Source organism: Blennius ocellaris (assembly GCF_963422515.1).
Source record: "Blennius ocellaris genome assembly, chromosome: 4".
Taxonomy (NCBI): Eukaryota; Metazoa; Chordata; class Actinopteri; order Blenniiformes; family Blenniidae; genus Blennius; species Blennius ocellaris.
The window spans coordinates 24862563-24933652 of NC_137653.1; the positions used below are offsets into that span (position 1 = coordinate 24862563).

The 71090-nt window shown below is 42.0% G+C and overlaps 4 protein-coding genes and 1 long non-coding RNA gene across 8 annotated transcripts; 1 reads left to right on the forward strand and 4 right to left on the reverse strand.

Annotated features, from left to right (window-relative positions):
• Nucleotides 1-17189: 17189 nt before the first annotated feature.
• Nucleotides 17190-19223, reverse strand: LOC308128905. Its single transcript, XR_013936586.1, has 6 exons — nucleotides 18896-19223; nucleotides 18484-18550; nucleotides 18255-18343; nucleotides 17998-18153; nucleotides 17434-17526; nucleotides 17190-17325 (listed from the first exon to the last, which is right to left on the reverse strand). It is a non-coding gene; the product is annotated as an uncharacterized lncRNA (long non-coding RNA).
• Nucleotides 19224-22984: 3761 nt separating this feature from the next.
• svbp (small vasohibin binding protein) lies at nucleotides 22985-24763 on the forward strand. 2 transcript variants are annotated; one of them, XM_080494624.1, is made up of 4 exons: nucleotides 22985-23103; nucleotides 23567-23703; nucleotides 24215-24333; nucleotides 24372-24763. In XM_080494624.1, exons 2-3 carry the CDS (start codon nucleotides 23590-23592, stop codon nucleotides 24299-24301), a joined length of 201 nt encoding a protein of 66 aa, XP_080350750.1. In that variant the 5' UTR covers nucleotides 22985-23103; nucleotides 23567-23589; the 3' UTR covers nucleotides 24302-24333; nucleotides 24372-24763. The 2 variants fall into 2 exon arrangements, with proteins under 2 accessions (XP_080350750.1, XP_080350749.1); XM_080494623.1 differs by having other exon boundaries at nucleotides 24215-24763.
• Nucleotides 24764-25181: 418 nt separating this feature from the next.
• fbxo2 (F-box protein 2) lies at nucleotides 25182-28708 on the reverse strand. 3 transcript variants are annotated; one of them, XM_080495548.1, is made up of 7 exons: nucleotides 28618-28675; nucleotides 28110-28204; nucleotides 27924-27989; nucleotides 27680-27806; nucleotides 26031-26123; nucleotides 25818-25956; nucleotides 25182-25728 (listed from the first exon to the last, which is right to left on the reverse strand). In XM_080495548.1, exons 3-7 carry the CDS (start codon nucleotides 27958-27960, stop codon nucleotides 25594-25596), a joined length of 531 nt encoding a protein of 176 aa, XP_080351674.1. In that variant the 5' UTR covers nucleotides 27961-27989; nucleotides 28110-28204; nucleotides 28618-28675; the 3' UTR covers nucleotides 25182-25593. The 3 variants fall into 3 exon arrangements, with proteins under 3 accessions (XP_080351674.1, XP_080351673.1, XP_080351672.1); XM_080495547.1 differs by having other exon boundaries at nucleotides 28110-28301; nucleotides 28618-28671; XM_080495546.1 differs by lacking the exon at nucleotides 28110-28204 and having other exon boundaries at nucleotides 28618-28708.
• A 4158-nt stretch (nucleotides 28709-32866) lies between these two features.
• cdc42 (cell division cycle 42) lies at nucleotides 32867-42960 on the reverse strand. Its single transcript, XM_080494753.1, has 6 exons — nucleotides 42900-42960; nucleotides 36231-36371; nucleotides 36054-36126; nucleotides 35843-35952; nucleotides 35550-35747; nucleotides 32867-34304 (listed from the first exon to the last, which is right to left on the reverse strand). The coding sequence occupies exons 2-6, from the start codon at nucleotides 36333-36335 to the stop codon at nucleotides 34215-34217; spliced, it is 576 nt and encodes a 191-aa protein (XP_080350879.1). The 5' UTR covers nucleotides 36336-36371; nucleotides 42900-42960; the 3' UTR covers nucleotides 32867-34214.
• Nucleotides 42961-46863: 3903 nt separating this feature from the next.
• Nucleotides 46864-51124, reverse strand: snrpe (small nuclear ribonucleoprotein polypeptide E). Its single transcript, XM_080495539.1, has 5 exons — nucleotides 50974-51124; nucleotides 49995-50021; nucleotides 49616-49678; nucleotides 47889-47967; nucleotides 46864-47041 (listed from the first exon to the last, which is right to left on the reverse strand). Exons 1-5 carry the CDS (start codon nucleotides 51025-51027, stop codon nucleotides 46986-46988), a joined length of 279 nt encoding a protein of 92 aa, XP_080351665.1. The 5' UTR covers nucleotides 51028-51124; the 3' UTR covers nucleotides 46864-46985.
• Nucleotides 51125-71090: the final 19966 nt, after the last annotated feature.

The following is a 71090-nucleotide window of genomic DNA, read 5'->3' on the forward strand; positions in this document are numbered from 1 at the left end:
ATAATTTAAACAGCAATTAATAGGTAGATTCGAATCACTGGCCGTATGGCAGAAGAAGATTTAAACGGTATATTGAGATGACGTACGAATGAAGCGGGACGAATCATCAATCACGGAGCCAACGTCACTGACGCTTCCTCATCCAGCTGTGGACGGAAGATGTTTTACAAACTTTAAATCCTCTTATCTGGGCCATCTGCCATGCTGCTCGGCTGTCGTCATGCTCCACTGCACCTGACACACACACATACACCTCACCTGTGTGTATGCACGGTCCAGCACTTTCCTTATCTGATGCTGCCGCTCTGCCAGCAGCAGGGACGACCCTGCAGACAAGCTCGCGGAGCGAAATCTCATCAATTTTAATACCTGTTCACTATTATCACTATTATTGTTTCCAAGAGCAGGACGGCCGTGTGGCTCTCCCGCCGAGGCGTCTTGTCGTCTGTGTTACCGAGCATTTCCTCCATACGTTTAGGGGATGTTGTTCTTTCCATAAGTTGTTGTTTCCAGTCCAGCTAATGCTTATTTATTGTCTCCTGCCTGTTTTGGCCTTAATTTGCACAGCTTCCTGTTCACTCCTCGCGGGCTTTGGCTGTTCCATCACCGGTCCCCCCCCCCCACTCGCTTTTTCTCACAATAAAACATCATTACTGCAAACCTTCGCTAAAAGCATTACTACTTTACACCAACGTCTTACTAGATAGAACAAACAAAACGTGAAAACTGTTTGTTTGTCCAGATCTGCAGCCCTCAAGGCAAAAACAGCCATTTTTTTTTCCAACTTACTACAAAATGTAAAATGTTTTAACCACAAAACATGTTTCACTTTTACAATTAAAAGCTAAAAAGACTTCTGAACTTTGGTGCATTTATCAAAACCGTAGCTTACATTGCATTTGTAAAAGATGAAAGTTAATAAGACCGACTTTTTCTTGTTGCATTACACAGTTTGAACTCTTCTATAAAACACAACATATTCTCTAACATGTCAGTTGAGGGGCGTTGTTATTCTCATGCCAACGCTTTACGGGGGAAATTGGAGCCTCCCAACTGGTAACTCTCCCAGTTCCCAGCTGCATGAACGCATGATTTCCAACATCTTCTGAGATGTGAGCGCTCTTATCTGTGCGGGAGCTGGAGCATGGCACTGAGAGCTGGGGGCACAGATTCATGCCAAGGTATGAGTGTGTGTTTGTGAGGTTGCAGACTGGTGTTGCTCCAAGCTTGTCCGAGTGGCAGGTTGACACTCAAGGCCCCACTTACACGTTTGTCAAGTGGAAACTTTGGTGGCATTCTGGGTGTCGATTTACACGACGTCGGTGCACAGAGCCACTAGAAAATACAACCTTTTGAAAATGGCAACCCAAGGTGGAACTTTTGGAAAACATTCCGTCACCGTAGAAACAAGAGACAAATACGATTTGATCGAAAATGCTTCATCATCTCTGTGTAGATGGTCGGAAACACTGCTACTTTGAATGCACATCACAGCTATAGTTAATAGTTGTTCTGCACATGCTCAGTAGGTGGACAATGAGAACGTTTCCTCCAGAATTTCATGACTCCCAGTCCAGATTCTCCTGGGACTTGGTAGTTTTATAGTTGATTGTAATAGCAATTAAACTTTTCTTTGTACTCCCATTGTGTTTTTCTTTACTGTTCCTTCTTATTCAGAAATGTTGACTGGCATGGTACAAATTCTGACCTGCAATCAACTTAACTGCCCCCTCATTCCACCTCATTAAGAAAATGACATTCGCATAGACTAGCAAAGATAGAGAATATTTGAACCTACATATCAAACAAACATAAAGTCCTTGAATGTGGGAAAATAAGTACTGAATTATATATATATATATATATATATATATATATATATATATATATATATATATATATATATATATATATATATATATATATACCCAGAGTTGTTATTATGCAGACATAGTGTGCTTGCACGAAGAGAAAGAAAATAAAAACTTTTAAAAAACAAATAAATAAAAGTCCAAAATATGAAAAAAAAAAAAAAAAAATGTGCAGGAGTTGCTGCTAGGTTATATTTGGCAGAACTTTGAGTCCATCATGTCAACACCGTGTCACATATGGAGAACTTATCCCAAGAACATCTAAGTGAGCTCTTCTAACTGTACAAACTGCATGACATCTCTCCCATTGCAAATGTTTACAGTGTATTGTTGTCTGCAGGCATGTGTGTGTGATTTAATTACAAAAACAACAAACGGCACCCACTGGTGGCCCTACACACTAACTACGTTGTTTTCACGTTGTTGTCACCTGTTGGGAAGAACCAGACAGTCGGCACAAACCTGCACAGCAAGTCATGGTCGTAATGTCAGATTTGGATCTGTAATGAACTCGTCAGCAAACAATTTCACGTATTCCTTCTTGCGCTTAAGTGACGTACAAAGACGAGCAGAGTCGTCAGATCTGTGAGAGCGTGTCCAAAGACTTGATATCCGGTGGCCGTACCGACCATCCAATCATGTCTCTGCGCCCAGACTGAAGTCGGGCCAAAGTAACTCGGCCGTGACTAACATGAACCACAGTCCACCACCGCGGAGCTCCCGTCCAGGAAATAAATCCAGCTGGAGAGGAGCATGGACACACACACACCTTTCTCTTGTGTTTGGACCCGGCTGAAGCTCCAGCAGATCCACAAGGAGCCGTCAGCCACTCGAAGGCTTCTCCGACCTGAAATGCAGGAAAAAGGCAATATTTAAATTTCAGTTTTGCACCCACAATCACTTGTGCATGCGTGTGTTACTTGAACCTTAATTTTCTTCATATACAAAACAAGCGCAAACTATTGACATTACCAAAGGTTATTACATAAAGCAAGGGTTTAAAACACAGCCCTCTAAAATCCAATACTCATAATGCAATTTGCTATTTTTCATTATAGTTTCTCCCCCCATGTATAAACTATTTATTTATAATTTCAAAAGATGAAAACCATTCCTGAAGAAATGGTCTTTTTTTTTTTTTTAACAAGCAATGTTCACTATCAGTCAAAAACTAAAGTGTATTCCAGTCAAACAGTGAAGGGGCTGGACTGGTAAATTAATCTCAGCACAGAGTTTATGTCATCAAATATGAACTATCAGTAAATGTTAAAAAAAAAAAATGCAAAATGTGGTAGAGGGAAAATATTTAATAAGTTTTAATAAACTTGAAGAATCTCATCTATTTTCCTTTACTTTCTTTTTTGTTTTCTTTTTAAATCTATCCTTTCATTCTGTGATATATGAAATAAAAGTGAGCATGAATGCCATCATATGTCTGGCCAGAAGCTCATAGCCTATGTTTATTTGCTCACTGAAAAGTTTCTATAAGTTGTTGCATAATGAGAAAACAAAAGATCTGCTCTTCTGGTTGTAGCTTTATATTATTATAGATTCCACAAGAAAATAACATATTTTCGCACAATAAATATTCCTTGAACACAGGAGCGATGGAATTTACACAACAGGTCCTCTTTTAGTCTCACAATATGCTTCAATCTCTCCATCAGATGAAGGAGCTGGACAATGCAGCCATCACAGTGGACGGGGGAGTCGCATTCATTTCACCAAGTCAGATTGATGCTTCTTTGGACTTGGGGAAGAAATACGTGCCACATGTTTTGGATATGGACGTTTGCTTGTTATATATGCAGGTCTGACGACGGACTCAAATAAACACTGTGGGCTTTTTGCTGTATACAGACCTGCTTGGATTTTTACTGACGCGTCTTAGTTAGACTTCTGCAGAGAGATTTGTTCATAATTTTGGATTTTATTGCCCTGACTTTAGAGCCACGGGTACACGTTGGCAGTTAACTTACTAATAGATATGACTTTAAGACACAGATGTCTTTGAAACATGAAATCTTCAGTTTATTCGTCACATTGTCATTTCGGGTTATTTCCGATAGCTCAGCTATACCAGGATAAAAGTGAAAGGTATTTGTGCTGCCTGGGCCTGCGTGGAGCTGCAGTGTTGGTGTGACCCGCGTCGCGCTCCCTGTGGGCTGAGCAGAGGCTCTCCAGCTGCTTTCACGCTCCCATCCTTAAGTAAACCCTGCTGGCAAAACGGCTCATGGGAAGCAGCTAATATCACGCACTCACTTAACGGTGCCCGTATTGAGGGAGGCCGAGTGAGCGAGGGGTGGGGGGGGGGTGGGGGATCTGCAACACCTGCAGCACCTGCCCCTCGAACTGCCCCGCTCACAAACGAGACCAGCTGGACGAATCCAGACAAGACGCCTCAGAGAAGGTTTGGGGACCGCAAACGCATTCCACCTTGTAGAATTCAACTCTGTGTCTAACGTCTGTTGCGTTGAGCTTTGTACACTGACAGCCGCCATATAAACGCAGTCATTCTGAACTCGCTTTCTGCTTCTATGTTTCTGTTTTCTACTAATGCATCATTTCAGAAGTTTCAGTTTAAATTCTGCTCTGTAGCCTTTTTCCTTTCGAAGACATTTTTATTTTTTACTCCTGCCAGTTAAAGGCAGCAGTAATGGAGGTTGTTCTGTGGTACTATAGCAGCTTTCTGGTGTCATACAGTGACATCTAGTGGTTTAACGTGGTATATTTTGATATACAAGTAACATTGTTCAATGATCAAACAAGTATTATCCGTACTGGCAACCTCGTCACAAAGGGAATTAGAATACTTGATTGATGAACAGGGGTAATTTAATCCAGAAGATCCATGCAGGAATGGATAAAAGGTTGAAAAGTAATATGGAGTGTTTAAATGTGAGGCCAAAAGTGTGATAAACCTGGCTCTGCAAAATATTCTTTACTCTCAATTTTCCTGGAGCTGGTTCGGATCATTTCTCGGAATCGTTTTTTAAGATAAATACCAGTAACATTAGAGGAATTTCATTATCAGACGGTTCATAAAGCACAGAACACATACACACACACACACGCACACACCTCATGGGGCAACCAGACATCACACCAGGGCAGACCACAGATAGATTTGCCCCTCTGCTGTTTACCACATGCACATTCCAAACCCGCTTGTCTCACTCATATTTCTCCGCCAGCACATACACACACACACACACATACACACACACACACACACAGAAGAGGGCCTGTAGGCGTCCTCCTCAATTAACAGTGTTTAACTTTAACAGTGCCCCGGCGTCGGCTAAGCCACGGCTGCCCCCCGAGACCGAGCCCCCCGATCTCCCCATCTCACTCAGTCAACACACACATGCGTTCAGTACGCTGACGGCCCCTCTAAATGGGCTGGACACACACACACACACACACACACACAGACACACACACACACACAGGCAAACACTATGCACAAATTTGCTGACATGTGTAATAGGTAGTAAGTCGGGCCTTCAGTGCAGACAGAAGCTCCTCTGGAAGCTTTTCCTTCTTATATAACCTGTTCTGATGTACATCTAAACCTGGACTGGTTGAATTTGTGTGTGCGTGCATACCTGCCTCCCTGCCTGTGTGCGTGTATGTGTGCCGGTGCACAGTACAGTTAAAGTCCTGTATAATAAGCTGGCAGTACTCGAGACCGGTCTTACATTCTCAGGGTCTTGGTCTGGACTCGGTTTTGTCCCCTTGAAGTCTTGGTCTCGTCTTGGGACGCTCTGGTCTTGGTCTTGACTGTTTAAAGTTTAAAGTTTAGAGTTGGACAACTTTTATGTGCAAATAAGTTCCTGGCTAATATACATAATATGAATGTAAGTCACTATATTAATTGAATATTTCTGGATTCATGACTGTTTACACACACGTTATGTAAAATACAAAAGACATTCCAGCTTTAAAATAATGTATTTCTTATTGTGTTATTAGTCTCGTTTTGTCAACAAACCAACAAATATGTGTCATCGCTATATGAAACATGTCCATGTTCTTTTAAGGTAGCGGCTTCTTTTCATTGGTGAAGGTTTCCACCTGTACCTGGAACCGACTCTCCTCACTCCAAACTTCCCTACATGCTTGTTTCGTCGACACAGTGCTTCTATCTGCACCCCTAAACTGAGAACCAGTAGACTCTGAACTCTCAAATAGTTCTGATTTTCCTCTGACTAGTTTTTAATGGAATATTAGATCTTATTTGTTATCTGCAGGCCTTTTATAGCGTTTAGCTCGGCCTCGAGGCCTCAGGATGTCACAGTCACACAAACTGGTGTTGGTGAGGGAACAAACATGACTGTCTATACTTTTATCAAAATCAAAGTTTACACAGCAAACAAACATGAATGATGTACAGATATGCAAACGTGTCAACATTTTGGAAATGAAAACTGAGATAGATCATAGGTCCATAGAATTAATACCACCTGTGTGGATTCTGCATCCTGTATATATAATTCCTCAACATTCAATGCTTCAACAGTAGAAGGCATCAGGATGAGTCAGAGAATAACGAACCAATCAGAGGCCACCTTCTAAAAGATACCAGGTGGTATCAATTGACCAATCACGCTGCTCGTTACTGAGCATAATACAAATACTGGAAGTCAGTTGTGAGTTGTGTATACAATTTGATAATTTGCTATATTTTGGCCGGAAAAATATGGATTTTGACTAAATTAGACAGTGACAAGTAGTGATGGACATTATACATTGATTTTAGACGGCTTTGAACAACCTGTCCGCTATTTCTTTCGTCCGTCTTTTCTGCAAATTGACCATCCAAATGACGGCTGGACGGCTTGCTGCCTAAAACCAAGATCTCTCATGTATCGAAGCAAGTATTATTGTTCAAATGCATGTAATTATGTTTGACGCTTTACAAAGGCAAATTAAACATGGCTCAGGGGACCCAGTTGGCCGATGGGTCGTAGTTCGGACACCTTCGACCTCAGTTGGAGGTTATCGTTGTTTCAGGTCTGAAGGATAAATGGACTGTCAATGAGTGTGTCTCACAAGTGATGCTGTACAAGCTATGTGTGTGTGTATGCGGGTGTTACACACTATACTCATTCATACAGACACCTGGCTGTGTGTGTGTGTGTGTGTGTGTGTGTGTGTGTGTGTGTGTGTGTGTGTGTGTGTGTGTGTGTGTGTGTGTGTGTGTGTGTGTGTGTGTGTGTGTGTGTGTGTGTGTGTGTGTGTGTGTCTGCGCGCGCATGTTTTGACAGCTGTGTGCAGAAAGGCAGCGCACGCCGCAGTGTCCTCAGACGTCCTGCAGAAACCCTTTGACCTGCTGCGTCAGACACCTCAGACTCCATGTACGTGTTGCGTTGTTTGCCTTTACATGGCAATGCAGCAATGTAGCTTCAGGTTGGGCCATGAGCTTGCTCTATTGGTTGTTGGTTGAAGAATAATACGCTATAGACATTAACAATGGGAGGACATGGACATTCATTTGGACAGACGACCCAAGTTAGATTGTTACTTCCATGCATTAACTGAAAATTGCAGTGCATTAAATGTGGCTTACATTTACATTATTTTAAAAAAAAAATCACATTATGTTGTTTATATGAACTGTCCAATAATCAAACTATATTTTAGTTTTTTTCAGTAAGAAACACTGATGAATTCATCAACACACTTTTTTCCTAAATGAGTAGTGTATGAGTAGTTGCATTTTAGTACTCACTGATATAGAAACAGAGTACTTTGGCCAATACACGCATTTAGTTTTTTCCAGATTCACATTGTGATTTACTGACATTCAAAGTTAGTTCTTTAATGGCACTGCCACACTGGGGCGTATTTTGCTACGGGCAAAGCGGGCAGCTGTCCTGAGTGCAAACTCAACACGGTCTTACGACTGCGCCCCCTGTCTGCACAGACAGCTGTCAGCTCCTGCAGTTTAAACCAAACCAACATCGCGGCTCAGACACAAACTTTCTCTTTTATTACTGAAACAGTTCAGAGTAATATATTTCTGAAGACAAAAAGGCTGTGCAGTTGAAAAGTCAAAATGGTGCTTCGTGGCCGACATCTTTGAGTGATGCGTTCAGGTACACCACGTAACCACACCCTCCGACATGCTAACGAGCTGCAGAGCTCATACAGTAGTGACATTTCATGCTGAACATGGTTACGATATGACTGATACAGTCATTAGTGAGCTGGCACATGGCACTGCAGTTTGACATGGGTGGATCTGAGTTTGAGACTTCTGCCTTAAACTGACTCAAGGGTTTTTGAGTCCATCATCCAAGTGAATTGGGTGTCTGTTTCTGACTCATTTGAATCATTTGAGTCATTTGTTTCCTCCAAAATTCAGGTGTTCTTCTAATTCTTCTTACAAATTTAAAAATAGTTTTACTAGTAAAAACATGACGTTCAAAGGGGAGAACTAATTACGCATAGGGGACGGCATTAAACACAACACAATAAACGCAACAGTCATATTTTAACATTACTTATTATGTATTAATTCATGTATTTATTTCTATCAGTTTTGCAAAACAACTAATGTTTGTTTTTTTCTCCACCATGGAGGGGAAGGACCCTGAATCGGACCGATTCAGAAGGGAACAACTCTACGTACTGACCAATTCAGAGGGGAACGACTCTACGTACTGACCAATTCAGAGGGGAATGACCCTGCATACTGACCAATTCAGAGGGGAACGACCCTGCATACTGACCGATTCAGAGGGGAGCGACTCTAAATACTGACCGATTCAGAAGGGAACGACTCTAAATACTGACCGATTCAGAGGGGAACGACTCTACGTACTGACCGACTCAGAGGAGGGGAACGACTCTTTTGAGTTTCAAGCTGAATTGGGCAGCGTGTTGAACGCCTCATATGAGCTTGAGGAGCAAGTAGCAGCTATTAGCAGTAGCTGCTTTTAGTAGCTATTAGCAGTAGTGGCGCGGCTATGAGCACAGCTACTAGCACAAATAGCGGCGTTTAGCAGCTATTAGCACGAGTGACGCCGCTACTAGCAGTAGCAGCGCGGCTGCTTTTCCCATAGGGCGTCTAAAGTGGGTAATGTGATATATTTATACATGAATCATTGTACAAACACCTGGTTTTTTAATACCTCAATGCATCAAAAACCTTGATGGAAGACTGTGCATCTAACATTGCATTTCATTTGTATCTTGGTATACATTTGTCAGTATCTGCCTTGCCATAAAGTAAGCTTAAGCCGGGTTGTCCTTCAGTTAACATTTTCTTTAGGTTACTTTGGAAATTATTGTCTTCCTTTTGCTTCAGTTTACACCAGGTTCACATTCAATTTTGGCTCAATGTTCCTGTTCACTTAATCAAAAACATTCATTTGAACCTAATATATGTTAAGGTCTATATTTAAAAAAAAATGTGTTTGTGTTTTTAACCTGATGTTTCATTGGGTGCCATTACTGACTTTTCTCCTCATATTTCATGCACATGGGCTTTCCCCAAACTTTAATTAATTTCTTTTCTTATAACCAGAAAATCTTTACAAAAATACTGTATGTTTCACCTTTGGAACCCTGGAGACCCAAATAACTCTAGTTTGCAGCTGCATGAGGACCAAAAGTACATTTTTTGAGATTATAGGAGTTCATTAGTGTGTCAGTATAGAATTTAAAAAAATAAAATAAAAAAAAGTATGAACCCGTTAAACCTATGCCACCTGTGTATTTATCATAAAGCCACTGAGTTTGGTTTCAGGGTTCACTGAATAAGCTGAACGCTCTTTTTCACACAGTTGATATTAATACATGATTCATTTTAATGCCAAATTGTGCATATGCTTGACTTGCAATAATGTCTTTTTTTTTTTCTTTTTTTTTAGCCAAGGGCATTTTTTTGGGGTCTTTTTCTCACATTGCATAAGGGTTCCCCACTTTTCCAAAGAGTGGCTGTTGGTTGAAATCCAGTAACATTTTGACCACAGAGGCTCAGCATCTGAATCGAGTGTGTGTTCACAGTCCTGCTGTGTGTGTGAGAAATGGGGGGTTAACCTGTGCACAATAGCCTTGTAACTACTGGAGGCACAGCCAGATCTGTGTGTGTGTGTGCGTGTGCGTGTGTGTGCGTGTGTGTGTGTGTGTGTGTGTGTGTACATATATAAGTGCTGCTATGCATGCGCCAGATGTCCAAGAATGCGTGTATTGTTTATGGTGTTCTCCGTGTGTGTGGGGAAACCTAAACCTAGTGGGCCTGTGCGCTCGCTGCTCTCCGCAGCCCGTCCTCAGGCTGTCCCAGACAGAAAATTGGGAGCGTCAGGGTCTAAATTACACTCGGTGAGAGAAGAGAACGCTGCGTTTGTTTTTGCGCCGTGTCTACAGTGGCGAGTGTGTGTGTTGTGGAGTGAATTGGCTTGTGCGGCGTATGTTTTTCCTCCAGTTAGGCCCTCTGTGGGCGAGAGCCACCTCGCTGTGACGGGCTCTGTGAGTCGTATTATCGATTCTATCTCAGCTCAACCAATGTCAGTGTGCAGTGGAACATAAACACCGCAAACACTGGCACTGTGTGCAAAATCCCCCATTCTTCGCATCCAACAATCCGTGCAGTCTGGCATCGCAGAATCACAACGACGTTCTTCTGTGTTTAACTTCTATATCCCTTCAAAATGTCAACGCTTTACATAAGTGATCATCATCCTGAGGCTTTCTTTATCTAGAGGCAGAAAAAAGAAAAAGAAAACCTGAGCAAGGCTCCGTTTACGCAACATTATAAGTGAAAATGCAACGTTTTTAGCGGTACCAGGCTCCAGCAGTAATAGTCTCTAGCAGCAACAGGCACCAGCAGTAATGAGCTCCAGTAGTAATGGACTCCAGCAGTAACAAGCTCCAGCAGTAACAGGCTCCATTAGTAACAGGCTTCATTAGTAACAGTCTCTAGCAGCAACAGGCTCCAGCAGTAATGAGCTCCAGTAGTAACAGGCTCCATTAGTAACAGGCTTCATTAGTAACAGGCTCCAGTAGTAACAGGCTCCAGCAGCAACAGGCTCCAGCAGAAACGAGCTCCAGTAGTAACAGGCTCCAGCAGCAACAGGCTCCAGCAGTAATGAGCTCCAGTAGTAACAGGCTCCATTAGTAACAGGCTCCAATAGTAACAGGCTTCATTAGTAACAGGCTCCAGCAGCAACAGGCTCCAGCAGAAACGAGCTCCAGTAGTAACAGGCTCCAGCAGCAACAGGCTCCAGCAGTAATGAGCTCCAATAGTAACAGGCTCCATTAGTAACAGACTCCAGCAGTACCAGGCCCCAGCAATAACAGGCTCCAGCAGTAACAGACTCCAGCAGTACCAGGCTCAACACAGCAGCGGACGCACAGAGAAGTAAAGAAACAGAAATGTTTCCTGACATTTCACACTGCTTAGCGGTAGTTGAAGACTTTTGAAGAAGAGTATGGGGATTTGGGGATTTGGGGGTATATTGATGATCAGGCCAACAACTACTGCACAGATTGTGATAGTCTGAAGACGAGACGCAACAACGATCGTCAAGGCGACGTAATTGTGTCCATATCAGTTACTGTAGACTGTAGATCTGATGTGGTGTGATAATGCATGTTCCACTCACCACATCCTGACTGTACAGAGTCCACAAGTCTTTCTGTGTGAAGTGTTCATGTTCTCCATTGTCTCTGTTGTCTATCTGTTATTTTATCACATCAGCATGGAATATGGTGTCATACGTGCTTTTAACGGCTCACAGATTAAAATTTGACGGCGATATCAATAATATATTTTCACTTGTGAATAGAGGACAAGAGCGGCAATGTTTTAAAAGTTAAATCAAGTCTCCAGCTGAAAGGGCTCCCCCAGTTACTCCCTCCTGATCCCGCCACCTACCCTCAGTGCGATAACGCTAGATAGTATAGATAGCATTAACAAGGTTGTTGTCTGTTGCAGATTTTTCGGATACCTCCTGATTAACACCCCAAAAAGTCAGCAGGACCCGGTCACAGTCGGTGTCCATGATGAAAAGCCCTTCTGGTCCACTGGAGGTTTCCATTTCCCCTGAGCTCGCCTTGGGACACCTGCGTTACTGTCTGACAGGTGTACCACCACAGTCAAACTACCTGCGTGTGATCATGTGTGATAATATATGATCGCATGTTATTATTTGTGACATGTGTGAACATGGTGGCGGTGCGGTGTATCGAATGCTGGCCTGGCCGAGGCTCTGCTAAGTGTTACATGGTCCCTGCCAAAACAAACACAAAGTGCATGTGTGCTTACGAGATGCACGTGAGTGCGCTGCCGACGCTACTGCTGCTAAGTGCCAGTGTGTGTGTGTGCGTGTGTGTGTGTGTGTGTGTGTGTGTGTGTGTGTGTGTGTGTGTGTGTGTGTGTGTGTGTGTGTGTGTGTGTGTGTGTGTGTGTGTGTGTGTGTGTGTGTGTGTCAGCCAAAACAAACAAGTCTAATGAGAAGCAGCTCCTGCGACAGAGAGAGAGAGAGAGAGAGAGAGAGAGAGAGAGAGAGAGAGAGAGAGAGAGAGAGAGAGAGATCCTGCAGGGCCAAACACACTGACCCTGCTGTGTCTCTCCACATGGACTTAAAGGGTCCTCTGTTCTCCCCTGTCCTCCTATAGCATGACCATCACTTCCATCAGCCTCACCCCCCCCCCCCCCCCCCCCCCACTTTCGCTGCCTTGTCCTACACTGCGGTGTGAGGGTGAAACTGGATTGGGGCAGAGACTGAGTGATGGCAATTAGAAGGTAATACAGGCCACTTCTGCGTGTCCATAATGATGCTGTGGCTCAGCTATGGGAGGGGAACAACCCGGGGTCTGGAACCCCCCCCCCCCCGAGACCCCCTCATTGAGGTGCTAGAGTTCACCTGGGGGCCCGAACCCCCCCCCCATCTGTAGGTCACACTACATTCACTTTCACACAAAACTTACTTCTTCGACACCACCTACAGTTCCATCTATTCATCTTTCATATTTCATTTTCTTTATCATCAACATGGGTCCCAAACATATGGCCCATGAGCAACAAGTAATTATAAAAATCGCAAAGAAAACATTAAGGGTTTTTTTTTTTGTATGTTTGATTGGGGGTTTTTTTTAATACAAATTTCTGAAGTGGAGCAGACCAAACACAACACTGAGACCCAAGCTGAGATACCAGTGATGTTGCCATGGAAGCTCGCTACCAGGTTGCTATCAAACTAGCCTCAAAGCCAGGCTGTCAGGGGGGATTTGCAAAAACACTCATAATGCAAAAGCTATAAGAAACGTTTACTGTGTTCTGCATCAAGAGACGCCATTAAAATTGTGTTCATTTTGAGATTGTAGTCATTTTCTGTAGTAGTTGTTTGGTCTTGTGAAAACATAAACATCACATGAACTCTGCACCACAACAAAACGCCATTGATGTAAAGCGTCGATCAGTGCCTTAGAAATGTGATATAATAATAATAATTAGAAAATTCTACAGGAAATTTTCTGTGCCTGCCTCGTGCTGCCGAACTCCTACCTACAGCGTCGCCAGTTGATTCTACCGTTAGCATCTAGTCAAAAATAATAAGAATACATTCAGGCTTTAACCCAGGTTTAAGCAAAAGTGCCACAGCAACTATGGAAACCCAGAAGGATTGGTAGAAAAACTGAGGAAAAAAACCAAACTTGAATTTGCACAATGAAAATGAATTTTAGCTACAATCAATATTGTATCAATATTTGATCGATATTTACATAATCACTGCATTTGCCCGTCATATTTTCAGTCCTGCCACTGACATGTAAAGACTTCTTGCCATATAAATTCACTCTGTCCACTTTACCTGGAAAGAGGGTTGGCCTTGTGTTCCTCCACTTTGTCATCATAAGATGTTTTCCCTCATTTCACACTTACATTCGCCGAAGACAAAACTCCAGCCAGTTCTACTCTACTCTACTCTACTCTACTCTACTCTACTCTACTCTACTCTACTCTAGGGCAGTGGCATCCTAGAGGTTAGAAGGAGGAGTTTGTGATCGGAGGTTTGATGAAAAGTTTTGACTGGGCCTGCCCTTGACAACTTTACTGAGATAAATGTTCTACTTCATCACAAGAACTTCATTTTGAGGTATTTCCAAGGACTTGACTTTGAATATTTGGTAGAATTTAAGAGTGGCAACTTTACCGAGAGGTGAAGTCTCAAGACTTGACTTGGTTCTTGACCTTGACGCCATCATATTTGGCTTCTGATATACACTTGTACACTCTGATGTTTTTGAGAACTGACCTTTGAGGCAGTGGTTTATTGGACTTTGAATGGAAAACTGAGTATTTAACCTGGACATTTCTTGCAGACTTTTTCTAATTTGGCTTCACTCTCAAGGACTTTTGTTCTTCGTGATGGCTTGTTCGGAGGTCGGACTTTACCCGGACCGATTTCCTGGCAGACTGTAGTATTTGTGGCGGTTGACAGTTGACTTGCACTTGACTTCAACAACGTGCTGCACTATTTCTGAATATGTTTAAGATCATCTTTCCTGCCATCTTTTCAACGCATGCATCTAAAGAAGCAGGCGATGAGCAAGACAATCACCTTTCTATCTCTTTAGTTGGATTACCACTGTGTATTTGAGCGCAAGTGTTCAGGAAAGTGTATAAACCTCACAAATTGCATGTACGTGCAACATCTTTTTCTTTTCGCTGACCCCTGTTGGTCGGGTCACATCCTGTCCATATCGGGGTTTTTTTCTTTCTTCCTGGTTGCTGCTCACTGTTTGCCTTGGCGGCTGCAGGTCTATTGGGGATCGGGTGTGAAGAGAGCGGCAGTCTGTTAGCATGTCCGTGTCAGAGCGTGTGTGCGTGTCCGCGGATGTCCTTGTGCATGTGTGTACAGTAATCATGTGTTTGTGTGCGTGTCCCCGTTATTTTAGGCACAGTCACCATGGGCATTTATTTATAGGCCTGAATGCCTTGGTGTGTACGTGTATGTACATGTCCACGGGGATTTGTACACACCATGCGGAGGTGTGTGCGTGTGCTGTGTATGTGTGTGTATTTTGGCATGTGACTGGTGAGTCAGGTTAGGAGGTTGTGGTGAGTTTGTGTGTTCAGGGACGCTGGCGTGAAAGAGCAGTCAGAGCTACGTTTCCCCCCAGAGAGAGGGTTTAATTTAGAAGAACAAGGGTCCTAACACACACTAGTGGTGCTGCCGTCTCCTTGGCTCGTCTCTCCACACCTCATTCCTCCCGTCTCCGACGCTCTCTGCCACTCCATAAACCTTTAACCAGCTCTCCATCTTCTCTTCCCTTACGTCTTCACCTTCTCATCTCTTATTCGCCTTTGTTCTTGCTTCTACCAGCCTCTACTGAAGATTGATACAGTCCTGCAACACGGCGATGGCATTGATTGGTGACACCGATCACGTACTTCTTTGGCATCCATCCTTCATTTATCAATCCATCCCTCACCCATCCTTCATTTATCAATCCATCCCTCACCCATCCTTCATTTATCAATCCATCCCTCATCCAACCATTATTCATCCATCCATTAATCAATTATCCATCCAACCATCCATCTATCAACTATCTATCATCTATCCAACATCCATCCATCATTCATCAGTTCATACATACATACATACATGCACAGTAGCATGCGGTGGTGTTTCAGTCAGGGCCAGCAGTAAACCCCCCCCACCCCCCCACTCCCACTTTGCGCCCGCATATTATGTCCTACAGTAAAAACACAATCCGAATCCAATCCGACTATGTATCAGAACTTAATCCACACCAACATGGCAGCTGATCAACAACCACAACACATCAAGACACCACTGTGCAGCTTCACCATCACATCATCTTCCAGTGTTTCCAACAGGTTTGCACGGAGGGTAGGGGGGGTTTCGATTTTCACTCACTCCTGTCATGTATGTGTGCTTGTCTGTCTGTGTGCACGACTGTATGGGAAACACCACTTTACAATCAAAAAACAGCACCAAATGCCAACAGCAGCGCCATTCTAATCCAGAGAAAGTTTTTTAAAAAATGTTAAAAACTTGAAGATTAAATCCATCCTGCTGTAAAATGCTGCACAAAGCCTTTGTCGGTCTGAGTTTAGCTCCTCCATTTCTGGTGTCAATCTTCTTCTCACAACTGAAAAAGGTCCTGAAGCAGGTCTGCTATCGTATCATGGATCTTACTGTTAAATTAGCCGCCATCATCACTCCAGAGTAGGAGATAATAACAGTACGTCATCGCTACACTCTAAAAAATAATACATTGGCTAAACTTAATAAAATTAAGGTAACAATTTGCATAGATTTTTTTAAGTACTCTCAACTCAACTCATTATTGAGTTAATCCCACAAGAGGTAGTCTAGTACAACCAACATGACATTTCTTGTCCTCAACAAGGTTAAATAAGTTAAACCAACTGAATTCTGATTAAAATATTTTGGCGTTTTTAAGTCGTCAATTAAGTCTATTTAGGTTCATCCAACTCATTTATTTTGCCTTGATTCAGCTTATAAAAGTCTGTATGTTATCCCTTTTTTTTAGTTCTAGTAACCTAATGTACATAAGTTAAAATAAATTACACGTTGAAAGTCCTCTTCATTGAGCAAAATGTTTATTAGAAAACTAGTATTAACAAATGTTTTGAAACAATGAATGATTTTCCTCATTTTGAACAAAAAAACATGCCCACTTCTAGCAATAATTAAACAAAAATCAAAAAATAACCACACCCAAATGAGTGTGAAGCTTCACATCTGAAGGCTTTTACCAGGTTATTGCCCTTGAACAATGTAAAACAAGATTAACATGTTGTAATTATTACTGTGGATTTTGGATTACTCATCCCCTGAACTGAATGCAGTACTCCATTTCACAACAACAGAGTAGAAAATAAAATGTATATATTTTTTTGTTGTCAGTATCGGTAAGGCACATCAAATTTCTTCATCTATTCTTGAATGTCAAAGCTTTTCTTCCAAGTAACTTGCTACATATCTGATTCATATCAAAACCAAAAAAATTGAAATGTAATACTGTAATAAACACAACTATAAAACACTCAAACTGCATCACATTTTCTGATCTGCTTCTGGTTAGCCTACCCCTGTTATTAAGGTAAGGGCAGCGATTGACGACATCTCAATAGGTTAAAACAGTAGAACATCACAAAAAGCAGTCTATTTTTGAGAGACAGTACTTTCGGACTGGCTTTCAGACTATCCAGCTCAAGGAGTATCTTTTGAAATACTTCCAAAGTGTTTTTCAGTTCTTTTGGGTAGCTGAGGTTGAGAGCGTAGATTAGCCTCATTAGCATGGCACATGCTCTGGGTACGTCCAGGTCTTCAAGGACTGTTGTTCCCTCAAGCACAATCTTTGCATTGGCTGGATCAGATGTTGTGGCACCTCTGGTAACGACAATCTTCATCACTTCATCCGTTTCATCTCCTCCACCATCCTGGCGTAAGTAGTTAAGAAAAAAAAGTTAGTATTTATACGCAATACAATTTAAAAATAGCAGTAAAACAAAGAATATACAATGAAATTAAGTTTTCCATTTACCTACCAACTGATCTTTAAAGAGATCTTCCTCCTTTTCTCTGAGATACACCACTAAGCCACGGATAGCCATCTCTCTCCTTCTTTCCTCAGAATCATCCTGTGAATAAGAAAAATAAAAAAGTGTTTTATAATGTTTTTTAATTTAACCTCAATGAAGATGAGCTTTTTGTAATAACATCACTAGGAAAGAGAGTGAAGGATGATGTTTCCAATGCCTGGCCTATACCAATTACCGATCTCAATTGTGTATGTTAAATTTATCATTTTAAAGATTGCAATAATGAAACAACAGAAAAATCATTTTACAATTAAGTTGTGCTCTGCTTAAGCATTTATAGTTATGTACTAACTGAAGATTTTTTCCCTGTCCAATTGGGAGCAAATAACTAAGCCATAAAAAAACACCTGATCTGATATTTGTCCTTGTAAGTATTTGGACTCAGAACAGTTGACTTTAACGCATAAAGGAGACAATCAGCAATGTAAGCAGTTATTTGAAATTCTATTTCTGACCACCTTTGCGGTGATACTGGAACCACGTATACTGTAAGACAAGGTTTATTCATACCTCAAGCAGCAGGTTCTTTATGCACTGAATACTCATCTTTGCAGCTCCTCCTCTTGCTGACAGCAAGGACATTATCTTCGGGATGTACTGGTCCAGTTTTGCCATGAATGTTGTCTCCAGATTGAGAGTTGTGATTCTTCTGAACTCTTGGTTTATCTGTGAGTGTAAAGACAAACAACAGGGACAATTTTTTAAAATGCAGGACATTTCCATCAACATAGTACATACTGCAAACCATTTAATGATCAAATATTTACCTGAGCTGCATCAAAAAGAGCAGGCCATCGGACTTTGAAGTCATTAACAACAACTAGCAGCCAACCTCTCAAACTTTATACAACGGGGCCTAAAAAAAACAACCCAAAAAGCCTTCTCATTAATGTTGTAACATACCAAAGGAAATAAAAATAGTGCACACTCAATGGCAATATTAGCAGGCCAATATTTTCATATGTTTAATGTTAAGTAAAGTGATAATAGACTTACTTTTTTAGGCCTCTTCCTCTCAGCAACGTTGTCGTATCAGCTCTCCAGCCCACGTTTTTACGTTGGTCTTGGACAAAAAACGATCAATAAACTGGGGTTAAAAACACTGAACAAAATAAAATTAACCTATGTACAAAGCTTAAACATTAACCCACATCATCCTTGTGTTTAAATTGGGAGAAAATGACACATATAATCTCTTAGCTGTGCAGGGAAATGTAATGTAAGACCTAATTTAAGCAGCAGCGACAGAAAGACTCAGCTAAAGTGTATCACATTACATACAATAGCTTAATGAACAGTTAACTGAAAACCTGCTTTTAGGATTGTGTAAAAAAAAAACTATTCCTTGCACTATGTTAAAACACTCATTGAGTGTTGCAAATTAAAGAAAGCAAAAAGTACTACTCACCCAGTAACATTCAATTGGATTGAAAATATGCAATGTCCGTTCCTTTCCCTCCACTTTCTTGCAGGCGTGGCCTTTGGTTAAAACATGTGCGGGCAAGTCCAGTCTTACTCAGCTTTTGAAGGATGCTTAACAGAAATTCAAGTTGCACCAACTAAATATTGTCTCTTGCTGAGTGGAAGCAGAAATGTCCATTCAAAATCATTAAATTATGGAGTCAAGACAGATTTCTATATTCTCAGTTTGACAAACTTATAACAGGAAGTTATTAACTGATTAAAACATGTGTATGTAACAAACTTAAATTTTTTCTGTAAAAAAGGCTCTTGATTTCAAGCTTTACAAACTAACCCCATGAATCATTTTTCTCAGTGTACCTGCCTGTAGGCCAATCAGTCAAGCTCATTTCAATGACTACAACAAGACCAGCACTAGAAACTCTGCTGGCCCGAAGGCGGTCCGGCAATAATACCTCAAAATCTGATTGGCTGATGATACTGTCACTCAACATTTTAACCCAATAGCAGCGTCCAGCTTCCATCAGAGGGCAGCAATGAAGTTCCTGCTGGCCCCCAGCAGAGGAAAGGAGCTGTGATGCGTTTAGAAGACATAGGAGATTTGCACTGCACAAAATTTAATCAGTCGTCTTCTGGATAAAGTTGCTAAATTCACTTATTGATTCCAGACACAGATTTCAGAATCACTTTTTAATTATTAAAAAATAAAGAAAAATCATGTTTGATGTTGCCCCTGACTGCACACCACTGTACATACATTATCCATCAATTATCCATCCATCATGTGTAGAGCATTTGATAATAATGCTTTTTATTTAGCATTGATTTCATGACATTCAAGGTCACAGTAGAAGTTATTCTAACCACCAAACAGAGTTACAACATTTATCTTTGATGAACAAAAAATCTTAGCTACAATGTAAATATTGTTATTGTAACATGACAACTGATACAAAAACATATGCGGTATCAGACGAATCAACTTTTAAATGTTGATTTCAACATCACTGCAGCCTGAACTGTTAGGAATAAAGTTATTACATAAAGCCTTACTGTGAAAAAAACGTAAACACACCAGTATTTTTAGCAGTAACATGCTAATAAGTGATTACTGTTATGAAAGTACACCTTATAATGCTCTAAAATCATTTAAGTTTTTGGGACTATTTAGCTGAGATGAGAACTAAATCATACATCATTGTAAGAGTAATAATAAATACAGTTTTTAAAAAAACACACAAGTTTAAAAAAAAGAAAATATATGTACGCTTTAAACAAAACATTTTTTTCTATTTTAAGTTGAACATATATTTTGACATTTTGAATATGCTCCTCCGTATTTCATTTTCTTTGAGTATTTGTTAGTCATTTTTTGTTTTGTTTGTGCAGAGCCACTTCTTGGAGATGACACCAAACAAAGCAATTTGCTGTAGGAAAAACTACTGATTTAAAAACAATTTTAAAAAATGCACCTTGCCATGAATTTTGAAAACCATCTGTACAGGGTATAAAAAATGGACATGAGGGTGTTTGGTCATTCTGTAACAGTCACCAACTTTTTTTTAGTTTAGTAAATAATTAATCACCGCAAGTAATTAAGGCAAACAACCGTTAAGGCAAAAATTCCATTTTATTTGTAGAGTGCCAAATTCAACACGATCATTTCAAGGCAGTTTTACAGACAAAAACCAACAATCCCACTTGAGCAAGCATAGAGGACAGAAACACTGTTTTTAGAGGAAGAAACCTGCAGAACCAGAGTCGGAGATGAACGAAGACTTTCTGCAGAACCAGACTCAGATGTGGAGACTCTCTGCTGCTTCGTTTGAAATTAGAGGGTGGAAAGAGAAACAGGGACCAGACAAAGTTCTGATTCTGCTTGATTCTCTGTGTGTGAGTGTGATTGAGAGATGCACGTTTCCGTACATGTCCTTCACTGGAGACACAGTGAGCGTCTCGGGCCGGTGCCCAGCCCCACTGCATTCGAAGCTTGTCAGCGCGTCCGTCAAGGTGGCGTGCCGTCGCTCGCCACACCTGCACCACCTCTTCCCTGTGATCCGCTGCTAAGTTTGGCTCTGTCGTCGCCACGGCTGTTTGCTTCTTGTCAGTCAGACGTCACAGTCGGCGCCGTGACGTCTTTCTGTAGGTGGCAGCCGTGATGACTCCACTCGCTGCCCGCTGTCTCCAGGCGGCAGTCAGATGAGAGAAGTCGACTGTTTCCAGGCGTCCGCTGCAGTTTTACTACAGCAGGTTCTGAGTGTTTGAGCAAGCTGCAAATCAGATGAGCTCACAGATTAATCATGTGTTTTCAACAAATATGCAGTTAAGTGAGGGAAGCAGCTTGATTGTGAGGCTTTATGTGTGTGTTTTTCATTTGGGGAGCAGCAGCAGCAGCAGCAGCAGGCCGCTCTGCAAGAGGTTGCTCTTGGCAGGATATTATGCCGAGGAAGAGCCCTCTCCTGTAGTTTGAGGATAAATCCAGGTAAACCATTGGTATGCCGCATTATAAGTCTCTGCAGCGTCGGACTGCCAGAGGGCACACAGACGGACCTGAGGTGCACAACAACAGTCCAGCAGGCTGACAAGCAGCGCCGTCAGGCCGTGTGGGCGTGAGGAGACGAGGAGACACTGTGCTGCCTTTGTTTGACTTCTTCTGTCCCTCGTAATGACGACGCTTTGTCTTCTGACATGACGATTGTGTGGCGGACCACCGCATGGACCACTGTGTGTGTGTGTGTGTGTGTGTGTGTGTGTGTGTGTGTGTGTGTGTGTGTGTGTGTGTGTGTGTGTGTGTGTGTGTGTGTGTGTGTGTGTGTGTGTGTGTGTGTGTGTGTGTGTGTGTGTGTGTGTGTGTGTGTGTGTGTGTGTGTGATTGTTGTTGCTGTACAGGTGGTTGAAGACACTGAAAAAGCTGATTTTTTAAAAACTGACACCCAAGGTAGAACTTGTTTGAAAAGGCTTGGCCTCCGTCTCCATGGAAGAAGCTCTGGAAACCCTCGATCTCTGTCTCCGTGTAGACGGCCGAATTGTCACTACCGGCCGTAAATTGCTAAAATGCTAAGTGATGTCAATGTCCCTGGTTTGTGTCCATGTCGGTTTTTCTGGAGTTTGCATGTTCTCTCTGTGCATGCAGGGGTTTCATCGGGGTACTTTAGCTCCCACAGTCCAAAAACATGCTAAGTTTCTACACGGTGTGACTGTGAGTGTGTGTAGAAGGCAGTTGAATGGTCCTTTAATAAAGGTTGAAGATCATCCTCTCGGTCAGTGATAAGCTAATGAAAGTCTTATCTTCAATATCCAATCAATGTGGTGCTTCGTAATTATAACTAGTTTTCTGCGGGTCCTTGACTAAAATACAGACAGTTTTGAATCACTTCCTGCTCCCTGAACAGGACAAAGCTGTTTAGTTACATGGACTTATGTTAAGTCGACTGTTTTGCTTTGAATTTTTCGTGGCTGATTTCGTCTGATGATGTTTTTCAATTTTTCCTATGTTGTCCTCAGCCGGACAAAGTGGCAGAGAAGGATGGATGAATGGAATCCAGACTCTTAGACAAGGCTGACATCTGGTGGACAGACCTGATTGGACTACAGCAGAATGCTTCAGATCATCCATCCTCAGGAGTGTCATACATTTTAGTTCAATACATCTAAATTCCATCTTGAGAAGGTAAAATAGTGCCGTACTAACCTTAAAGTGTAATCGTTTTGGGTAGCACTTCCATTTTGACGCTCTCTGTTGTATTAATAATTCATGATGTGTTATGTTAAAGGGGAGAAAAACATTAGACCTCGAGCACATTAGAACGCATGACGTTAGTTTAGAAAAGTAGTGAGAAACAAAACAACTGGATGAATAAAATATTTACGTTAGACATTAAGATAAAAAGGGAAAATGTTTTTTAAAAACAAGTTTCCTTATACATCTGTGCATATACAGGGAGAGTATAAAACAGCATATTTGGTGTAAATATCAAGGGTCTATGTCTAAATCCCGTTACAATATTTTATAACACATAAAAGTGGAACCTTTGTTTTGAACCACTCGTGTGTCAGCACGGATTTGTTTACGTGCTGCACTAGAGGAACAGCTGTTCACTGGCGGCTAGCAGCAAGCTGCAGCGCACTCCTCGATTATCATCAAACCAACGTCGTAAAACACGTTTTCTACATTTGAATATAAACTTTTCCGGGGTGAGTTCGATGTAATGTTTATTTAAACGCTTCAGTGAAGCGTCTTGCAAGGCTGCAGCCTCCAATCGTGTGTGAATGTGATGAGCTATGTAAAGCGCTTTGGGGCTGCTCACACTGCTATAAAGCGCTATATAATTGAAATCAATTTACCATTTCTGTTTTGTGGGACATTTTGATCGTGGTGTTCTATATATTCACATTGCAATAGTTTTGATTAGCATTTCTTGGTGGTGGTTTGATTGTTTCCATTTTGAATAGCCTTTGTAGAGATGTGGTTCTCTACTCCTCTTTTGTTGTGAGTTCCTATTTATTTTTTATTGTTTCGTGGCTTTGTGTGTCCATCTAACGTTTATTGTTTTATTGTTGATTTCTTTTTAACAGTCTGTTGTGGATCCCCAACAAATCATTTGATCTCCTCAGTTTGTCACATCTTAACATTTCTGTCTGTTTTGGATCCTTTCAGGTCATCTGGACGAGAGATCTGTGATGGAGCCCACCTGCCGGAAGGACAAACCGAAGCTGAACTCCACTCCGACCAGAGGAGACCGAGCTCGGCAGAAATCTGCACACCAGGAGCTCAAACAGCGGCAGAGGGCCGAGGTGGAGGATGTCACACACACACACACACACACCCACACACACGCACGTCTTGGGCCCCGTTTACACTACACGTTTCAGGAAAGCTTTGCATTTAGATAGTATTGTTTTGAAAACCGTGTCAGTTTCCATGGAAACAGCTATGCATCTACTCGCATATGTGCAGAAGGACTATTTACTATGGCCATGGTTCATGCACGGTTGCAGCGTTTCTACTGTCTACAAGGAGACAGAGTCCGAGCGTTTCCAGGAAGTTGTGTTTTGCCCCATTTCCATGGAGATGGGGTTGGAACATGTTCAAAAAGTTGCGTTTCACGCTATTTCTACGGAGCCTCAATAGAAGCTTTTTGAAAAAAGCTCTACCTTTGGAACCTTTTTTTTTTTTTTAAACCTTTTTTTTTCCAACCACCGTTGTGATGTAAACCGACACCCAACGAAAACGTTATCTTGTAAATGGAGCCTCCGTGAGCTTCTGGTTCAGTGAATAACGAGCCCAATGTGTCTTTTCTTTCAGATCTACGCCCTGAACAAGGTGATGACAGAGCTGGAGCAGCAGCAGTTCGAGGCCTTCTGCAAACAAATGCAGTCACAAGGAGAATGAGAAGCACATACACACACACACAATCACACACTCACACACACACACACACACACACACACACACACACACACACACACACACACACACACACACACACACACGCACACACACTCACACACTCACGCACACATATACTGTAAGCTTTACTTTCCCCCACACTGAAAACTACTTTTCTAGGAAAGTCTTGTGTGAGTGTTTACTACAGAATCCTGCAGTAATCTCAGCCTTCCACTTTGAACAGATCCAAACTCAGAGCAGAGGCACGTTCTCGTTCTAATACACAGTGTTCTCAGTATTTCAGCGCTTCCTCTGACCTCCATCATGTGAACCACGGCGTTTGCGTTCGTCGTTGGTCTTTCCATCACATTTATTCAGCACTGTTACAATCCTGACAAACCTGAACAAGCTGTATGTATTTATATGGTGCTCGCCAGGATGCCATCCTCTTTGAAACAAACTGTATTGTTTATGGCAATAAAAATTTGCTTTTTCAAGAAAAACCTCTCTTTTGGTCTGATTTACTTGTTTTCCCTAAATAGTCTAACTTATTAATAATTACAAAGCACATCAGTATTCTGAAGATAACATGTATGCAGGACATTAAGAAATAGAGATTTTTCACTAACTATAAGTTGTGAAATATGACTATTTCTGGTCAGTTTTGGATTTATTAAAACATTTTGCTGTTCAAGGCTTTTTGTTGTTTTTTTAATCATACTGATGTTAAATTATTTGAGAACTAATATATTAAACTGTTATAGAACCAGTGGAAAACAACGTGAATGTTCTTATTCAAGTGGAGGATTAAAACTTCATGAAGAAAGGAAGAAGACACTTTAATTTCATTTGTAAAAAGCACAAAAGAATCTTTATCAGCGTTACTGGCACATCTAGTCCACAGTGTGTGTTGGTCTGTATCGTCTGTCTGTTTTGTACCTGAAGACAAACCACCAAATGAGATGTTCCGTCACAGTATAAATACAGCCGTTTATTTCATGCCCTCTTTGCATTCATCTGCCCAAACACCGAACCAGTCCTCAGGATGCGTCACTGTGCAGAGGTAGTACTTAACACATCAAGCAGCAATTTAGAGACGCTATAGTGTTAGTGAAGCAGAAACATGGTGCCATGAGTGGTTTTCTGAGTTAGACGTAGCAGATCAGCAGGATGTACCGAGGTGTGGAGTCGAAGTGAAAGCTCTCACACCTGTAAACAATCATCTAAAGCCCTAAGCAAGCTCTCTCTTCCCCTCCCCCGGGGAGTGTTTCCTTCCCCGTCGCAGTTCCTCCCGTTCAGACCTCGACGGTCACAGAGCTTCCAGTGACCCGAACCCCGAACCAGCCGTCCCAGAACTTGGTGTCCTGTCCTCCGTGTTCGAAGCAGATGAAGCGGACCCCGGGGCCGTAGTCGGAGAACGTGTGGCTGACCTGGAGCGAGAGCAGAGAGCCAAGACTTGTATGGGGAGACTCACCGCCCTTGGTTTTATATCGTGATGCGTCAGTCTGTCTGTGAGCACCTGTTTCCACGAGCAGTCGTCGGTGTCCGGGTCCAGCGTCACCGGCTCGGGTTTGAACTCCTTCATGAGCTCCTCGTTCTCGTCCAGCAGGCTGACGGTTATCTGGTAGGTGCAGCCGCAGTCCGTCCTCCCGCAGTACCTGCGGGACGAGCCTCGCTTCAGCGTCTTGGCCAGAAAGCCACAAAACCTTCCCTGTGGACCAGCGTGTCTCACCAGTCCTCCACGGTGATGGCCGGCACATCATCCAGCTGCTGGGGGGAGTAGCCCTCCGCCACCAGGTCGATGACCTGTTCCTTCAGGCACAGCCTGCCAAAGACATGTTGGCCAGTATCAGGCCCCGTTTACACGACACTTTCAAGTGAAACACCTTCACTGGCTGTCCGTTTACGAGAACAAACAGCACCCACTAGTGACCCTACATTGTTTTTCGCATTACTGCCATTTCAGTGTAAATTGACTTTTTTTTTTGGTTTGTTTTTTAAACGTTGCTGTGTCGACGCAAAACTTTTCTAAAACAGGAATGCAAAAATGGTGTGTTTTCAATGGAAATGTTGTCGTGTAAACGGGGTCTTTGAGACCCTATGTGGACAAAAGTAACCAGATGCTTCACAATTACACCAACAGGGACTGTATTAACATTGAAAACAGAGGTTTTGTGCCAACTAATTCTGTAAACCAGGGGTGTCAAACACTTGGCCTGTGGACTTACCGGCCCACATAAGGCTCCAAATCCAGCCCAACTAACCACCAAGACAATTGTAAACGTTTTTATGACAATATCTATTTCTTTATTTATTTTGTAAACAAAGTACATATGAGTACTAATGCAAAACGAAACTGAGATAATGGAGATGCTGCCAGGAAAGCTAGCTAGCTTGTTGCTACAAAACTAGCTTAAAAGTCATGGCCAGTTTGTAAAAACACCCATAATGCAACAGCTTTGGCTGCCTTGGGACATTTCATTATAATTTGCACCAGAAGGTTTCAACATTGGTTTGAATTTGTAAAGATTATTATTGAAGTATTGAAGTATTATTGAGTGTGTGTGTGTGTGTGTGTGTGTGTGTGTTTTCCCCCCGATCATATATAACAAACCAGAACATTCTGGCGATTGTTTAGCCCACTAAGAATATTACGACACACCAAACCATGTGTCCATTCTCAAACCTCCATGTCTGATAATCTTTTGTATCACAACAGAGTAAAGGGTTGTGTAAAGTTAAGGTAAAGAATTTCCTTCTGGTCTATGTAGAAAACGTCGACCTGCGCTAATGACAAAGAGATGGTAGGTGTACTTATATGGTTATATTAGGGAACCAATTCCAATTCACCTGAGAATTCTTGTGATAGAAACAACATTGGTGAGCAAAAACTTACTTAAATCCTTTTAAAGTATCTGAGGGTGTTTGATGTTTCAGGAAGTGCAGTGTAAAACGCTTGTACATTGTCAGATCGGCTTCAAAGTTGACTAATTACATAAGAGCTCGGCCCACATCACAATGATGGCCATCGGCTATAGCGCCACCTGCTGTAAACAGGAAGTATGTTCGTCATAACCTATCCTTTGTCCGACTGACCCCAGATTTCACAAGCCTTATTAGATGACATACATACGCCCACAAGTAGCGAGGAGAAACTATAGATATTACGTACCTGATGTTTGATGTGAAAACAAAAACCTGAATTCTGTAATTAACAGGTCAAGCCAAATACTTTTTCCTCATCAAGTATATGTAATTGTTTTTGTGTGTAAGTATTTGGCATGATTGCGTGTTGGGATCTTTGTGTGTCGTGTGTGTTTTCCAGTGTGTTGGCTGGTTTCATGTTTCCATCCCACACTGTAACCATTTCTGACAACTCACTGAAAAGACGTCGCAAAGTACTTGGTGACTCCGTCTCTGCAGAAGTCGAAGCCACAGTCTCCGGGCATGTCCTCCACCTTCCACTGACTCCCCCCGTTCTGCGTCAGCTCCCAGAATTCCAGCTGCTCTGGAGGGAAATATACAGTTTGAAGAGATATAAAGTCTTTCTAAAAGCAACCTTCTTATTTTTTTAACAGATTAGGTGTTGTCACAGGAACAGGAAATGCCAATAACTGCATTTTACCTTCCCCACTGGGATTCTTCAGGAGGTTTCTGGCCATGTTTGCAGCTCGTACAGGAAATGCAGAAGCTGCACAGGAAAAAGACGAATCAGCTTCTTTGGTATCGATGTCTGTGCTTCAGATCTGCACCGATCCAATCCGCCTCCCTGAATCAGGCCTTTGTTCACTCCAGAGAGCATCAGGATCACCTTTTCAGGAAAGTGCTGACGGAGGCGGGCCCTGGACTTCACTTTGGTTTGGACTCCGAATCTGATCTCTGAGGTGGAAATAAAGGCTGCAACTCCTATAAACCAGGATTTGGACAGGTTGCAGATTCCAAACACTAATACCCTGTGCAGTGAGTCAGCAGATGGGGGGAAAAAATCCTCGCTGTGTACGAGCTGAATGGGAGGCATCACAGAGGATCAGACAGACGTCAGTCAGCGGAATGTATCAGTAACAATAGAATAGGAAAAAAAAGAACATTTACCAGGAATAGGTGATAAGGTGGACAGTGGTAAGTTTTGTCTGCCAATGTTTATTTGAGTTTATTTGAGTAGACAAACAGACGTGTGCATTCGACACTTGAGCTACATTAGTCTGAACAAACAGCTGAGTCATCCACCCCCCCCAAAAAAAAAGTAAGTGTGGCAGGGCGTGCATATTAATAACACACTGCGACAGGGAAAGAAACACACTGCAAAAGGTGCTACTCACAGTGGAGGAAGGCCCGGTGCAAACTCTCGTTTCTCCGTCTCTCTTCCTCTCACACACACTCCAGCTCCTCTGCAGGACAGCAGCCTTGTGACAGGCTGGCTTTTATACTCACTCACACACACACACACACCAGAGAGAGGAGGAGGAGGAGGAGGAGGAGGAGGAGGACGGACACAAAACACCCAATCTGCATCCATCCAGCAGGCCCCAGTGGAAGCACACATGCATGTACTCGAGTACAAACAAGGGTCAGAGCCAACACACAGCTACCGCCAGTGCTGCAGGAAGAAAACATCCTTTACACCTGCCGCAAAATGAAAAGCTGGGAAATGTTGCATGTGTTTCAGAACAGAGCCAAAATGTTCCATTCCAAACTGCTGAACATTTTTTTTTTTGTGATGAAACAACTTAGATTTAACACGCAATTTCTTACCAAACGTTAAAGTGTGAAAGCAAAATACAAACATGAATATAGTGCAAAATAACCAACCTTTGTTATGACTTGCATTGTTTTGTATTGATGGTAGAGAACAGTCCTGTCAGAGCCCCGCCCCCTCCCTCAGTGACTGAGGGTCAGTCCGAATTCTCCCTCCTATCTCCTTATCCTGCAACTTTTCCTGAACCCTGGAAGGATTTTGTGTGGCGGCCATGCGAGGCCTATGCAAATTCTCAATAAGCAAAGGAAAGGAGGGTGGTTGCTTCCTTTAGAGCCTCCTTTAGGAGAGGAACCACTGATGCGTCCTTTACCAAAGCAGGTCAGCTCATGCTGCCCCACAATTCCTTGCTGTGACAACATTTGAAGGGACCTGCTCATCCGAGCATTCGGGGAAACCCAGTATGGCGGAAAAAGGAGCAAATAATGTAAGTTACCAAAGTAATAATCTGCTTTGAACAACTTTAAATCATCTAAAACCCAAATGTGCTTTTTCAGATTTGCAGAAACTTGTAATTCTTTCCCCGCCATGGTAGAAGTCACGAACTTGCACCGCCGTCGGATTATTATGACATCCCTAAGTGACCGGTCCGACTGCCACACCGTGATCACCTCTCACTGATTACTTTACGAAGCCTCCTAACACCTTTCCTTAACCCTACGACGTCATCCACGGGATAGGAGGGACTTTTCAGGCGTACCCTGGGGTACTAGAGTTTCTGGGGAGGAAGCAGCAGTGGACAGCAGGTTTTTAATTACAGGACTTCAATTGAACCAGGTAAAACCGTCTGTAGGGAACGCTGCAAAGAATAAGGCTCATTTATAACATCATGTTGTTCATTTACAGTCATATTTAGGTACAAAATCTAAGTCTTAATCCTGGGACGGTCATTGGTACTTTATTGAACTGCTAACTTTGTCAGTGTTCCTGAGTGTTTTCAACAATGGACAAAATAGTTTGTCATCTTGTTTTCAGTACAATGTTACTGAAGAAAAGAGTTGTTTTTTGAAGAATAATGTCAGTGTAAGTAATGTTACACTGTGGCGGCCGTTAGGACCCAGGCCTCTCACCCAGTTGGATTATTGGAAAAGGGGCAGGGTTTGAGTTCTCCCGCGCCCGGGGTGTGGCTGTACTGTTCAGTTGAGTTTTGGCGGTTGCTAAATAAAGACGTGTTCCTACCTTCAGCTCTGGCTCATCCTTCGTCCTGCCACAACACTGCACAAGGAGAACAACCTCTTCACTCCAACATTTACCAACATGTATGACTTTATAGTAGATATTATGTGTAAAATGTCTCATTGGGAGAATAATAGAACGCAGGTGGAGCAATGGAAGGTGGAGAGACCGAGGAAGCTCGGTTTAAGTCTTAAATTGATCAGTGAAATGTGGATTAACTTCTCATACTACAGAAACATGAACTATTTCATGATGAGATGAACTGAAATCTATCCAGGGAAGAGACCGGAGAGGAGGTGGAGTGAGTGTTCAGTGTTTGAAGTAAGGTTTCAAAACCATATTATTGATTAGAATAGATCCAGAAAGGAGAACAGGTGAGGACTGATGTCAAGCTTTTTATTTAAAGATACATGTTTAATATTTGTTTCATTATTTCACAGTACTGTAAATGTTTGGGTGAGGTTTTGATTATGTGATCAGCAGCAATACTCCACCAGTGTTCTGAATATTTATATGGTGAGATGCTCCATCGTGACCAGTCAGTGATTTGTTTTTTCCAGTTTAGCTTTAAAATGGTTCACATTTATGCTGCACATTAGACCTGCATCTCTGAAGACTCTCTGTTTGTTTAGGAGGAGGAGGAAGAGGAAGAGGAAGAGGAAGAGGAAGAGGAAGAGGAAGAGGAAGAGGAAGAGGAAGATGAGGAGGCGGAGGGGGAGGAAGAGGAGGAGGAGGAGGAGGAGAAGGAGGGGGAGGAAGAGGAGGAAGACGAGGAGGAGGAGGGGGAGGAAGAGGAGGAGGGGGAGGAAACTAGAGGGGAGGTCTTAAAATAAAGAAGGGAATATTTCACTATAAAGGTTAAGTTATGCTGTAAATAAAGTCAACATTGTATGACACTGTGTACATCGTCTGCATATCAGTTGTTAAAAGTCTTTATTCTGCAGGACAAAAAACATTAACACTGACTTTGTTTTTTTAGCTTTTATAAGTCAAATGCTGTTACTGTACATTAATATATGTAATGCTGTCTGTTGTAAACGGACGGCGCAGAGCAACAGGTAAGAGACAATAACATAGAACAACACGTTTTATTCAAGTTCACTAAAAAGTACAACATTTGAGCTGCTTGCTCGTAGTAAGTTCAAACTTATTCTACTTTATTGGACAAAAAGTCAATATGTGAGCCGTTTATGGCTGCAAATGACAGGAGGAAGAACTTTTAGTCTGTTTGGCTCCTTCCAGAGTTTTTCTACCTTTTGTGTGTCGGTTCATGTTTGAATCTGAATAAATCCTCTGACATGCAGATGAGCAGGGCAGTGAAGAGCAGAACACTGAGTGTCAGTGAGGCACGAAGCTTGTCTATTAGAAGAGGATCACTCTCATTTAGTTCTGATGGCCACACTTCTGCACTGAACCATCTGAGTTACTGGAAAAGAACAAATCTTGTTATTTATTAGGCTTTATTGTCCTTGTCCAAATCTGCTGCATTGAGTTTCAAACTGAGTCGGTCTATTCCACTACCTACTGTTTTACTTGACGTTTTAGTAGGAGGCATAACATTAAGAAGTATAATTATATAATGTAAAACTTTTTTTTGCTTTTTAATCATCTGACATTCAAACGTGAATAATTTTTGTCATATTATTCGTCTTGTCAGAAAGTTGTTATGAAAGAACCAGTTCACTTGCCAGACAACCTCATTAGATGCATTTTATACCACAATCAACTGGATTTTGACCAATATGAACATTAAATCATGCACCTGTGTGTGATGCTAAATGTGTCTTTGAAATATTTAGCTCGCCAGTCATCGTACAGTCCTGTGAGGACAGAATCATTATGCTTTATGAGTTTCTATAAGGGTAAAACTATTACAGTTTTTCATATTATACTGAACCTAATTATGCCTGAATATAAACTCGAGTATTCTTTTAAACAGAACATCACACATCTCATGTTGAATGTCTGACAATAACTGCAGGCGAACACACCAAGTAGACCTGCACAGTAAAGCAAAGCGAAATGAAATAATTCCCGGCTGGAGTCGAGTCATGGACGGTTGGTACAGATACAAGCTTTATCCAGTTGTTTTTCACCAAAGCCTGCTTTCTATAAGTCCATGATGCAAACACGCAAAACTTTGCAAAGTTTTGCTGGTAAATTTCCATCAACAATAAAATTGATCTGCCAGGTCTTCAGAGGCTCAGGCCGCTCTGGTACAGTATTTGACAAAAAAAAAAACTGATATTTCTCTGCATTTACACATAAACGCAGCTGTGACTCACCACAAATGATGATTCTTGAAAACCCCGGCCACAGTGGAGATCGACGAGCTGGTTGGAGCACACATTCACAAATTCGCGAGACCGCAGATTGTTTTTTTTTTTTTATTCTGGAGCCTCATTCACAGATATGGAGATGCAGTTTAATCAGAAAACCATTAGTGAAATTTGGTTAATATGGTTCCTTTAAACACTTCCCACACCATCTCAGCTTCAATAATCTGAAAGCATCTGAACACTGATGAAACAGCTGGAGCTTTATAGTTTTCAAGGTCGTCGAACACCTTTATCCTGGATTTTTTGTTGTTGTTGTTTTTCTTTAAAAGTCCAATAAAAACCAGCCACATGACAAGGTGGTAAAGGCAATTAAGGTATAAGTTTAATATTTTTGAAAAGAATGCATATACAAAGAACAAAGACTTTTAGACAAAGCATTTGGTTTTGCACCAAAACAACAACAGGTTATCATAATTATACTGACTGACTGGATGTCAACCCAACTCGAAGCCACCAGTCACAGGAAAACAAGAACCAACCAATCACAAATCATCTCTACCAAACAGTCTCTCTGCCACTGGAGGTCTGGACTTCGAACCAACCGGAGGTTTTCAGGGCCGAAACTGGCAGGTCAGAGGTCAGATGAATTCAGAACCCCTAAGTGTAAAAGGAGTGAAATTAACCTTCTTTTTTTTTTCATATATATTTATATATTTGTATATATATATAAAATAAAAAAAACAGCACGAACAGAAATAATAAAGAAAAAAAAAACAAAACAAAACAAATTTTGGTAAAAACACCTGGAGCCTACATCAACATCGTGTGCCATCTTACATTATAATTACATCTGTTAAACTACGGTTTGAGCGGCGCGGCGCGGCGCGGCGCCTGGCTGACGCACGTAACCGGAACGTCTGCGTGCGCCGGGCCCGTTGGAAGCGTCTCAGAGTTGCGCTTCGCCCTCCGCTGAGCCCGCTTCTTCTGCTAACACTGTTTAAGTTCCCTGCATCTAAAAAAAAAAAAAAAAAGGCCAAATCCTGCGCCGGACTCGTGGCCCCCGTTTCCTGCCGGATGCCTTCCCTTCTTCTATTTCCCAACCCAACCGTGTCCGAGCTGCACGGCGGCCTTCCGTGGGTTTGGAGGCGTCTCGTTCCGACTGAATCTCTCCGGTGTATTGAGGATTTGGAGGAAAATGGCTCAAAGGTTGGCAAACGGAAAAAAAACACACAAAAAAACAAACACTACTGTGTTAAGCATCTTCCTGTGGTGGTGTCGAGAAAGACGGGAGGGAGAAAGAAGGGGAATTAAAGAACTTTTTAACGGGTTAAAATTTTAAAGCGCAGCTTGGCTGAGCCCAAAGCTGCGTGACGCTGTATGGATTCCCACTCTGCCCCTCCTACAGCAGCCAGGTCGGCTTCACGTGAAGCGTCTTGTTATTGCAGAGGAATTGTGGGAAACTCGGCCGGCTGGTTCTCTCGCTGCTCGTCCCTTCACGGAGAGCCTCGGCAGAGCGAGGGAGGGGGTGTGGCGAGGGAGGGGGGGACAGGAGGATGATTTAACGTGTGTGTGTGTGTGTGTGTGTGTGTGTGTGTGTGTGTGTGTGTGTGTGTGTGTGTGTGTGTGTGTGTGTGTGTGTGTGTGTGTGTGTGTGTGTGTGTGTGTGTGTGTGTGTGTGTGTGTGTGTTCTGGTTAAGGTGGGAGCATCTCATAGCAGCAAGCATTTGCGTTTCTTCTTGGGCTCTGGGGGCTCCAGTGCAGCCAATATGGCTTCATCAAACACATTCTTTAGGCCTTTCTGTGGACACAAACACACAAACACACACGTTGTGAGGAACAACAACAACAACATTGACTGTAAACTGTAAATAAGGCATAATGCGGTGGCCGGAGATCAACACAACATCACATGTGAGATCAGCTGATCTCTTCACTCAAACACAAGCCAAAGAAGAAAATGGAGGAAAAAGTGAACAAAGCCCTGCTGGTGCTCAGTGTCCTGGCTGCAAAACAAAACAAGAGGGGGGGCAGGCCGAAGCGGTGGCAAACTTTACAAACACTGAGCTCTGCTTTCTGCCCCGGAGGAGAGAGAGAGAAAACTGGAACAAAGACATTCAACACTTGCAATGTGAGCAACGTGTGTTTATGGAGAGTTTGGCCAAAAAAACCTAATAAAAAGCTGTTGTCACAAGGAGGTTTGTGTTTTTCTTTAGGCTTCGGTTTTGTTGATTGACATCATTCAATTAACTCTTAATCTTAATCGTGGATGACGATAAAATTAAGGTTGTTAACCACGATATCTAACAGGCCCGGTTCACATGACGCCATTTCAAATGAAAAGTATCGTTCTTGCATTTTGGGTTCATGAAAGTTTTTGATACTACAGCTCAATACAGGGCCTTCAGGGCATGTAGTACACATGCCGGGCCTTTAGAGGCGCTGTGACTCACCAAACACACCACAAATACAGAAAAAGACAGAGCAAATAGAAATGTATAAGTAGATTCCTGCTCATAAACCTCTATATAACTCTAGTTCTGTAGCTCTTCCTGCTGCTAACGTCATGTAGCTTCTGCAGCTCCACCAGAGCTTGTCGTCCCTGATTGTTGTGGTTATTTGATGACATCACGGACCGCGGTGTGGGGGTGAGGTTACGTCATCTTTTGTTCACGATGATCGTCGTTGCTGACTTTTCCGCCCACACCCCGGGGGGTTGGACGGCACGAGCCGGGGTTTTAAAATTTACCCACTCTGGGACCCTTGTTGAAAAAAACCCGTCTTTGCGCTTCTAAAACACCAACCTCATGTGGACAACTGGTTTCACGGTGTGGACGGCCCCTAACTCAATCGGAATTTTGAATTGTCGCATTTTATGTTGAATGACCACTTCCTGTCTGAGAGTGGAGGGAGCCTGAGAGTGGAGGTCCTGCAGCCAGACAGTCTTGAAACAAACCCCTTGGTCATGTTCGTCTTTCTTCCATGTACCTTTGTCTCGCTATTGAGGTGTGTTTGAGTGTAACTCTCTGAAGCTCATGTCCTTTACCTGTGTGAGGGCCGAGCACTCCACGTATTTCACAGCCTTGAGGTCTCTGGCAAGCTTCTCCGCCGTCTCCGGAGTGATGGGCTTCTGCTTGTTCTTGGCCAGCTTCTCTATCGTGGACGGGTCGTCTCGCAGGTCGATCTGCGTGCCCACGAGGAGGAAGGGCGTCTTTGGACAGTGGTGGGTGATCTCTGGAACCCACTGCACCGGCAAACACAACAGTCAACACACTGTGAGAGAGAGAGGGGGGGGAGGGGTAAACTAAGCCGGAGTAGGACTGCAAGTGCCGGCGTTACCTTTTCTTTGACGTTTTCAAAGGAGGATGGAGACACGACGGAGAAGCAGACGAGGAAGACGTCGGTCTGTGGGTAACTCAAAGGTCTTAGCCTGTCGTAGTCTTCCTGACCTGGAACAAACCGGCGAGTAGTTTTGAAGGTTAGTACTGGTACTTTTCAAAAGTGGTATGGGTGCATCCCCGAGTACGAAGCATGAAGCCAGGACACGTACCCGCTGTATCAAACAAGCCCAGAGTGTAGGGCTCGCCGCCGATCATTACAGTTACAGCATAGTTATCAAACACCTGCAACAGATGTCCGGAGGCACGTTAGCGATTCATCCAGCGGGAGTTCGGAAAGACTTCGCGATTCAACGCGGATTCTGCAGCGCGGCATCGGCGGCACTTACCGTTGGCACGTATTCAGAGGGAAACTTGTTTGTAGTGTAGGAGATGAGCAGGCAGGTTTTACCGACGGCACCGTCCCCAACCACGACACACTTTATGGTCTGCATAGCTGCGTTTCACAGGCCTCACTTTTTATTCACGATCTGGAAAAAACACAGGCAGAAAAAGAAGCAGGGGAGGATCTATTAGATGCTTCCACAACTCTTTTTAAACACAATTGCACTTATATAGATTTAAATAATGACTTTAACGTTAACAAATCAGTAACTACACAAGTGAATTACACATCGCTCACACCCTTGGTTCGAAAATCCCTGAACTCCCACATATATGCACCAATTCAATAATATTGGAGCTGCTTGGTCGCTTTCACATGAACCGTGAAACATGGGCAGTGAAAAAAACAAATCAAGTCAGATAATGCAGCTCTATCCTTGAAAAGAAAATGTATTTTTTGAAAATGCATTTTAATTTTCAAATTTCACATTTCAAATTGAATTTTGGTCGCAATTTACTGGAGTGTCCTTTGAAAATTAAATCTTAAACATTTTCTTTTAAATTAAGTCACAGAATAAGCAGTGTTGAAGAAGAAAATTACAATGCAGTTTGAATCCTATTGGTCCAAAATTGAGCCTCATTCAGAATCTGCTGGTTTCATGGAGCTGGATTGGCTCCGCCCACATGCCCATCTTGGGAAGAAGAGGAAGTGCTTCCTCTCCTTATGCCATGTGCTATTGTTTACATTCTATCTGTGCTAATAAGAACCAGGATGACCCAGAAGGAGAAGCTCCTGAAGAAGTTGTGACTCTGCTGCTGCAGCAGGACGTTTCAGAATGTTAGTGGAGAGAGGACGAGGCAAGGATGGGAGGATAGACGTGTTTTCCAAAAAGTGTGTGTGTTTCAGGAATGACACACACACACACACACACACACACACACACACACACACACACACACACACACACACACACACACACACACACGATAAATAATCCCAGGTTTAACAGTTTTGGTCGTACAGTGTGTGGCGTGCAGCCACTCAGCAACATCAACACACCCACCGATTTCACTGGTGAACATCCACAGATGTTCACCATCTCGCAAAACCTCTCGAGATCAAACGTGATTCCAGAGTCAACGAACCCGGCGGATGACGAGGACGCAATGGCGATCGTTTGTGGTGTGTTTTTAATCAGAAAAAACACGTTTTAAAAACAAGAGGCGTTGGTTCGTCATAACAGCCGTTTTGATTTTTGGATTCCCGGCGCGCTTCCGGTCCGGCGTTTCCTCTCCTCTACGTCGCCTCGCTTTCTGATTGGCTACGTGTCACAGTCAACAGGCTCGTGCTCTGAAGGCCCCACACACGACGAGAACTCGGGCCAAAACAACCCAACATGTTGAATATCCCCCCCGACATCCTTCCCAGCAGACGAGAGCAGTCTTAACAAGCCACACCCGGCAGGAATATCTGATAAGATTATCTGATGATGATCTGAGCCTCCTTAAAATTGTCAAAAGGGGAGAATCGGGGCCAAAATCGTCCTGATTATCCTGCTGTGTGAACCGGGCACGAGCTACAAGATGTCCTGTGAGCAGATCATCAGGCAAAGCATGATTATGAAGCGAGAGGTGCTGAGGATAAATCAGCTGAGAAGAAAGTTCATCACTGTAGTGGAAGAGCATGAGCCATCAGGTACAGAATCCACAGAGTCAACAACAGAGGGAAGCCACGCAGAAAGTGGCACTGAAACAAGAGCAAAAGCTGCCAGGCAAACTAATGAGGACACAAAGACACTTTATTGTGCAGTACTGATGTTCAAGAGGCTCCTATGGGACTCCCCATGGCAACACACATCTGATGACCTAAATGTGACTGAAGCAAAATCTGTTGTGTCACTTGAACTGTATAATCTGATTTCTTGGGTGCTTCAGAGGAACACACATGTTATGTCAATATATCACATGACTTGAGCCTATCCATTTGTCAAAATGTAGTGTATCTCGCTTGTAAGGGCTGAAAGCAGACACCTTAATCTCTGTGTCTTGGTCTCACTGTTTGCCATCTAACAGGTTCATCACAAATTATGTCACTACTAAGGAGAGTAGGACATTCTCCTTCGTGGGACACAGTTCTGAGTCGAGACACCAGCCTTGCACAAATTCAGTTTAGTAGAGGGCAGAGACAAAATGCCAAACGGATTCTATAAGAACGCACCAACAGTTCTGGCATGGGACAACATAGATTTTGAAGAGGAGACATTGTCCCGTCGTGGGGGACGACCCGCCACACTAATGGCATTATGCTGCAAAGTTCAGTCATTGAACAACAGTCAAACCCAGACAGACGGCCGCGACAGAAGGGAGTTTCCACACTCAAACCAGCCCCTACCATCCCATTGGAACTGGACCAGCAATCAAAAAGACGGGGACCCCAGAATGTCTCATCATGACAGTATTTCTTTGCAGACAGAACCGTACAGATTGAAAACAAAGCCTGCTGCATAAACTGAACTGGCATACATATCTGTTAAGTTCATTGATGCTGAAAGATGCACTATCCCAAGCTGGACAGGTTTACAAACATTGTGTAGGTGCCAGCAGTGTGTGAACGTTCAGAAGGAAGCAGTAGCTGCATGGATGATGTTTCTGGAAGTGATGAGGATGAAATACTCAAAAAAAGTGTCCATTGAACACAAATAAAAGCTTACAGTGTACTTTCTACAGAAGCCAGGCTGAGCTCTATAAAAAAAAACATGTGCTGTACAATGACAAAAGCCTCTATTGTTAAAAGAAAAAAAGAAACAGCACACACCAAGCTGTATATAGGTATTTAGAATCTGTGTTTTATTTGTTTTCATTGTAAATATCTAGAATTTGGAATCATACTTATGACACTGATATAACTGAATTGCTATCACTTCCTGTCAAACAGCTGGTGCTCCCGGGGTGTCTGATAAAGATCAGATTAAATTTTCTATAAAATAATTAATAACTATTGATAATTATTAATCATTATTGATGCAACATTAATGGTACCTAGTGATCCTTATGAGGTAAGAAAATCACAATAACATATATTGATAACATCAACAGACAGAGATTTGGGCAACATTCAATGTAGGTTGTATTTTTCATCACCTCATTAAATTACCTCCAACACGAAGCTGAGAAATTGAGAGTGTGGTTCTGTAGCATTTCCCTATTTAGTAACCCACCTTCCTCACCTCTGATTGGCTATGGGACAAACTTCCGTCCTCTGATCATCTGTGGCATGCAGAGGACATGAATGACAGGGTATTGATCCAATCATGACAACTCTATTCTCAGTCTGTGCTCATATCAGTAAAACGTGACATTATTTTTATATTTATATCAAAACTGAGTCAAGACAACATATACAGGATAGAATGTACGTGCCAAGGACTGCAGCAGGGCAGAGTTACGTGACGCACATGAACACACCACCCGTGTATCGTCCGCATGAAGCTCGTTTACTCAGAAAAATCCACAAATTAGCATCATTGTTTAAGACGCTGGGTTCAAAGCATGTGAAAAATGTAGGTGTATGAAGGTTTATCATCTAGAAATTACAGAGAACTCCAGTACGCGCTGTATGCCATAAAAAAATCCCAGTACACTGAGGGGTGATTTAAAAGTGCCGGTACTGCATATCGGCGCATACCGGCCCTCTTAAGCCACAGTTCCACTGCGCAGTACGTGGCGGAGCGGGAGGTTACGGTACGGCAAAGTGTACCCAGGACCAACTCTGTTGCGCGGTCCCACCACAGAAAGTATGGAAAAATGTAGGCGGGGTTTGCGAGCGACTTGGAGACGCTCCAGCGAAGAACACGGAAGCGGCTGGCAACTGTCCAAGTCATTCTCTGTGACTCGGGTTAAACTTTCTCATTGTGAACAGTAGCATCCAGCTCCTGTTGAATTTCCTCCTCCTGTTCCTGAGGGGAGCGTCTCTATCTCGTTAATAGGCCGCCATGTTGTGTCGGGCGCCCACGTTTCGAGAAACCCAGTTAACAAAACAACCACTGAGCGCAAAGCGGTGTATGTAAACAACAACGGAGGGTTTCCAGCCGATGAAATAATTAAATATTGTGGACAAGTCGAGAGTGACGAACGTCACGACCAATCAGCAGACGGCTGCGTTGTCGCTCCTCCTCACAGACCCGTTCCTCGGCTCTTGGTACCTCAACGGAGGGGTAGCGGAAAATCGTAGCTGCCGGTCACAGTTTTTTCCCGTACCGTCCTCAACTTTTTCAGTCGGACCACGAGAAAATATATTTGCCTTCCTGACCTCGTCTCGCTATTGTAGCCATCATGTGCAGCCCTGAGTGATGTGTTCAGGTGCATCACGTAACTTGGACCTGCTGCACTGTCTCTCCTCACGCTCACACATCCACCACACCACCATAGAGGCTGTGTTAAATTTCCTGCACTATGAAAGACAGATTTGCAGGAATTTAGTAAAATATGCGGGATTCCCACAGTCCCACGGTGAAATTCAAGCCCTGCGTATGGAATGCAAAAAGAAGTACTCACACATTTACTCAAACTAACCTAAAAAGTAACTAACCACAGTCAGCTGAAGGCAATGTGCAGAGGGGCAACTACAGCTACAACACAAGCAGACTTAATCCAGAATTTGTGTTTGTAGGCCAGCAGGCTCTGTGGGGCCGGCCAGCTTAAGGACCAGCAGTGAAAGCAGCCAACAATCAAAATGAAAACATCTTTTAAAAGACTGAATACTGGTGGCCCTGGTTGCAATTTGGTTCCACAATCAAGTAAAATATTGGCTAAAGGAAGCCCTCCCAAGACATTGGGTGACCACTGCTGCTAACCGCGACTACGTTATCCTGCGCTGCTCCATCCCGGATTAAACTGGTTTCCGTGTGAACTGGTGACCGACTGCCTTTAGAGTCCATTGTTGCAGATGTTAAAAACCTGGCAAATCAGGCGGGGGTGTGTGTCTGTCAAGGTGTATTCTGTTTCAGCCCATAGCTAGTGGCGATTGGCTCCGGCTCCCCTGAGCAGGAGAAAGCGGCATTTGGGAAGTCGGCCATATGGGGACTCTGCTGCATTGCTACTAGCAACCCTCCAGCAACAGTGGGTGCCATATTTATTGAGAGGAGAAACAATATGTCAAGGTTCAGTGAGTTCTCAAGATAAATTACATTTTGGATTTTTCCAAATGCCTAAGAGTTGTTGTGTATATGGGTGTTTAGTTCATGCAACTAAGAATGCGGGCGTGAAGTTTGCTCCAAGAAAGCCGGAACGCCGGAAACTGACCGTCTTTCATCGGCCGCACAAAAGTAAGGGAGTTTAGCAGGGCAAATAACAGCAAAAATAGGGTCTTGTCACACTTATATGTGCTCTCAGCACTTAAAACTCAGCCACAACATGAAGTTTGCAGTCTGCAGAACATATGGCACAAAGAAAATCTGACTTGCAACCAAAGTGTTGCAATACATGATCATAAATGGAGACCCGGCGTTGTGAGATTTATGTGTTTGGAAAGCCAAACACATAAAGATAAGGAGGAAGACAACATGGAAGTGGTTGCTACTCGGACAGAGTGCGGAATAATTGAAAACTTTTTTTTTTAAATAAAACTGTTCGGTTAATTTTTTAAGGGGAGCTGGGAATAAGTACATTTTAGCAAACCATGACCAAAGTTGTGACAATTGCAGTGTGTGGAAGGCTTAACAGAGGATGCAAACACTCATGTGGTTCATTTATCACATAATTGTACAGATACGGGAAGATAAAGTTGGGCCACTGTTTAGGATTGTTGATCCAGGTGTCTGCAGGGAGCTTGTACAGGTATTCAGACAACCCTACCATGTTTAATTTGACATTGTATTGGGCCCAGGCCTCCTCCGGTGATTCTTCTTTGGCAATGTATGCAATTTTCTCCATGTAATGAAAAAATAATTAAGTAAACGCACACTGTACAATTGCACCGGCTGGTTTGTTTTCCCCCAAACAAATATGGCGCCGTGCCGAAACGTCATGTGTGACGTAAGCCCGACTTCCGGAATAGAAGATGGATGGGTGGTTACCAGCAGCAACAAGGGACGCTAAAGGAAGTTGGTCACCAGTTAACAGGGAATCCAGTTAATCCGAAACACCGGCCGCATCTTCGGCCTCAATCGGGCCAAATTTCCTCTTGGTTGCTCCAACGATGAACTTTCAAGAGACACACACCCCCCTGTGTTTTAAACTGAATCCATACTTTACAGTTAAAATAGCATAAAGGGAGAACACTGTAAGTCGGAAGAATAATGACCGGATGGCTTGTTACGCCTCTTCATCTAGCTCCTCTACGCGAACCGCTAACACGTAAAGAGTTAAATCTCCGGCGGCTTTGGCAGCTTTCACCAAATGTACAGTGGATGTTTTTTTTTTTTTAACTGTTTGTATGAGGTATAGTAGACGGATTTCCTTCCTCGAAGGTTGAGTGTCAAACACAGTCCTGCCTCATTAGCCTGAGCAAACGTAGAGAGCTAGTCACCGCGGATGCTGCTTCCGAATGGCACATCTACGCCGTATAACGCCCTCCAGTTAAGCACACATGTACACTCCCGGGCAGTATTGCCTGCATTTAAACTAAACATCGGGTCATATCACAACAACGACGTAAATATTGTGTTTTTTCGTACCGTTTTCTCTGTTTGTGTCTTTACGCCGGGCGTTGGCAGCTCCGAGCTAAGGGGCTTCCCAGTCAACGGAACAGGGACTCTTGACTTGCGAGTTTGAACGAATCGTTCAAAACCCGCGAGTCACTTTACTGAACGGTGATTCACGAATCATCACGTTCATTAATTCGTTCACTGAGTCATTCTTGCTACAGAGGAAAACAGAAATGTTACTGTGCTGCTACAGCTCTAACTGCAGCTGTACCAATATATCACATTACCCACTTACCACTTTAGTCACCATGTTTGAATTAATACATAACAATGTTTGTTAAATGTGTTAAATGTGGGCACACAGCTGTTCTTTAGGACTCTTCGGCCCCACTTACTCATTTACCTACTTTTTATGGAATATTGCTGCAAGTATTTTATTTGTGTGTGTGTGTGTGTGTGTGTGTGTGTGTGTGTGTGTGTGTGTGTGTGTGTGTGTGTGTGTGTGTGTGTGTGTGTGTGTGTGTGTGTGTGGCATATTACATGGCAATCTTACTGCATATATAATACAAGTTTTAATATAGAAAGATATTAATTGGTAGAACTGTCCAATATAATATTAGATAAGGGGTAGAATTTGATAAGTTTTACTTCTTCCTATGAACCCCCTGCAGTTTGCGTACAGAGCAGGCGTCGTTGTGGATGATGTCATCTCCCTGCTGCACCTGGAGGACACCAGGAGCACTGTGAGAGTGATGTTCTTTGACTTCTCCAGTGCGCCCAACACCATCCAGCCAAAACTGCCCAGGGGGAAGCTGGTGAGAGCTGGAGTCGACCATCACCTGGCTGCAATGGACCTTCGGCTACCTCACTACTCAGGCCGCAGGACATGAGGCTCTGGGACTATGTGTCTGATGTGGTTATCTGCAGCACGGTGGCTCCTCAGGGTACAGTGCTCTCCCCGTTCCTGTTCACACTATACACATCAGAGTTCCCTCACAATACTGACAACTGCCACCTCCAGAAGTTCTCCGATGACTCGGCCATCATCGGACATGTGTCAGAGGGGGACGACCAGGAGCACAGGGAGGTCATCACCTCTTTTGTCTGCTGGTGTGAACAAAACCACCTGCACATCAGTGCTGGTAAGACGAGGGAGGTGGTGACTGACTTCAGAAGGAAACCTCCACAACCTGCACCGGCGAGCCTCCAGGGCCTGGACATCCAGATCTGGGAGGAGTACAGGTACCTTGGCTGTTCACCTCAACAACAAACTGGACTGGTCACACAACACGGACGTACTGTACAAGAAGGGCCAAAGTCGTACCCACCCACTGACAAGACTTTGAGAAGACAGCAGGACTCTGCTGAGGACTTTCTATGACTCTGTGGTGGCATCTGCCATCCTTTATGTTGGGGTCTGCTGGGCCAGTGGATGCGGGACAGAAAGGGACTGAACAAGCTGGTCAGAAGGGCCGTCTCAGTCTTGGACTGTCCCCTGGACGCCATTGAGGAGGTGGGTGAGCGGAGGATGTTGGCCAAGCCGACAGCCATCGTGGACAACCCCTCTCGCCCCCTTCAGGAGACTGTGGGAGCTCTGAGCAGCTCCTTCTGTGCAACATGCATGAAATGAATGAATAAAAAATACAAATCTAGATTTTTTTCTGATTGATAACATGCCTATGGTTTTTGTATTTTACATATGGGTTTATAATGTGTTCATATTATTATTTTTCAACTAATTAAAAATAATCTGTGTGTATTGTTTTACCTATCATAGATCACAAATCAGAACAACATTCTATAATTGTTTAGCCCACTATGAACATTAAAATACTCCAAACCATGTGTCCAGAATCAAACCTACATGTATGACGTCTGCTGGAAAGAAAACCAGGTGAAGATCAGTTTAACAATCAGGGATTTATGATTGATTAAAAGTGATGACGCGCCGAACAGATGGAATTATTAGACTGAGCAGAGCGGGCCACCGGACCAAGATGACGGTGCCACCGTGCCCCGCGAACACTGCAGAGACCGACCACATGAACAACTAAACCACGTTCATCTCTCCATATTTTGTCCCCAAAACAGGCAAAACAGGACTTTCTAACTCGGTGGGAATTCGAGACTTGTGTGTTCTGGTAATGTAAGAGTGTCTCACTTGTAATTTTGTTTTGTTCCTCTCAGCCACCGTAATTTACCACTGGAATTGGTCCCACAAGAAAACAGCAAGAGGATTAGTCTGTTATACAGGAGGATTTCTTTTTTCATCCTACAGGACAAGAGGGAAAGGTTTGACCTACATAGGTATGGTGCCTTACCTCTGTCTGCCTCTAGATGTCAGTACAGTCCAATGACCCCGTTGCAGAGAGGGAAACGTGCTGAAGGAGGCATTCTTGGAGGGTGAAACCAAGTTATCAAAGAAAAAAAGTCAGAAGCTGGAGAAAAAAATTTAGTCATATTTATATTTTTTTATATATGAGGTCTTTATTCCGAACTTTGTAGGTTCTTGTTTCAGGGTGATCCTCAAACAAGGAGACGTCCAGGACACGTGAGACAAAAAGTGCCAGCTCATCTGTGTATAGTATAATACACAGACAGTTTCATAAGTTTCCACGATGCTTTGAGGTGAAGAGGAAGAAAAACGAGCAAGCTGTGATCATGATCTGTAATACATAGAAGCATCGTCGCTCCAACAAGCGCTCGCAGCTCGTTCAGTCAACCAAAACACCGACAACAGTTCGTTTCTCAAAAGAAACAATTAAAAAAAAGCAAACATAAATGACAGAAAAAAATTATATACATATAGATTTCTTCCTGACGTGTCTAGATTGTCTTGTTTATATCGTCCTTTGTCTTGTCTTTATATTCTTTATAGAATTAAAAAAAAGTGTATGTTTGAATGGAAATGGGAAAGTGTATTGTTGGAAACTATTTTTGTACCACTTACTGCAGTATAGGGGACCCTCTTTTTTTAATGCCATTTTAACTGTATTATTGAAATTGCAAATAAAAATTGGAATACATTTAGAAAATGTCAACAGAATTCAAAATGTATGTTTCCGTTTAGAGATTGAGTTTAATATTGAAAAATACAAGTCAAAGACCACATACAGCAGAATTTGGAACACAATGTTGGCCATGTATCTATCTATATCTATGTGTGTGTGTATATATATATATACATTTGCCGTCTTTCAGCACTCATCACAACTCTGTAAAAAAAACTTGTTTACACAACAGTGCTACCAGCCATTAAAAATTACTTTTTGAAAACGACTCCCAAAGTGGAACTTTTTGAAAACACTCCAACACCGTAAAAACATGGGGAATACAATTTTTCTGAAACTTGAAATTCCTGTCGTATAAAAGGGGCCTATGGGGCCGTTCCCCACAAGAACACCGGCTCACATAAACGAACTGTTTTTGGCCGATCATCTGCTTGAAAACATGATTAATTTTTTTTAAAAAACTGGTCCCAGATTAGAGAAATCCTAACAGGATGGCTCGGCGGTGAGGTGTGGACTGCAAAGATGATCATCTGAGGAAAAACGATGTAGTCTAATAACCACAACAATGACGGACTACAAGCTCCAGTACCTACTGACACTAGCTGGAGGACCAGGGCCATAGACCTATAGAACTCAGATACAGTACATAGAACCACAGCCATAATAAAGAGTAGACGCTGCATTGACCGATACTCCTCATTGGCGCTGACACGTGGTGGCGCCGCCATCTTGCCCCGATCTTTGTCTTTGGGAAACCGGGAAGATTTAAGTCAAAACAAAAACCTTTTAAAAAGTAGATTAAGCTCATCTGCTCCTTTGTTATTTTCTTCCTTCAAATTTCTGACAACCGTTCTTCAACAAAACTCCTATTTTGATACATATCTGACAAACCAAAGCTGCTGAAAATGAATACGATTGTAAAACATGACATCACAGTTCTGAGAGGAAACCTTCTGGAAGAAGTCAAAATAGGCACGTTTAAGAAAAAAAACAAGGTTTATTCTCAAAATACAAGCACATGGTGAAAAGAAACACTCATTATCCATGTCATACGAATACAAAGTCTAATCCAGAATGAGGAACTTGTTGAAGAGTGTGTGTGAAGTCAGGTGGAGACGCTCTGCAGCAAAGTGATGTTGTCTCCTTTCAACATGATCCTCCCTGGAAGAGACATGAGAACAAGACAAAACATCAGCACAGACTCAGGTGGCGGCTTTTCTGCATGTGGGTTGGAGGGAGGGGACAGGATAGACAGAGAGACTGGAGGGAGATACAAACCTTGGTTTGGGGAGAGAGAAAGAGAGAGAAAGTAACCCTGAACAGCAGTAATACAAACAAGAACATAAAAACTTACTCCAAGTAATCAGAGATTTACATCATTTTAAGAATCACCAAGTCCATTCCAAAACTCAGACATCTGAACATTACATTGGTCCTTTCAAAGACACAGGGTATTATTGTTGCAAAACTATTTGTCTATGCATAAGCAGTTGTCTGTCTGTACCTCAATCTGTCTGGAGTTACAGTTGTTGATGTGTAAACGAATGTCAATGTGAACCCGAATCTGCAAAAGTTGTCTGTAAATAGTTTTCAAATGTGTAAAAAAAAAAAGAAAAAAAAAGTCGATGCATTGCTGAGCCTTCTATCATCAGATTCCAGGTGTATAGAAACAACTTCATTTTATTTATTTTTTATATATGCTTAGACATAATTTGGCTACAATAATGCCCCCACACACCCAATCGCCTTAAATTATAATCTTTTCCCCTCAATTTTATAAAACTTTGAATCCCACTGGGAAGACTTATTTTTCGTATACAATATCTACAAAATGACATTTGAGGTAATAAAGCAAGCTGATCTCCAGCGGTAAGCCTGAAACAAAGGACAAGTGTAAACAGTTTGCATCAGGGCGCCACTCATGCAGCCTGAAAGCCCTGATCTGGTCTGAACCGCCCCGAGGGGCTTTACTTTCACTGAATGGAGTGAATTGACGGAGTGATCTTACCCAGGGGCTTTCTGTTCTTCGTTTTCATGTGGACTTCCTCTGCATCATCGAGAACCAGATTCATGTATTCATCGAAGCCCTGGAACACAATGACGTGTTAACTTTGGGATACAAAACAAAAAAAACAAAAAAACTCATCCTGAAGAAGCGGATTGTTGTCCCTCGGAGTGGAGTCAACCACACAAACAAATTGAAGATGCTGGTCAATTTACCTCAACACTTTAGTGTCTATTAGAAAAACTATGAGGAAATAATTAGACTTCTTCGAAAGCCACAAAAGACAAATGAAGGATTTTGGCCTCAGTGAAAAAGGACAAACTGCTCCCACCTGATGCACAGAAGTTACATTCCATAGATTTACAGCGAGTCAAGTGATGGTCACACTATTTGACCTGAGATCCATTAATTAACTCAGAATTCCTGTGTTACTCCAGTGACTTTATGAATAGAAAGTTTGCACGGTTAAAATCAAGACGTACATCCAGTTCCTATCATGAACGACTCTGCAATTAATCCTTGTAATGAATGATATTTTAAATTTTAATCCACACTTCTCAGCAACTCTTCTTTATTTTGTAGAGGCAGGGTTTCCGAGCAGCAGTAGTTTTGTTGTTACACCGTGTGGAGAGAAAAAAGAGAAAAGAAAAGCGTTTCTGAGAAGTGTGTTTGAACAGAGAACTAAGTTTAGAGTTCCTTGCTGAACACGCCGCCTCCGACTCCCGTTCATCGGCTCTACACCTCCACTATTTTATTTTGGAACAATTTATCGACGTTAAGTTAAATAGAACCAATTCAGTTATTTCGACAGCAAAGCTCCATCAGCATAATATCCAGCTGCTTGATGTGAATATGAAATCATCACCCAGCATTATAAAAGGGACATCATAGGCCTGGGCGATGAACCGAAAATTTACCGATTACCGAAATTTACAGACATCATTTTGCCCATGGCGGTATATTCAGTGTTTAAAAAAAGAAACGAAATGTTAGTTTTGATCGTGTTTAGGCAGCATGTCCCTTTAAGACGCTGTACTGCGTGAGAGACGTGACTCCACTCATCCAGTCTGTAACAAAAATGGAGAGAGGAGGTGATGGAGGAGGTTCAGAAGTTGTAGCAGCTGCTATGGTGGCTGAAGTGAACGGCTTTAGAAGCCAGCGAAGCAAATCGTCCGTATTGAGAATCAGTGGACAGAGTGACGCGAGCTGCCAGAATCCACGCCTCCATGGCAGACAGAATGCCATGGAGCAACGCACCGTTCGTCATGCTGGACGCGAAAAGTCTTTTTACACACAAACTATGTAAGTTCTTTCAGGAGAATTAGGTTAGATTGGTCTTTTTTCAGATCGCTGTGGAGAAATCCAGTGTTTTCTGGTGCAATACAGACAAAGTCACGGTATAATTCAATCTCAGTCCTTCCCTTTTCTAGTAATCTGTGCTTATCAGCACATCAATAAAATCCTAACAACTAAAAGTACTTAATTTGTATTTTCTTCATTTATTTTCAGACAGTGTAGTTTTACAGTCCTTTAAAGTGGCAATAAATAGGTCCAGGTCCTATCAACATAACTGCTGCATCGAGTGGACAATTTTTTGTGCAGTGGAGGAGTTATCGTCTATTTATCGTTATCGAGGTGAACTGCTCAATATATTGAGATATTGATTTGAGGCCATATGGCCCAGCCCTAGGACTTCACGCTACAGACCATAATAAACAAAGGACACTCACGATGATGCAGCCCTCTATCCGCATGTTCACCTGCTCGTACAGCCACACCTGGATCCGCGAGCGCTGGGAAACGACAAAAAACCTTGTTCACATGTCAGCATTTTAATGCTATAGAAATGAATGTTTATGTAAATATACTATATTAACAAATAAATGAAAACTTATCAGATAGCAAGGTGCAAACAGTTTAGTACTGTCAGTATTGATGCAACATTTCACTGTTGCCAACACTATTTTAATATAGCAAGAAAGTGACAAAGGACTTCTATTCGTATAAATACATTTTATCTTCTCATCTGTATGATTTTGTATTTTTGTACGCTGTGATGAGTCTGGAACAAATCTTAAAAAGTATGCATGTGAAGTGTGAGATACTCACGTTTTGAAGATAACGAAAAATTAGGTTCTGGCAGGCAGAGTGAAGGAAATCCAACAGACAAGTTAAACATGTGGAGAGTAAAACAATGAAAGATGTTTGGGACGACACTGTAATTTCTAGATTTGGACGCTTGGCAAACGTATTTCTACCAAACCATTAAGAAATAAGACAATTTACTGTACTTCACAAGGAATTACATGCAAACAAAGTGATTAATACAGGTATAAAAATTGTATTTATAAAGATAACGGTAACACAATTAGTGAGTGTGTCAGCAGAAGATGGTTCCACCGGTGCGTAGGAACTAAAAGCTGCTTCACCTTGTTTCTTGACTCTGGGAACATTTCGTAAAGCATTTCCTGTGGACCTCAGCAGTGTGGAGGTTTCATAGTCTACTAGTAAATCTAACGTGCATCTCATCCGTGGACGAGTTGTTCTCTGAGGGTGTCGTCTGTGGAACGAGTTCTCCGGGGTTGCAGTTTTGTGGACGAGTTGTCCTACAATCGCCATCGCGGATCCGGTGTTTCGGATTAACTGGCGTCCCTGCTAACTGGTGACCGACATGCCTTCGCGTCCCTTGCCGCTGGTAGAAGCAGATGTTAATAAACTCGACAGAATTCTGGACCGCCGTTTTACTGTATTTACTATGAAGTCCAAAATGTCGTACCTTTTGTGCTGCTCCTCGCAGCAACAAGAAAAACTAAAGGATGTCGGTCACCAGTTGACAGGGAAACCGCTCAACCCGGAACACCGGCTAGCCGCGGCTATGTCAACCGTATCTCCCGAAAGTACAATAAAAACATCCATTATTTGTTCATATATCTTGAAATGAGGTTATCATAGATCTCGTTACCCCTGCAAACAAAACTGTAAATACATGAGTTCAGATGAGTTAAACCTATGCTTAGCCAAGCTGCTAATTTAGCCTAGCCGATTATTCAAACGCGTGTGTGAAGATGCGATTACAAAGAAAGGATACAATGGGCTGCACCATAACCTTCTGGACCTTCTGCCCCTGTCCTCGATACGCCATCGCTGCAGTATTCCACTAGTCAGACGGATTTAGAGAAGAATTGGTCAGTTTTCTCAGAAGGAGAACACGAATGGATCACGTTGAACGCGCTCGTCAATGGCGGGCTCACTTCCTATGTGTGTCACGTGTTGTCCGGTGGTTCTTCACAGTGCACCCTGCAGGCAGGAGGCCGTCACTGCAGCCACTGCTTCTTTTTGTTGCTTCATGGCGGACGGCACTCAACGTTAAGGTGCATTACAGTTTTTCTCCATTGGTTTAGCTCATTTCTTGAAACAGAAATTACATTCTCAAAACAACATGGACAACCCTCCAAACCACTGGGCACTTCTTCACAACAGATTTCAAATTCTCATTCCTTTCAACAAATTGCAAATGTCTTAGCACACTTTGCAAATGATTGATTACAGTTGCCTACAGTTAGCACAATTACCAATTGTATATATCTTGCTGATCTAAACTAATTGTTGATTGTCAGTCAAATGGTTTTACTCTCCAAAACATGTCAGCATTATTTCATTGTGTCAGCCATCATATGCACAAGAGTTCATTCAATTGTCAAAATTAGTCAGGAGCATAATACCATGTATAACATCACCTTACATGATATGAATATCTTTTGCTGATTGATAAATTGACTCAGGTGAATTTTGTTGTACTGTATTGTAGAGAATAATGGCATTGGAGGGGAATGAGACTCCTCACACCCTTGTTTTCGTGGATGAAGCCGGCTTCAACCTGGCAAAAGGAAGAAGACGTGGCCGGAATATTATTGGCCACCGGGCCACGGTGGATGTCCCAGGCCAGCGTGGGGGCAATATAACAATGTGTGACCACCCACATTCCCACACTTGGCCCATACAATACTCAAAAGCTCCTGTTCTTTTTGGATCACCTTTATTCAGATCTCATCCCAGAAAATGAGAGAGGTTTGGTAGGGCCTCACTTGTCAAAGTTTGTAGTTGTGTGGGACAATGTCAGCTTCCACCGCGGCCCGCTCATCAGGGCCTGGTTCACTGCCCACCCAAGACTGCTAATGGTGCTCCTACCACCTTACTCCCCATTTCTCAATCCAATTGAGGAATTTTTCTCTGCTTGGAGGTGGGGGGTGTATGAGCATCGGGCTCAGAACCAGAGGTCCCTGCTTGAAGCAATGGATGCTTGCTGTGACAATGTCACAGCAGATCAATGCAGGGGATGGTTGCGGCATGCACGTAGATTCTTCCCCCGATGCATCGCAAGGGAGAATATTAGGTGTGATGTGGATGAAAATCTGTGGCCAGACAGACAGCAGAGAGAGGACGACCATGAGATTGAGGATGAGGAGGACGACCATTGAGGTGGAGTTACTGGTGTGAACGATATTGCATATAATTTTCCTTTTTTTGTGTTGATGTGTTTACAGTACAGTATATTTTGCTGTATACATTTTCTTTTTACTGTGATGTTTGGCAGTTACTTTATGTTTGTGAATACAAATACAGTAACAATTTCCATGACAGTGTAGGTCCATCATTTTTTTCAGTTTGATACAGTTTGATTTCTGGTAGCTAGACACAAGGCATCAATTACAGTAACCATTAATTGTCAGTGAATGGTCTGGACCAAGATTGAAATGTGACATAAGTGATATTTCCATGGTCCACTGCCATAGTGACAAAACATCTAAACATTTTGACCAACAGTGCTTACACAATGCCAAAGAGACTTTGCATTTTGGGGCCATTGACTATTTATATGAGAAAATGGCTTAGTTTTGACACATGAGTTAACTGTTTTTGGAGAGATATGACCTTTTGCAGGTGAGCCATGGTGTTGTGCTGAACCATCCAGGCTATTTTGGCAAATGCATGTAGAGCTTGGAGAATGTCATTTCTGTTTCAAGAAATGAGCTAAAGCAATTGAGAAGGAAACTTGTGTTTGGGGGCCTTGACTATTTATATGAGAAAGGGACTTAGTTTGAAGCATGAGTTAACTGTTTTGGGAGAGATATGACCTTTTGCAAGTGAACTATGGTGTTGTGCTGAACTGTAAGCCTGTTTTGCCAAATGATCTTACAGTTTTGAGAATGTAATTTCTGTTTCAAGAAATGAGCCAAACCAATGGAGAAAAACTGTAACCACCACCAACACAAGCTGATTTAATTTTTTTTTTTTTACAAGAAACTCTCTTAATATCAACAGATGAGAAATTTTCGAAAAACCAATGGGGCTGATAAAATAATATTCGACCATGGCTCTAAGAAATCTGCTGGCTTAGCAACTGTTTTGTAATTCTGGAAAACTAATAACCTCAAACTTTAGTAACACCAGACATTGGCTTATTACTGTGGTTAAGATTGATGATCTCCATTACTTCGAGGTTAATGTCTATGGCTTTAATAACTTGCTCCAAAATAAGCAATTAATTGATGATATCTGCCGAGCTATTGAGGACCTCAAAATTACATTTCCATCAGCAAATATAATTATTGGTGGAGATTATAATATGGTTGATAATGAATGCCTCGATAGAGTTTCCTCAAAAGGCCATAAAAAAAAAAAAAAACTTCTAATCCTGTTATTGCTCACTTCTGTAGCCATTTCAACTAAATCGATCCCTAGCACTTCAACTTTCCAGAAACCAAACAGTTTACTTGGCATAAACCCAACAGTTCTATTCGGTCAAGAATAGATTTCTGGTTAATTTCTTGCTCTTTGTTATCTTGTGTGTCCAAGTGCAGCATCTCAGTAGCTAATCTCACTCTACCATTGTGAAATTAAACTCACACTCAAACCTCCAAACTTTAATCCCAGAAACAGGAGCTATTGGAAATTAAATGCAAATGTATTTAATTATGAAACTTTTCGTGACAGGATTAGATCTTTAATATCTGAAATTATGAAAGATGATTCCATTGAATCTTACATTTCTCGTTGGGATTTGTTGAAGTTCAAAATTAGGGACTTTTCTATTAATTATGGGAAGATTGCAAACCTTCAAAATTAAATAATTGAAGTCAACTTAACCAAAGAAATATATAATACATGTAATTAAGCGGTACCTTCAGAAACAGACGAACAAAACATACATTTTGCAAAACAAGCTTGATGAAATATATCTTAGTTCTTGATCTAGAGCTAAATGGATTGAAGAAGGGGAGAAAAGTACTTCATACTTGACTAGAGAAAAGAAGGCAAGAACGAAATTCTATTAAACCCTAATTATTGATAACCAAGCAACAAATGACCCAATTAATATTTCAAAAGAAATAGTTTTGTTTTATAGTCAATTATACTCATCCAACTACTCAAATGGTGGTGCGGAATACTTCTTAAATAAAATCAAAACACCTCACTCCTCATATCGATGATCGTTTTAAGACATAATGTGATTCTGATATTACACCAGATGACTTTTAAAGTTCTTTTCTAACTTTCTATTCTATTTATAATGTTCCGTTATGTATGGAGCAACCCTGTCAAATGATTTTCTGATGGGATTAATACATCCCTTTTAAAAACCACAGAATGAGTATGATCAATGACAACAAACTGTTGTGAATGTTCCATTTTAATGACATACAGACATACGTATATCGAGCACAACATCAAACCCATTTAAAATAAATATTGCTTGAGGTAGAATTCCAATCATCTTTCCATATTGTATTGTATTCTATTCTATTCTATTCTATAATGTGAAATCAAGGCAAATGTGTTGCTCTAGCACATTCATTCACAAGGCTTTACAAAGAAATAAACGGAATGTGTAGGGGGATAAGAAAAAACATAAAAAGGGGAATAAAAAAAGCAAAAGCTGTAGTAGTATAAATCTAATAAAATAAGTAAAAGCTATTGTTTAACGGAAATCCTGGGCAGATAACAGTGTTTGGTAAGAAATGAGTGTGTCAGCAGGAAGCTTGTTCCATGGGTGAGGAGTGTAGGAACTAAAAGCTGTTTCACCTGGTTTCTTCTGACTCCGGGAACACTCAGTATATCTCTTGCTGTAGGTTTCATATTACACTAGTAAATCTGAGATGTGTTCAGGCCCAAGGCATTTCAAAGCTTTATAGAGCAGGAGTCAGACTTTGAAGTGGATCCTTTGACACACAGGCAGGCAGTCAAGAGATTGAAGCTCAGGTGAAATGTGCTCCACCCTCTTTGTGTTGCTGACGACTCTGGATGGGCTGCAGCCGTCTCACACTTTTTTTTTTACTAAGACATGTAAACACACAGTCACAATAATCCACCCTGCTGAAGCTTCTCGGAATCTTGTTCCGTCAGAAATGCTTTTAATTCTTGAAAATATTTTCCAGATGGCAGTGAACTGGTTTTGTTATTTTCCTAATGTGGTTGTTGAATTTCACTTCTGAGTCAATTTCTGTTTGATTTGATGGGATGAACACTGACCTTTGACCTCACGGTGTTCTGTTTACAGTAAATAGTAAAACTTTGACTTTTGTCTCGGTATGTTCGAAAAGCTCCATAGTTTCAAAACTTCAGGTCAATTTGAAAGGTTCCCGTGTGTGTGTGTGTGTGTGTGTGTGTGTGTGTGTGTGTGTGTGTGTGTGTGTGTGTGTGTGTGTGTGTGTGTGTGTGTGTGTGTGTGTGTGTGTGTGTGTGTGTGTACATAAAGAGATGGCTGGATGGATAGATAGATAGATAGATAGATAGATAGATAGATAGATAGATAGATAGATAGATAGATAGATGAATTGAAAATGATAGTTTTTTTTGCACATTATTTCACATGTGGAACAAAACATAAAAAGACAATTAATAATGATGCATAGATAGCAAACTATGCAGATGAAGCTCCTTCCTTAAAAAGTATTTTCTCAGGGAAGGTAACTTATCTACTGTTTAGACAAGTTTGAGAGAAACCCTTATGTAAACCCCCTGAGTGTGACTTCAGTTCCTACTCTGTAAGCTGATGCTTCATTGTGTCGTCCATCCTTGTCCATCTTCTCGGTTGTTTCTAACAATGTGAAAAGGAGCAGTTGTGTTACTGGATTCACGCTCTTCCCGCTCTCATCAATGTGACACTGGAGTTGTGTTTCTCGCTCCCTATTATTGAAAGGAGGGTGCGGTGGAAGGTGGATCATCTGCGCTTTTGATTCTCGTCTGAATCACAGTGGCTTATAAAACACCTTCGCTGTGATTAGGGCGCATACTCAAGTTACATGTTTTTCCATCACTGTGGTGCATTATGAAATGAATTACCATTGCATGAGAATACCTGCTATATGCACATTAAAGTCAACGAATCCGTTCAAATTACACATTTATTTGGGGCAGATCCATCCAGCTAACGTGAGGACAGATGTCTTGGGATTATTAAGAGTGTGTATTCCTATTAAAGTACTTGCCATAAAGCCTAATTCATATTTCTTACACTAACAGTATGTGAAGGCTCCAGTGCTGTACATGACTGCATCTGCAGCACATATGCAGATTTTGTGAGTCACTCAATTATACAGTCAACACATTTTATTTTATTGTGCATTCTTTTAATTTTGTTACTTTCAGTGGGCCCATGACATTCCATATTTCAGTCAAAAAAAGTGCCAATAAATATTAAGTGTAAATCCGTCAGAGGCCACTGAATGTCCTACCAGTTCAAATTATAAATCATAAATGGGTGAAAACATAGTATATGTGAACGATATTTCTCCTTCTGTGCAGCTCTTTGAGGTTTAATATATTGCTTCTCTGTGCGGCCAGCAGGGGGAGATGCTGACTTTTGCCAAATATTAACAGTAAAATATTTCTGCCAGTTTGCAAAATCTCAAAAGAAGTCTCACATCGAGTTTGACGAGTGTATTCGTAATGACAAATTAGAAAATGAAATTAAACATGCAAGCCGCGTTGACCAGGTCCTCGCACACCCACACACGTTGGAATGTGTTGCATGGTGAGGTTTGGTGCATGTACACCTCACTTCCTGTTACCAGCAGGTGGCGCTATGGCTGATGGTGGTAGTTGTCATATGGTGCTTCTGAATAGTCCCTCCTTTCTGCTTTCCTACCCACTGAGCAAAACGTGGTCCAGAACACGTCTAAAAGACATTCTCTCTATACATCCAGAAGACGTCCTCAGAGGCGCAAGAATGAACGTTTTTTTTTATATGTCTTTCTTGGACGTTGTATTCACGTCTTGTCTGGACATCATATGGACGTCAATGAACATATGTCTCAAAAGAACGAAGACAGGCCATTAGTCTTACACAGGAGTAACTTAGCATGACCATTCACAACCACATGCCACACTTACTGTATTATTAGCATAGAAATGACACTGAAAAAAAGATGACTTTTCAACATTAGCTTTTTGTGAAATCAAATTCAGCATCAAACACCATGATGTTTTTGTATCATACAAAACCATTATTAATGCTAAACAGGATCTCACTTTGCATGACCTGGTTTACATTGTTCAAATACCAGAACAAAATATGTCAATATAACATTGAATTCATAACAGTGATCAACTGCTGCATTGAACACATTCAGCCCTTGACATATTTCTAATAATTCAAGTCTTATCAAATACAATCCATTGGAAAAAATGACATTATCAACAATCTGTAAAAAAAAATTGCACATCACACTTTATGTACCCTGCCTTCAGAATGAGTCATAACCAGTAGCGTGCGGTGGTGTTTCAGTCAGGGCCAGCAGTAACAAAATACCTTTACCTTTGAGCAAACGCCAATGTCCGTGCAGCCTATTCTTGGTAGTTGCAAACCCACCATGAAGCTTGGTTGGATGTCTTCACAGATGACATGGCTTTCAATTCTGATCATCCAGTGTCCAGCTGTGACCTCATCACTGGCACCTGATGCAGACAACACACACACTTAATGCCCTAAAATAGATTCAAACATCATCGCGGACGTCCTCTCCAAACATTTTCACGGTACAAGGTACTTGAAAATGCACAACAGCCTAAAATTTTAAGCAATATTTCTTTATATATTTCTCCTGCATTCACATCAAGTATTACGGGCTTCGATGTTTCAAATGCAACCCAGTCTCATTTCACACAATTTGTGTGATACTTGCATTGGTCCACAGCACACGTACGTCGTCATTTCACAAAAAGCCCTCTGAAGCAGTGAGGCGGTTATGTTTCATTTCTCCAGTCTTTTCTATGGGCACAACGTCAGGTCACGTGACTGACGATATCCTCCGGGCTGGAAAGAAAAACATGGCGGATCTCCGATCTAGTTTTGGTGGAAAATGCTGGATTTTAAGACAGTTTGTGGCTTTAGAGTTGTTTTGAGCACTTTGTTTTCGCCATAAATATACACTTTATTCTCATTTTATGCATTTCTTTTATGAATTCAATCCCTAGTTTATTAGCTTCGACGTACATTCTTCCAGCTCGATCAATAAAGCTGTTACATTCTTACAATTTTCTTTTTGCTGCTGTGGGCGTTGCTACGGACGCGATGGACAACACCTGGAAGGAAGCTGAGTTCTGTCACTGCCCACAGAGGAAGATGGTCACTCATGCTTGTTTTGGGCTGAGCATAGTAAATAAAAATGAACAAAAGTCAATCTACCCAGTCAGTACATGATTGATTCTTATCTTTGTGTGATTGGCCTGTGTATATGTATGTATGTATGTATGTACACTCAAAACTCTTCCATACTTCCTTCATTGCGCTTCTGCAGAGGGTTTGGACTTGCATGCGGCCGTGGTCGTCCACAAGGTCCCATTCATACATTTCAGGGTTCACGTTGGCACCAGTTCCATTATGTAACATAGAGATACTGAAGATTATTCTACTTCTGGTGGCAGGCATTCTCCACTTCTTTCGTTATATTCTTTTAAATTGTGATTGTACAGATCGGGATACTGGCAATTGTCCTCAAACAAACATAGGCACCCTTTGTTGTTGTTGTTGTTCTTGGCTCTCGGGGCAATCGTTCAACACAGTTACCAAAAATTGGCCATAGGGTTGGATGACGATATTTACGTCGCATGGATCAAGCCGAAACCTGCTGATGCAGAATACATGAATGTGTGAGTTTCTGTTGTTGTGCATCCTCACGTAGTATAATATGCTGACCCCCAAAAGCCCAAATAGGGACAGGAGCTGGAAATTAGTAAGTGTCCCTTTCACAAAAATTCCAACACTTAACAGCAGTGATGCCGGTAACGCATTAATTAACCTGTGTGTTTTTAGTCCGTACGTTTTTTCTGGGGAGGCTACTTGACACAAATGGTTAAATGCATCCAAGTATAATCTACTGGAGGTTTGGTCACAATCAATGTGCCATACAAATAAATGCAACACAAAATAAGTTACTGCCATGAACAACAAGTTGATATTCCACCAAATAGCTGTGAAGTACTCTTGATTTCCTCCCTGGACTGATCCTTCTCATTAACAATGCACCCAAACAATACATAACAGGATAGCTTACAGTGAAGGTGGGATTAATTCCACTCCAGCTTCCCCAGGTTCAGTGTAGATGCAGCAAACGTCCTTTGAAGACTGACCCTGGTGGTCATTTCAGAGCACCAGATTATCCTAAATATCCAAAAACCTGGATCTTGCGATCCGGGTATTATTAATGTTCTTTTGATTTTTTCTTTAAAATCGTGGCAGTGCAGAGGCAGAATCTGCAGAGAGTTCATTATTGGATCTTTCCAGAGAAGAGCGGGTTCCTTTCTGAAGACATCTCACAACTGCAGCAGGTAAGAAACCCAAGTTGATAAAAGAAACAGCAAAGTTCATGAATTGTATGGAAACAGCAAGAGCTGCATTTAATGGCAGAAGAGGAAAAATACACAATTTGAAACTGTCCCTGCAAAATGTGAGTTATACCTTGAAAAAAGTGAAAGAAAAAGATACCTTTTTTTGCCAAATACATGCAAATATTTCAGCAGAATTTCAATTTTGCACCTCAAGTACCACCTCAAGTACAAAACATTTCTTCCCCATCGGAGCTGATAATATGTTGGTCATTATCAGCTCCAGATAAATGCAGCTCTCTGTCAATAAGCTCATATTACTTCATGCAGTTACCAGTGTTTCATCACAGGAGAGGCAATATCTCACAATTTTACTTGTGTGCATGAAATTTTGCTGCAAACTGTATTTGGTTTTTTTCCATTTGGAGGCTAAAAAGCTTGAACTGTTCCAAAGCCAGTGGAAAAACAATGGAACTCATGTCTGATGATTGAATTTGGCAGATTTGATACCATTACCAAACCAAACCTGCTCATTCCAAATGTTTTCTTTTTTTTTTTTTTTTATCTTTTTAAGACAACATGCATTGTGAATAGAACACAAGTACACCACTGAAAAGCTGAATATTGTAGAAAAGCCAATTGTTTTGTCACACTGTAAACCAGAAAGTGATGTTGATAAATGTTTAAAGATAATATTTACAGCCTAGTTTACCAGCATTGGTGGGACTGGTGTGAATGAATCATGGTTTCTATAAATGCTTTGAATTATTATTATTATTATTATTATTATTATTATTATTAATAATAATAATTAATTGGGCGCTGGAAAGAAAAACGTGAAAACATTTCTTTTCACGAGTTAGAATCTAAAAATATAAACAATAACATAACTTTTTTAATCAATATTTAATTTAATGTGCATTAAGTCTAAAATGCATTGAAATGTCACTGTTTCCATGCAATTATGGAAAATGTTTAGCTTTCTATCACAACCTAATTGGAGTTAAATACATATCGTTTAAAATAACCGACTATTTTGAAAATGCAGATTGAACCACAACTTTAAAAATTATTGTTAACAATATGTTTTTCTATGAGGCTTTTTACTAATATTCTACTGATGTGATAAGGAATAATCCAGTTTATCAAAATGCTGAGTCACATAAGAAATAAACTGCACGCGTCAGCATTTGTGCTGCTCTTTATCAGCATAAATACTCAATGTGTTCCCACTTCCTTTCATATAAATGAAGCATAAAAGGTTTAAAGATTTCATTTCAGACCAGTTTATCCAGCTCGACATTCGAAACTGCGTGGCCAGTCATACAAAGCAAAGCTGAACCTGAATGAGATCACATGACTGAACTACATTGAGAATAATCATTTTTTGTCCTTTCCAGCAAGTCGTATTTGTCTTGTTTCCTCGGCAGAACAATCAGGATGCATCAACGCACTCTGCTAATTCTGGTTTTGCAGGTCTTCACAGGTAAAGTCGTGTGTCTTTTCTGGCGCCCCATGCCATGACATCTGAATTATACTTTAAATTGTGGCCACAGAATACTATTTCCTCAAATTAGTTTTTGTAGTCTCAAGTTAATACTTGTAGGCCTCAAGACAGTATTTTGTTAATATTTCATGGCCTCCAATTGGTATTTCTTGGTAACAAGTTAATCTTTTGTGGTGTCGAATTGGTATTTAATGGCCTCAAAATAGTATTTTGTAGCCACAAATGAATAGTTTGTGGTCTCAAATTAGTATTTTGTGGCAAATAATTATTTATATGTGGTCTTACTTACTAATTGTTATTTTATTGCCACTATTTTGTAGTCCCAGGCTAGTATTTGATGGTGTTAAATTAGTATTTTATGAAAAAATAAATCATCTGTGAGTACAAAATAGTCATTTGTGGCAACGAATTCAAGTTTTGTTTCAGCCGTCATGGCTGGATTGCTGTATGTTTTTTTTGCTGAAATGTTTTGTATTGTTTTTAATTTGTTTCCAGTTCAGACAAATCAGTCCAAAACTGTGTTATGGAAGAGATCAAGAAGCTGTGGTGCACCTGTAGTTTTCAGTCAGGATGTGAGAAACCTGCTTTGAATGGGAAATCAAACAGGGCAACGTGAAGAACCATATTCCAGAAAGCAAACGGCAAGAGTGACACAGACAGCAGATGAAATATCAGTCAAGAACGAGCAGGAATGAATACACAAGCACTTCCCAGAGGCTCGACTTTGTTGCGCGAGAAACAAAGAATCAAATGATTAAATATCACTTTAAAACAAGTCAATTCCGTGTTTTAAATAAAGAGACTAATGCCGCCACGTTTGGCAGTAACAGCAAGTAGTTCAACCATGAAAAGACTCAAACACCAGTATGCGTTACGAGAGGTTTATTGAGATGAGAAGGTTGTTTGGTGCTCAGAACCTGGCAGAAGACTGCGAACAAAGTTATGAATGCATGAACATGCTGGTCTTGGATTAATCTTCCCCGCCTGGAGTCTGGACGCTGGTGGTGGCAAGGATGAGGGTGAGGCCTGAGGCAAGGAGGGGGGATTCCATTTGACTTTAAGTATGTAGCACCGGAACGACACGGTTGTTTCTTGGTGCTTTTCAACGGTGTGAAACCCGACAGATCCACGTGAGCGACGGTGAAAAGGAAAAATTCCCTGGAGCAGGAAGAAACCGTTGTAGGACCGGACTCAGAGGTGGCGGCTTTTTGCTAAACCAGTTGGGTGGAGGATGGAGAAGACGATGATGAGACAGACTACCCGAGTTCATGATTGGCTGAGATGGAGACGAGCTGGGATTGGCTCCTGCATTGGGGTGTGCCTTGAGACGAGCGGCGATTACCGCTTTAAGCTGCATTTGATAACTTTTCTGAAACAAATATGGCAGTGACAAAATTTGAAACGTGTTTCCCAGTTTGCATGACGTTTTCAAGTAAAAATGGAAAACTGTTATTGCATTTTGGGTGCACAACGGTGCTTAGAACGTCTGAAAATTTCTGAATCTGGCTTCTAAGATGAAGCTTTTTGAGAATGCTCCATCTTCGTGGAAACAGGAAAATGCAACATTTCTTAAATGCTGCTACTGCACATACATACCGCGGCCAAAGGAAATAGTTCTGTCAATAATTCTGCACATACTGTATTAGAGTAAATGGACAGTAATAAAGATGTTTGCCTCCAGGACAGGCCCAGAGTGGCTAATCGGGAGCAAATAATTCGGTGAGGGATCAGGCACTTCTTGTAGGGTGTGAAGAAGCAAGGTTCAGGTTGGCATGCAAGGGAGCTGCTGGATTGCAGCACTGCTCCGTGGATCTCGTGGAAGGAACAATGAAAATGAAGTACCTTTCCACGGCTTTTTCACTTGACCAGCAAGTTAAAATTCCGGGCCCAGTCCTTGTGAGTTAACGCGTGGCTCCTTGTGTGTCCTTACGGAATTGCATGTCTTCATTGACACGGATTCATCTGGGAGATAGTAGGGATTCTGGGGTCTGGATTTTTATATCTGGACGTTGTGTTCCAGCGTCCTGCTGCTTTGGCCAGTGTCTTCCGGGGCATTCCGCTCCTTCGGGTGGACGGAGTCGGTGGATCCCCCTGCCGTTGGAGCGCAGTGGTGCAGCTTATGGGAGGGGTTGCAACTGGACCCCTGGTGGAGGTCACCTGACCAATGGTGATTCTTACCATGTGGTCACCAGATGTTTCTTTGTTCTCAGAGAAAATGTGGTTCCCCCCCCTCCTTGTCAGGAGGGAGTGAACAGTATATGTTCGGCCCAACACCAGCTAGCTAAGCTGTGTTAAATGAGTTCATCATCAACATGCAAGCTCCAAGAAAAAAAGCTGTGAAACACAAAGAAGAGAAGATCCAGGAAATCACTCTGTGGAATGCCATTTTTCAAGAATTTGGTTTAGACACAGAGGAGGAGACAGATAGAAAGACAATTTTCTAAATGTCGAAAAGGAAAGTGGGGTTCACCATTGTGGGCAATATGCTTGTAGAAATTGTGTTTAAGTGTCTCATCAGGAATGGGCTTTGAATATTGAGATGATAATTAGAGCTAACTTTGTTGCCATTATGTCACCGACTACTTCACTGAATAATGATCATGTGTCAATTTGTCTTGTTTTTGCAGTTTTTCAAATAATATCTGCTCAAGCGCAGTATGAAGTGAGGCTGGCTCACTCTAGCAACAGATGCACTGGCAGAGTGGAGATCTTCAACGATTTAATGTGGGGGACCGTGTGTAATGACTTCTGGGATCTGGAAGATGCTCAGGTGGTCTGCAGACAGCTTGGTTGTGGCAGAGCTATTTCAGCAAGGACCAGTGTACAACACGGATGGAGCTTTGGTCCAATCTGGCTGGATGATGTCCAGTGTTCGGGAAATGAGTTATCAATAACAGATTGTAGTCATCGAGGTTTCGGAGTGCACAACTGCATTCACGACGAGGTCGCAAGTGCATGGTGTGAAGGTACCTGTTCAACAGCTTTTTTTCAATGGTGAAACAACACAAGGTTTGCGTCTGCTTGCATCAAAGTTAACAAAAGCTTTTATCTTGGGCTAGGAGATAGTGGCAGCACCACGTTTGCTACTTCCTTGCAAGGTTTTCCAGTGAGGCTGGCCGGCTCAAGCAGCCAGTGCTCCGGCCGGGTGGAGTTTTTCCACGAAGGCCAGTGGGGCACAGTTTGCGATGACTCCTGGGATCTTCGTGATGCTCAGGTTGTCTGTCAGCAACTTGGTTGCGGTAATGCAACCTCATCACCGCAAAATGCAGCATTTGGTCCGGGCAGCGGACCAATCTGGTTGGACAATGTCCAGTGTTTTGGAAACGAGTCATCGATAACAGACTGCAGACACTCTGGAATTGGATTACACAACTGTGCTCATCCAGAGGATGCCAGTGTCACCTGTGACGGTAGGTCTTTTTTTTGGGGGGGGGGGGGACAATGCAGGTATAATCAGTATATACAATTTATACTGTGCCTATTCAACAGCTTTTTTTGCAATGGTGAAACAACACAAGGTTTCTGTCTGCTTGCATCAAAGTTAACAAAAGCTTTTATCTTGGGCTAGGAGGTAGTGGCAGCACCACGTTTGCTACTTCCTTGCAAGGTTTTCCAGTGAGGCTGGCCGGCTCAAGCAGCCAGTGCTCCGGCCGGGTGGAGTTTTTCCACAAAGGCCAGTGGGGCACAGTTTGCGATGACTCCTGGGATCTTCGTGATGCTCAGGTTGTCTGTCAGCAACTTGGTTGCGGTAATGCAACCTCATCACCGCAAAATGCAGCATTTGGTCCGGGCAGCGGACCAATCTGGTTGGATAATGTCCAGTGTTTTGGAAACGAGTCATCGATAACAGACTGCAGACACTCTGGAATTGGATTACACAACTGTGCTCATCCAGAGGATGCCAGTGTCACCTGTGACGGTAGGTCTTTTTTTTGGGGGGGGGGGACAATGCAGGTATAATCAGTATATACAATTTATACTGTGCCTATTCAACAGCTTTTTTTGCAATGGTGAAACAACACAAGGTTTCCGTCTGCTTGCATCAAAGTTAACAAAAGCTTTTATCTTGGGCTAGGAGGTAGTGGCAGCACCACGTTTGCTACTTCCTTGCAAGGTTTTCCAGTGAGGCTGGCCGGCTCAAGCAGCCAGTGCTCCGGCCGGGTGGAGTTTTTCCACAAAGGCCAGTGGGGCACAGTTTGCGATGACTCCTGGGATCTTCGTGATGCTCAGGTTGTCTGTCAGCAACTTGGTTGCGGTAATGCAACCTCATCACCGCATAACGCAGCATTTGGTCCGGGCAGCGGACCAATCTGGTTGGATAATGTCCAGTGTTCTGGAAACGAGTCATCGATAACAGACTGCAGACACTCTGGAATTGGATTACACAACTGTGCTCATTCAGAGGATTCCAGTGTCACCTGTGACGGTAGGTCTTTTTAAAAAAATTTTTATGAACTATGCAGGCAAAATCAGTATATACAATTTATCTTAGAAATAAAACCTGAAACTTGCATTGAAAGCCATTATTAAGTACTTGACACATTTTTTTCCAATTGTAATGACGGTTCATGAAATTTATTTTCTGATATCAAGGTGATATTGAAAACACCTTACCTCGTCCAACTTTACCTCTGAGTCCTCTTGTAAGACTGGCCAACTCTGGTGGGAGTGGATGCTTTGGTAGGGTGGAAATCTTCTTCAACTTGGAGTGGGGAACGGTGTGCAGCAACTCCTGGGACATGACTGATGCAAATGTGGTCTGTCAACAACTTGGTTGTGGCAATGCCATCTCTGCATCACATAGTGCTGCATTTGGTGAGGGCAGAAGGCTGATCTGGTTGGACAATGTCCAGTGTTACGGCAACGAGTCGTCGATAACAAACTGTAGACACTCCGGTATTGGATTGCACGACTGTGCTCACGGAGAAGATGCCAGCATCACCTGTGAAGGTATTTGTTTTTTTTATTACTATGAATATAAAATCAGTATTGCACAATTTCATTTGTCTGAGAAATAAGACTGGAAGCTTCAAATTGGTGTTTTGAATATGGACCTCTCAATTTTTGGACTGTTCCAAGTCTATGTTGTGCATGTATGCAGCAAGCTATGCCTTTGACATTTACTATTATCAGTGTCACATAGCTGTTACAATTGTTTTACATTTTTTATTTATTTAGCACTCTATGGTGCTGTCACAGGGAATAAATATGCAGTCACAGATGGGAGAGGCGGATTTAATTTATGGGAGACGTGCATATAATAGTTGAATAACCTGTTGTTATAATCATTAATGTTCATATTTATTTCTATTATGTATTTATTTATAATCATTAAGATTGCTTTTATTGTTATTGCACATTCAGATATTTCTATACAAGATGTGTAATTTTGGCTTCTCTTTTTTTTACTTTTTGTTTCGTACTTTATTGAATCTAATGTAGATATTTCACCTTTCAGTACTATCATATTCAGGCTAAGTGTAAAGGACTGATGACACGTACACAAAAGTGTGAGCGACATGTACAGTTATTATTTGTTGTTTTTCAAATGAAAAATTCAATAACAAAAATAGGGATTTCCCAATCATATTGGATCGGGGTCGATATCGGCAACCTTTTATTGTATCTGTTAATAATATCAGTGCCACTCACCTTGCCAATCTTTTTTTTATTTACTTCCTGTGGTCCTTTCAGAAACATCGGAATAGCAATGAACATCATAAGCAGCATCAGCAATCCAGCGGCTAATATGTTAGCGGCCTTGAAGTAATTTAAGAACGATGACAAAAATCATTCAACAACCAGTCATAATGCAATGTCAGTTTGCATGATAACGCAAATAATTAGAACGCACACGTAGAAATTTGTGAATCCACACTGTGCTGCACCAGCATTGATTGAAATTGTACTTTAAGGAATTTTCTTTAGAAGCCAACCTGATTAAAATGAAATAGAATATGGATGTTCTGATCAGTTTTACTGAATTTTCCTTCAAAAGAAAGTTGACAAAACTTCTTTATCATCTCCAGCGCTGTCATCTTGCCTGTTTTCCCGCCAACTCGCGAGAGTGTAGCAGCTCTGTATTAATTCACTAATGCACTGTGAACGTATGTATCCTGTTCAGCATATCACAGTTACATCCATAGGCAGCGTTGCGATCTGCCTTTTTGTGTAAATGGTTTGATATGGGGAAACTGACGGCGCATGTGCAAACACCTCCATTCACTGGACATGAGCTGCAAAGGCAGAGCAGCAGCCTTCAGGGGGTGTGGTCATCACAGTGAATCAGGGGGCGTGATCATCACAGTGAATTAGGGGGTGTGGTCATCACAGTAACTCAGCCAGGAGTCATTTGGGCTACGAAAAGCGCAAAATGCTGCCAATTTCAAACCTACAGGCACTGTAAGCTAAAGATGTAAAAAGAGTTTGTTTAGAAGCGTTGGAAGGCTTTTTACATTTTTTGGTTTTTTTTCTTTGACATGAAGGAGCCATGGACAATAACTTGTCAAGTTCTCCAGTGAGGCTGGCCGGCTCACCCAGCAATTGCTCTGGTAGGGTGGAGGTTTTCTTGTACGGCCAGTGGGGGACGGTGTGTAACCACTCCTGGGATGTGAACGATGCAACAGTGGTCTGTCTGCAGCTCGGCTGTGGCATTGCCATCTCAGCACCACATAGTGCAAGCTTTGGTCTGGGCAGCGGACCAATCTGGTTGGACACCGTGGAGTGTTATGGAAACGAGTCGTCGATAACACACTGCAGACACTCAAGAGTTGTATCCCACAGCTGTGGTCATGGAGAGGATGCAAGTGTCACCTGTGAAGGTACGTGCCTTAGGTTTACTGTGGATGCATGCTTAATGTCTTACATAATAGTCCCACTTTTTAGAAACAGAAACCAAATCCCTGAAGTGGCTCCATATTTAGTTTGAGAATGTTTGAATCATTTGCACATTAAACATCAGATTAAATAATAATTGAAATGATCTTTATGTTGGCATCCAATTTCACTGCTATTTTTCATTTGACTTGAAGGTAATATTGTCAACCCAACTCATCAAACTTCACTGAGTTCACCAGTGAGTCTGAGGCTGGTGGGCATCACATGTTCAGGTAGACTGGAGGTCAACTACCAGGGCGTATGGAGCACAGTGTGTGGTGACCACTGGGACATGAATGGCACTCAGGTCGTGTGCCAACAGCTTGGATGTGGCAGGGCTGTGGCACATTTTTCCCTGATCAATCAAGTCGCTGGACCAGTCTCAATGTACGATGTCAAGTGTTTGGGAAATGAGTCGTCGATAGCAGAATGTTCCCATTCAGGATTTGGATCCAACAACTGTACCCATTTTCTAAACGTCACATGTGAAGGTACTCTTGTAATATAGATTTAAATACCTAGTAGAAGTCATAATAGTTTGTGTCTTTGTTTACAAATTAAAAGGTGGATGAATGCTTTTATTTTTAATCAGTTAATATGCTGAAGACACAACAAACTGAGTCAATGAACAATATTAGACAGATGAAAAGACGCATGACATATAGATGAAGAAATAATGAGGAAATGTTTCTTTTAGCTTGAAGTTTCATGAAGCTTTCTGCTTTGTATCAAGGGCACATTGACACCTTGTCCATATATGGCATGAATGTCGACTGACATTTTACTTCATATCAGGTTATTTGACAGAGTTTCTCAACACCAGACTGATCCCTGATGATATTGTTTGAAGCTGACTTGACTTGAATATTTTTCTTTGATATTAGGAGAATTGGGAGAAATTGGACCAAACACCACACCGATCCCTCAAGTAAGGCTGGTTGGCTCAGGCAGCAGATGCTCTGGGAGAGTGGAGGTCTTTGTCAATGGCGAGTGGGGGACGGTGTGCGACGACTCCTGGGATATCATCGACGCCAATGTCGTCTGCCTGCAACTTGGTTGCGGCAATGCCACTTCATCACCAGTCGAGGCATCATTCGGTTCTGGCGGAGGACAGATCTGGTTTGACGAAGTTGAATGTTCTGGAGACGAGTTGTCAATTACAGACTGCAGGCACGCAGGAGTCGGACACCACAACTGTGGGCATTGGGAGGATGCAAGTGTCATCTGTGAAGGTGCCGCTTTATTCCAGATGCAAACTGAATATTGTACATGATGGTTTCACTCATGCAAATACAACCAAACTCATGGAGTGAGAAACAAAAGGGCCTATTCAGGAATATGTGATGACCTGGACAATGTAAAAAATACAATCAAAATAGCATCAACTTAGATAGAAGTCACATCTACAGTATGTTTGTTTTATTCACAGGCTGTTGCACTGTTTCATTTGGACGAGCAGACAAATGCCCCATTTCAAATTAAATGGAAAACTTCCGTTGCATATTGGGTGTCTCTTTACGCAACAATTATGCTCCGAGCCAGAGTTTTCTTAAAGTGCAACTTTTTGAAAATGGTTAGACAATAACAACAATGGTGGCCTCCAGAATGGCATCACTTGTAATCAATATTTTTCCGTGATAATAATCCAACTTTGTCATCTGCCCTATGAATGTCATTGTTGGGGATTATAGCGTATTGCTCTCTGCACGCATGTGTGCGGTTTCATCACCAAAAATAAATAGCAACCACTCGTGGCCCTTTATAAGAAATTACAAAATGTTCCCAATTTCTGCTGTTGTCATGTAAACGGGCATCATTTCTAGAATGTTGCACTGTAAATGTCATACTTTTCCGATATACAAATGTATGAAATGTCATGTAAACAGGCTCAAAATCTACATTGCTTCCCCAGCAAAGGCTAGCATTAGCATACTTTGAGAGCAAATCTATCATTCTTAACTTCAACTAAACAAAGAGGAAATATTGGATGAGTTTTGGACATTTCAGTTTTTGTTCTCAGAAATCATCATTGAAAATGTTAAGATTTCCAAATAGTATTTAATATTTTTCGAACTAATTTCTTCATACTTCTTTGCGCCAAAACAAAGCAGACCCCATTTGGTGTTGTAAGCATTTATATGAATTAATATGCTGTTCTTTTAAAGTTCCAGCACACTCAAGATGAAGATGAAAGAAGATGAAATGGGGCTGGACAGTGTTTGGCCCCAGAAACAACACCATGATAAATAAATAAATTGTTTTTAATAGTCTACAGGTGTATTGATAATTAGATTATTTGAAGCTGACTTGACTTGGATGTTTTTCTTTGATATTAGGAGAATTGGGAGAAATTGGACCAAACGTCACACTGAACATCCCAGTGAGGCTGGTTGGCTCAGGCAGCAGATGCTCTGGGAGAGTGGAGGTCTTTGTCAATGGCGAGTGGGGGACGGTGTGCGACGACTCCTGGGATATCATCGACGCCAATGTCGTCTGCCTGCAACTTGGTTGCGGCAATGCCACTTCATCACCAGTCGAGGCATCATTCGGTTCTGGCGGAGGACAGATCTGGTTTGACGAAGTTGAATGTTCTGGAGACGAGTTGTCAATTACAGACTGCAGGCACGCAGGAGTCGGACACCACAACTGTGGGCATTGGGAGGATGCAAGTGTCATCTGTGAAGGTGCCGCTTTATTCCAGATGCAAACTGAATATTGTACATGATGGTTTCACTCATGCAAATACAACCAAACTCATGGAGTGAGAAACAAAAGGGCCTATTCAGGAATATGTGATGACCTGGACAATGTAAAAAATACAATCAAAATAGTGTCAGTTTAGATAAAAGTCACATCTACAGTATGTTTGTTTTATTCACAGGCTGTTGCACTGTTTCATTTGGACGAGCAGACAAAGGCCCCATTTCAAATTAAATGGAAAACTTCCGTTGCATATTGGGTGTCTCTTTACGCAACAATTATGCTCCGAGCCAGAG

Excerpts from the sequence above, each read along its gene's own strand:
- svbp (XM_080494623.1), top strand. The coding sequence starts at position 23,590 with ATGGAGCCCACCTGCCGGAAGGACAAACCGAAGCTGAACTCCACTCCG. Across the intron at positions 23,704-24,214 it reads AACAGCGGCAGAGGGCCGAG|ATCTACGCCCTGAACAAGGT; the intron begins GTGGAGGATGTC and ends CTTTTCTTTCAG.
- fbxo2 (XM_080495546.1), bottom strand. The coding sequence starts at position 27,960 with ATGGCCAGAAACCTCCTGAAGAATCCCAGTGGGGAAG. Across the intron at positions 27,807-27,923 it reads GAAGAATCCCAGTGGGGAAG|AGCAGCTGGAATTCTGGGAG; the intron begins GTAAAATGCAGT and ends ATTTCCCTCCAG. Across the intron at positions 25,729-25,817 it reads ACGACTGCTCGTGGAAACAG|GTCAGCCACACGTTCTCCGA; the intron begins GTGCTCACAGAC and ends CTCTCGCTCCAG.
- cdc42 (XM_080494753.1), bottom strand. The coding sequence starts at position 36,335 with ATGCAGACCATAAAGTGTGTCGTGGTTGGGGACGGTGCCGTCGGTAAA. Across the intron at positions 36,127-36,230 it reads CCTCTGAATACGTGCCAACG|GTGTTTGATAACTATGCTGT; the intron begins GTAAGTGCCGCC and ends CATCTGTTGCAG. Across the intron at positions 34,305-35,549 it reads AGTGCTCGGCCCTCACACAG|AAAGGCCTAAAGAATGTGTT; the intron begins GTAAAGGACATG and ends TTGTGTCCACAG.
- snrpe (XM_080495539.1), bottom strand. The coding sequence starts at position 51,027 with ATGGCGTATCGAGGACAGGGGCAGAAGGTCCAGAAGGTTATGGTGCAG. Across the intron at positions 50,022-50,973 it reads AGGTTATGGTGCAGCCCATT|AACCTAATTTTTCGTTATCT; the intron begins GTATCCTTTCTT and ends TCTGCCTGCCAG. Across the intron at positions 47,968-49,615 it reads GGATAGAGGGCTGCATCATC|GGCTTCGATGAATACATGAA; the intron begins GTGAGTGTCCTT and ends ATTGTGTTCCAG.